Genomic DNA, 72089 nt, shown 5'->3' on the forward strand with positions numbered 1-72089 from the left:
CTATATGGATACATGTAGTTGGAACTCTAAATCAAACACGGTTTGTGCTAGCTCTTTGAAACTTGACACAATAAAGTAGTTCCAAGTTCTATCTCTATGGTTTGTTTCCTATTGATGTAGCCCAAACAGAGACTGGCACAAATCACTTCCATGGAAAGGGGTTGCCAAGCTTCCAGAAAACTACGAGTTTCCTGAAATCTCAGCACACATTTTTTCACCGAATCTTGATGACACTTTCTGGTAATAATCAGTACCCCAATCACACTTGGCTCACCAAATTTCGTTCTTCTAGTTTAAACCGTTCGTTGGCAGTAACAGTTTTAATTTTTAGTTTTCACTCTGTTTTCTCCTATATGGATACATGTATTTGGAACTCTAAATCTAACACGGTTTGTGCTAGCTCTTTGAAACTTGACAAAATAATGTAGTTCCAAGTTCTATCTCTATGGTTTGTTTCCTATTGATGTAGCCCTAAGCAGAGACTGTCGCAAATCACTTTCATGGAAAGTGGTTGCCAAGATTCCAAAAAACTACGAGTTTCCTGAAATCTCAGCACACATTTTTTCACCCAAGCTTGATGACACTTTCAGGTAATGATCAGTACCCCAATCCCACTTGACTCACCAAATTGCGTTCTTCTAGGTTAAACCGTTCGTTGGCAGTAACAGTTTTAATTTTTAGGTTTCACTCTGTTTTCTCCTATATGGATACATGTAGGTGGAACTATACATTCAACACGGTTTGTGCTAGCTCTTTGAAAGTTGACACAATAGAGTAGTCCAAGTTCTATCTCTATGGTTTTCTTGCTATTGATGGAGCCCTAAGCAGAGACTGGTGCAAATCACTTATATGGATACGGGTTGCCAAGCTTCCAAAAAACTACGAGTTTCCTGAAATCTCAGCACACATTTTTTCACCCAATCTTGATGACACTTTCAGGTAATGATCAGTACCCCAATCCCACTTGGCTCACCAAACTTCGTTCTTCTAGGTTAAACCATTCGTTGGCAGTAAGAGTTTTAATTTTTAGGTTTCACTCTGTTTTCTCCTATATGGATACATGTAGTTGGAATTCTAAATCAAAGACGGTTTGTGCTAGCTCTTTGAATCTTGACAAAATAAAGTAGTTCCAAGTTCTATCTCTATGGTTTGTTTCCTATTGATGTAGCCCTAAGCAGAGACTGGCGCAAATCACTTTCATGGAAAGGGGTTGCCAACATTCCAAAAAACTACGAGTTTCCTGAAATCTCAGCACACATTTTTTCACCCAATCTTGATGACACTTTCAGGTAATGATCAGTACCCCAATCCCACTTGGCTCACCAAATTTCGTTCTTCTAGGTTAAACCGTTCCTTGGCAGTAACAGTTTTAATTTTTAGGTTTCACTCTGTTTTCTCCGATATGGATACATGTAGTTGGAACTCTAAATCAAACACGGTTTGTGCTAGCTCTTTGAATCATGACACAATAAAGTAGGTCCAAGTTCTATCTCTATGGTTTGTTTCCTATTGATGTAGCCCTAAGCAGAGATGGCGCAAATCACTTTCATGGAAAGGGGTTGCCAACCTTCCAAAAAACTACGAGTTTCCTGAAATCTCAGCACACATTTTTTCACCCAATCTTGATGACACTTTCAGGTAATGATCAGTACCCCAATCCCACTTGGCTAACCAAATTTCGTTCTTCTAGGTTAAACCGTTCGTTGGCAGTAACAGTTTTAATTTTTAGATTTCACTCTATTTTCTCCGATATGGATACATGTAGTTGGAACTCTAAATCAAAGACGGTTTGTGCTAGCACTTTGAAACTTGACACAATAAAGTAGTTCCAAGTTCTATTTCTATGGTTTTTTTCCTATTGATGTAGCCCTAAGCAGAGACTGGCACAAATCACTTTCATGGAAAGGGGTTGCCAAGTTTCCAAAAAACTACGAATTTCCTGAAATCTCAGCACACATTTTTTCACCCAAACTTGATGACACTTTCAGGAAATGATCAGTACCCCAATCCCACTTGGCTGACCAACTTTCATTCTTCAGGTTAAACCGTTCGTTGGCAGTAACAGTTTTAATTTTTAGGTTTCACTCTGTTTTCTCCTATATGGATACATGTATTTGGAACTCTAAACCAAACACGGTTTGTGCCAGCTCTTTGAAACTTGACACTATAAAGTAGTTCCAAGTTCTATCTCTATGGTTTTTTTCCTATTGATGTAGCCCTAAGCAGAGACTGGCGCAAATCACTTTCATGTAAATTGGTTGCCAAGCTTCCAAAAAACTATGAGTTTCCAGAAATCTCAGCACACATTTTTTCACCCAAACTTGATGACACTTTCAAGTAATGATCTGTACCCCAATCCCACTTGGCTCACCAAATTTCGTTCTTCTAGGTTAAACCGTTCGTTGGCAGTAACAGTTTTAATTTTTAGGTTTCACTCTGTTTTCAACTATATGGGTACATGCAGGTGGAACTCTAAATCAAAGACAGTTTGTGCTAGAACTTTGAAACTTGACACAATAAAGTAGTTCCATGTTCTGTCTCTATGGTTTGTTTCCTATTGATGTAGCCCTAAGCAGAGACTGGCGCATATCACTTTCATGGAAAGGGATTGCCAAGCTTCCAAAAAACTACGAGTTTCCTGAAATCTCAGCACACATTTTTTCACCCAATATTGATGACACTTTCAGTTAATGATCAGTAACTCAATCCCACTTGGCTCACCAAATTTCGTTCTTCTAGGTTAAACCGTTCGTTTGCAGTAACTGTTTTAATTTTCAGGTTTCACTCTGTTTCCTCCTATATGGATACATGTAGTTGGAACTCTAAATCAAAGACGGTTTGTGCTAGCTCTTTGAAACTTGACACAATAAAGTAGTTCCACGTTCTATTTCTATGGTTTGTTTCCTATTGATGTAGCCCTAAGCAGAGACTGGCACAAATCACTTTCATTGAAGGGGATTGCCAAGCTTCTAAAAAACTACGAGTTTCCTGTAATATCAGAACACATTTTTTCACCCAATCTTAATGACACTTTCAGTTAATGATCGGTACCCCAATCCCACTTGGCTCACCAAATTTCGTTCTTCTAGATTAAATCGTTCGTTGGCAGTAACAGTTTTAATTTTTAGGTTTCACTCTGTTTTCTCCTATAGGGATACATGTAGTTGGAACTCTAAATTAAACACGGTTTGTGCTAGCTCTTTGAAAGTTGACACAATAGAGTAGTTCCAAGTTCTATCTCTATGGTTTGTTTCCTATTGATGTAGCCCTAAACAGAGACTGGCGCAAATCACTTACATGGAAAGGGGTTGCCAAGCTTCCAAAAAACTACGAGTTTTCTGAAATCTCAGCACATATTTTTTCACCCAATATTGATGACACTTTCAGGTAATGATCAGTACCCCAATCCGACTTGGCATTCCAAATTTCGTTCTTCTAGGTTAAACCGTTCGTTGGCAGTAACAGTTTTAATTTTTAGGTTTCACTCTGTTTTCTCCTATATGGATATATGTAGTTGGAACTCTAAATCAAACACGGTTTGTGCTAGCTCTTTGAAACTTGACACAATAAAGAAGTTCCAAGTTTTATCTCTATGGTTTCTTTCCTATTGATGTAGCCCTAAGCAGAGACTGTCGCAAAACACTTTCATGGAAAATGGTTGCCAAGCTTCCAAAACACTACGAGTTTCCTGAAATCTCAGCACACATTTTTTCAACCAAGCTTGATGACACTTTCAGGTAATGATCAGTACCCCATTCCTCCTTGGCTCACCAAATTTCGTTCTTCTAGGTTAAACCGTTCGTTGGCAGTAACAGTTTTAATTTTTAGGTTTCACTCTGTTTTCTCCTATATGGATACATGTATTTGGAACTCTAAATCAAACACGGTTTGTGCTAGCTCTTTGAAACTTGACACAATAAAGTAGTTCCAAGTTCTATCTCTATGGTTTGTTTCGTATTGATGTAGCCCAAACAGAGACTGGCACAAATCACTTCCATGGAAAGGGGTTGCCAAGCTTCCAGAAAACTACGAGTTTCCTGAAATCTCAGCACACATTTTTTCACCGAATCTTGATGACACTTTCTGGTAATAATCAGTACCCCAATCACACTTGGCTCACCAAATTTCGTTCTTCTAGTTTAAACCGTTCGTTGGCAGTAACAGTTTTAATTTTTAGTTTTCACTCTGTTTTCTCCTATATGGATACATGTATTTGGAACTCTAAATCTAACACGGTTTGTGCTAGCTCTTTGAAACTTGACAAAATAATGTAGTTCCAAGTTCTATCTGTATGGTTTGTTTCCTATTGATGTAGCCCTAAGCAGAGACTGTCGCAAATCACTTTCATGGAAAGTGGTTGCCAAGATTCCAAAAAACTACGAGTTTCCTGAAATCTCAGCACACATTTTTTCACCCAAGCTTGATGACACTTTCAGGTAATGATCAGTACCCCAATCCCACTTGACTCACCAAATTGCGTTCTTCTAGGTTAAACCGTTCGTTGGCAGTAACAGTTTTAATTTTTAGGTTTCACTCTGTTTTCTCCTATATGGATACATGTAGGTGGAACTATACATTCAACACGGTTTGTGCTAGCTCTTTGAAAGTTGACACAATAGAGTAGTCCAAGTTCTATCTCTATGGTTTTCTTGCTATTGATGGAGCCCTAAGCAGAGACTGGTGCAAATCACTTTCATGGAAAGGGGTTGCCAAGCTTCCAAAAAACTACGAGTTTCCTGAAATCTCAGCACACATTTTTTCACCCAATCTTGATGACACTTTCAGGTAATGATCAGTACCCCAATCCCACTTGGCTAACCAAATTTCGTTCTTCTAGGTTAAACCGTTCGTTGGCAGTAACAGTTTTAATTTTTAGATTTCACTCTATTTTCTCCGATATGGATACATGTAGTTGGAACTCTAAATCAAACATGGTTTGTGCTAGCTCTTTGAATCTTGACACAATAAAGTAGGTCCAAGTTCTATCTCTATGGTTTGTTTCCTATTGATGTAGCCCTAAGCAGAGATGGCGCAAATCACTTTCATAGAAAGGGGTTGCCAACATTCCAAAAAACTACGAGTTTCCTGAAATCTCGGCACACATTTTTTCACCCTATCTGGATGACACTTTCAGGTAATGATCAGTATCCCAATCCCACTTGGCTCACCAAATTTCGTTCTTCTAGGTTAAACCGTTCATTGGCAGTAACAGTTTAAAATTTTAAGTTTCACTCTGTTTTTTCCTATATGGATTCATGTAGTTTGAACTCTAAATCAAACACGGTTTGTGCTGGCTCTTTGAAACTTGACACAATAAATAGTTCCAAATTCTATCTCTATGGTTTGTTTCCTATTGATGTAGCCCTAAGCAGAGACTGGCGCAAATCACTTACATGGAAAGGGGTTGCCAAGCTTCCAAAAAACTACGAGTTTCCTGAAATCTCAGCACACATTTTTTCACCCAATCTTGTTGACACTTTCAGTTAATGATCAGTACCCCAATCCCACTTGGCTCACCAAATTTCGTTCTTCTAGGTTAATCCGTTCGTTGGCAGTAACAGTTTTAATTTTCAGGTTTCACTCTGTTTTCTCCTATATGGATACATGTAGTTGGAACTCTAAATCAAACACGGTTTGTCCTAGCTCTTTGAAACTTGACACAATAAAGTAGTTCCAAGTTCTATCTCTATGGTTTGTTTCCTATTGATGTAGCCCTAAGCAAAGACGGGCGCAAATCACTTTCATGGAAAGGGGTTGCCAAGCTTCCAAAAAACTACGAGTTTCCTGAAATCTCAGCACACATTTTTTCACCCAATCTTGATGACACTTTCAGGTAATGATCACTACCCCAATCCCACTTGGCTAACCAAATTTCGTTCTTCTAGGTTAAACCGTTCGTTGGCAGTAACAGTTTTAATTTTTAGATTTCACTCTATTTTCTCCTATATGGATACATGTAGTTGGAACTCTAAATCAAACACGGTTTGTGCTAGCTCTTTGAAACTTGACACAATAAAGTAGTTCCAAGTTCTATCTCTATGGTCTGTTTCCTATTGATGTAGCCCTAAGCAGAGATGGCGCAAATCACTTTCATGGAAAGGGGTTGCCAACCTTCCAAAAAACTACGAGTTTCCTGAAATCTCAGCACACATTTTTTCACCCAATCTTGATGACACTTTCAGGTAATGATCACTACCCCAATCCCACTTGGCTCACCAAATTTTGTTCTTCTAGGTTAAACCGTTCGTTGGCAGTAACAGTTTTAATTTTCAGGTTTCACTCTGTTTTCTCCTATATGGATACATGTAGTTGGAACTCTAAATCAAAGACGGTTTGTCCTAGCTCTTTGAAACTTGACACAATAAAGTAGTTCCAAGTTCTATCTCTATGGTTTGTTTCCTATTGATGTAGCCCTAAACAGAGGCGGGCGCAAATCACTTTCATGGAAAGGGGTTGCCAAGCTTCCAAAAAACTACGAGTTTCCTGAAATCTCAGCACACATTTTTTTCACCCAATCTTGATGACACTTTCAGGTAATGATCAGTACCCCATCCCACATGTCTCACCAAATTTCGTTCTTCTAGGTTAAACCGTTCATTGGCTGTAACAGTTTTAATTTTTACGTTTCACTCTGTTTTCTCCTACATGGATACTTGTAGTTGGAACTCTAAATCAAACACGGTTTGTGCTAGCTCTTTAAAACGTGACTCAATAAAGTAGTTCCAAGTTCTATTTCTATGGTTTGTTTCCTATTGATGTAGCCCTAAGCAGAGACTGGCGCAAATCACTTTCATGGAAAGGGGTTGCCAAGCTTCCAAAAAACTACAAGTTTCGTGAAATCTCAGCACACCCTTTGCACCCAATCTTGATGACACATTCAGGTAATGATCAGTACCCCAATCCCGCTTGGCTCACCAAATTTCGTTCTTCTAGGTTAAACCTTTCGTTGGCAGTAACAGTTTTAATTTCTAGGTTTCACTCTGTTTTCTCCTATATTGATACATGTAGTTGGAACGCTAAATCAAACACGGTTTGTGCTAGCTCTTTGAAACTTGACACAATAAAGTAGGTCCAAGTACTATCTCTATGTTTTTTTTTTCCTGTTGATGTAGCCCTAATCAGAGACCAGCGCAAATCTCTTTCATGTTACGGGGATGCCAAGCTTCCAAATAACTACGAATTTCCTGAAATCTCAGCAAACATTTTTTCACCCAATATTGATGACACTTTCACGTAATGATCAGTACCCCAATCCCACTTGGCTCACCAAATTTCGTTCTTCTAGGTTAAACCGTTCCTTGGCAGTAACAGTTTTAATTTTTAGGTTTCACTCTGTTTTCTCCTATATGGATGCATGTAGTTGGAACTGTAAATCAAAGACGGTTTCTGCTAGCTCTTTGAAACTTGACACAATACTGTAGTTCCAAGGTCTATCACTGTGGTTTGTTTCCTATTGATGTAGCCCTAAGCAGAGAACGGCGCATGTCACTTTCATGGAAAGTGGTTGCCAAGCTTCCAAAAATCTACGAGTTTCCTGAAATCTCAGCACACATTTTTTCACCCAATCTTGATGACACTTTCAGGTAATGATCAGTACCCCAATGACACTTGGCTCACCAAATTTACTTCTTCTAGGTTAAACCGTGCATTGGCTGTAACAGTTTTATTTTTAGGTTTCACTCTGTTTTCTCCTATTTGGATACATGTAGTTGGAACTCTAAATCAAACACGGTTTGTGCTAGCTCTTTGAAACTTGACACAATAAAGTAGTTCCAAGTTCTATCTCTATGGTTTGTTTCCTATTGATGTAGCCCTAAGCAGAGACCAGCGCAAATCACTTTCATGTCACGGGGATGCCAAGCTTCCAAAAAACTACAAGTTTCCTGAAATCTCAGCACACATTTTTTCACCCAATCTTGATGACACCTTCAGGTAATGATCAGTACCCCAATCCCAATTGGCTCACCAAATTTCCTTCTTCTAGGTTAAACGGTTCGTTGGCAGTAACAGTTTAATTTTTAGGTTTCACTCTGTTTTCTCGTATATGGATACATGTAGTTGGCACTCTAAATCAAACACGGTTTGTGCTAGCTCTTTGAAACTTGACACAATAAAATAGTTCCAAGTTCTATCTCTATGGATTGTTTCCTATTGATGTACCCCTAAGCAGAGACCAGCGCAAATCACTTTCATTGAAAGAAGTTGCCAAGGTCCAAAAAACTACGAGTTTCCTGAAATCTCAGCACAAGTTTTTTCACCCAATCTTGATGACACTTTCAGGTAATGATCAGTACCCCAATCCTCCTTGGCTCACCAAATTTCATTCTTCTAGGTTAAACCATTCGTTGGCACTAACAGTTTTAATATTTAGGTTTTAATCTGTTTTCTCCTATATGGATACAGGTAGTTGGAACTGTAAATCAAACACGGTTTGTGCTAGTTCTTTGAAACTTGACACAATAAAGTAGTTCCAAGTTCTATCTCTATGATTTGTTTCCTAATGATGTAGCCCTAAGCAGAGACTGGCGCAAATCACTTTCATGGAAAGGGGTTCCCAAGCTTCCAAAAAACTACGAGTTTCCTGAAATCTCAGCACACATTTTTTCACGCAATCTTGATGACACTTTCAGGTAATGATCAGTACCCCAATACCACTTGGCTCACCAAATTTCGTTCTTCTAGGTTAAACGGTTCGTTGGCAGTAACAGTTTTAATTTTTAGGTTTCACTCTGTTTTCTCCTATATGGGTACATGTAGGTGGAACTATAAATCAAAGACGGTTTGTGCTAGCACGTTGAAACTTGACACAATAAAGTAGTTCCATGTTCTATCTCTATGGATTGTTTCCTATTGATGTAGCACTAAGCAGAGAATGGCACAATCACTTATATGGAAAGGGGTTGCCAAGCTTCCAAAAAACTACGAGTTTCCTGAAATCTCAGCACACATTTTTTCGCCCAATATTGATGACACTTTCATTTAATGATCAGTACACCAATCCCTCTTGGCTCACCAAATTTCGTTCTTCTATGTTAAACTGTTCATTGGCAGTAACTGTTTTAATTTTCAGGTTTCACTCTGTTTTCTCCTATATGGATACATGTAGTTGGAACTCTAAATAAAAGACGGTTTGTGCTAGTTCTTTGAAACTTGACACAATAAAGTAGTTCCACGTTCTATCTCTATGGTTTGTTTCCTATTGATTGAGCCCAAAGCAGAGACTGGCGCAAATCAGTTTCATCGAAAGGGGTTTCCAAGCTTCCAAAAAACTACGAGTTTCCTGAAATCTCAGCACACATTTTTTCACCCAATCTTGATGACACTTTCAGTTAATGATCAGTACTCCAATCCAACTTGGCTCACCAAATTTCATTCTTGTTGATTAAACCGTCCGTTTGCAGTAACAGTTTTAATTTTTAGGTTTCACTCTGTTTCTCCTATATGGATACAAGTAGTTGGAACTCTAAATCAAACAAGTTTGTGCCACCTCTTTGAAACTTGACACAATAAAGTAGTTCCAAGTACTATCTCTATGGTTTTTTACCTATTGATGTAGCCCTAAGCAGAGACTGGTGCAAATCACTTTCATGGAAAGGGGTTGCCAAGCTTCCAAAAAACAACGAATTTCCTGAAATCTCAGCACACATTTTTTCACCCAATCTTGATGACACTTTCAGGTAATGATCAGTACCCCAATCCCACCTGGCTCACCAAATTTCGTTCTTCTAGGTTAAACCGTTCGTTGGCAGTAACACTTTTAATTTTTAGGTTTCACTCTATTTTCTCCTATATGGATACATGTAGTTGGAACTCTAAATCAAAGACGGTTTGTGCTAGCTCTTTTAATCTTGACACAATAAAGTAGGTCCAAGTTCTATCTCTATGGTTTGTTTCCTATTGACCTATCCCTAAGCAGAGACTGGCTCATATCACTTTCATGGAAAGGGGTTGCCCAGCTTCCAAAAAACTACGAGTTTCCTGAAATCTCAGCACACATTTTTTCACCCAATCTTGATGACACTTTCAGGAAATGATCAGTACCCCAATCCCACTTGGCTCACCAAATTTCGTTCTTCTAGGTTAAACGGTTCGTTGGCAGTAACAGTTTTAATTTTTAGGTTTCACTCTGTTTTCTCCTATATGGGTACATGTAGGTGGAACTATAAATGAAAGACGGTTTGTGCTAGCACGTTGAAACTTGACACAATAAAGTAGTTCCATGTTCTATCTCTATGGATTGTTTCCTATTGATGTAGCCCTAAGCAGAGACTGGCGCAATCACTTATATGGAAAGGGGTTGCCAAGCTTCCAAAAAACTACGAGTTTCCTGAAATCTCAGCACACATTTTTTCCCCCAATATTGATGACACTTTCATTTAATGATCAGTACACCAATCCTACTTGGCTCACCAAATTTCGTTCTTCTAGGTTAAACCGTTCGTTGGCAGTAACTGTTTTAATTTTCAGGTTTCACTCTGTTTTCTCCTATATGGATACATGTAGTTGGAACTCTAAATCAAAGACGGTTTGTGCTAGTTCTTTGAAACTTGACACATTAAAGTAGTTCCACGTTCTATCTCTATGGTTTGTTTCCTATTGATGGAGCCCAAAGCAGAGACTGGCGCAAATCAGTTTCATCGAAAGAAGTTTCCAAGCTTCCAAAAACTACGAGTTTCCTGAAATCTCAGCACACATTTGTTCACCCAATCTTGATGACACTTTCAGGTAATGATCAGTACCCCAATCCCACTTGGCTCACCAAATTTCATTCTTGTAGATTAAACCGTCCGTTTGCAGTAACAGTTTTAATTTTTAGGTTTCACTCTGTTTTCTCCTATATGGATACATGTAGTTGGAACTCTAAATCAAAGACGGTTTGTGCTAGCTCTTTGAATCTTGACACAATAAAGTAGTTCCAAGTTCTTTCTCTATGGTTTGTTTCCTATTGACCTAGCCCTAAGCAGAGACTGGCTCATATCACTTTCATGGAAAGGGGTTGCCAAGCTTCCAAAAAACTACGAGTTTCCTGAAATCTCAGCACACATTTTTTCACCCAATCTTGATGACACTTTCAGGTAATGATCAGTACCCCAATCCCACTTTTCTCACCAAATTTCGTTCTTCTAGGTTAAATGGTTCTTTGGCAGTAACAGTTTAAATATTTAGGTTTCACTCTGTTTCTCCTATATGGATAATGTAGTTGGAACTCTAAATCAAACATGGTTTGTGCTAGCTCTTTGAAACTTGACACAATAAAGTAGTTCCAAGTTCTATCTCTATGGTTTGTTTCCTATTGATGTAGCCCAAACAGAGACTGGCGCAAATCACTTCCATGGAAAGGGGTTGCCAATCTTCCAGAAAACTACGAGTTTCCTGAAATCTCAGCACACATATTTTCACCGAATCTTGATGACACTTTCTGGTAATGATCAGTACCCCAATCCCACTTGGCTCACCAAAATTCGTTCTTATAGTTTAAACCGTTCGTTGGCAGTAACAGTTTTAATTTTTAGTTTTCACTCTGTTTTCTCCTATATGGATACATGTAGTTGGAACTCTAAATCTAACACGGTTTGTGCTACCTCGTTGAAATTTGACAAAATAATGTAGTTCCAAGTTCTATCTCTATGGTTTGTTTCCTATTGATGTAGACCTAAGCAGAGACTGTCGCAAATAACTTTCATGGAAAGTGGTTGCCAAGCTTCCAAAAAACTACGAGTTTCCTGAAATCTCAGCACACATTTTTTCACCCAAGCTTGATGACACTTTCAGGTAATGATCAGTACCCCAATCCTCCTTGGCTCACCAAATTTCGTTCTTCTAGGTTAAACCGTTCGTTGGCAGTAACAGTTTTAATATTTAGGTTTTACAGTGTTTTCTCCTATATGGATACATGTAGTTGGAACTCTAAATCAAAGACGGTTTGTGCTAGCTCTTTGAATCTTGACGCAATAAAGTAGTTCCAAGTTCTTTGTCTATGGCTTGTTTCCTATTGACCTAGCCCTAAGCAGAGACTGGCTCATATCACGTTCATGGAAAGGGGTTGCCAAGCTTCCAAAAAACTACGAGTTTCCTGAAATCTCAGCACACATTTTTTCACCCAATCTTGATGACACTTTCAGGTAATGATCAGTACCCCAATCCAACTTGGCTCACCACATTTCTTTCTTCTAGGTTAAATGGTTCGTTGGCAGTAACAGTTTTAAATTTTTTGTTTCACTCTGTTTTCTCCTATATGGGTACATGTAGGTGGAACTATAAATCAAAGACGGTTTGTGCTAGCACTTTGAAACTTGACACAATAAAGTAGTTCCAAGTTCTATCTCTATGGTTTGTTTCCTATTGATGTAGCCCTAAGCAGAGACCAGCGCAAATCACTTTCATGGAAAGGGGTTGCCAAGCTTCCAAAGAACTACGAGTTTCCTGAAATGTCAGCACACACTTTTTCACCCAATCTTGATGACACTTTCAGGTAATGATCAGTACCCCAATCCCACTTGGCTCACCAAATTTCGTTCTTCTAGGTTAAACCATTCGTTGCCAGTAACAGTTTTAATTTTTAGGTTTCAAGATGTTTTCTCCCTTATGGATACATGTAGTTGGAACTCTAAATTAAACATGGTTTGTGCTAGCTCTTTGAAAGTTGACACAATAAAGTAGTTCCATGTTCTATCTCTATGGTTTGTTTTCTATTGATGTAGTCCTAAGCAGAGACAGGCGCAAATCACTTTCATGGAAAGGGGTTGCCAAGCAACCAAAAAACTACGAGTTTCCTGAAATCTCAGCACACATTTTTTCACCCAATCTTGATGACACTTTCAGGTAATGATCAGTACCCGAATCCCACTTGGCTCACCAAATTTTGTTCTTCTAGGTTAAACCGTTCGTTGGCAGTAACAGTTTTAATTTTTAGGTCCCTCTGTTTTCTCCTATATGGGTACATGTAGGTGGAACTCTAAATCAAAGACGGTTTTTGCTAGCACTTTGAAACTTGACACAATAAAGCAGTTCCATGTTCTATCTCTATGGTTTGTTTCCTATTGATGTAGCCCTAAGCAGAGACCGGCGCAAATCACTTTCATGGAAAGGGGTTGCCAAGCTTCCAAAGAACTACGAGTTTCCTGAAATCTCAGCACACATTTTTTCACCCAAACTTGATGACACTTTTAGGTAATGATCAGTACCCCAATCCTCCTTGGCTCACCAGATTTCGTCCTTCTAGGTTAAACCGTTCGTTGGCAGTAACTGTTTTAATTTTCAGGTTTCACTCTGTTTTCTCCTATATGGATACATGTAGTTGGAACTCTAAATCAAAGACGGTTTGTGCTAGCTCTTTGAAACTTGACACAATAAAGTAGTTCCACGTTCTATCTCTATGGTTTGTTTCCTATTGTTGTAGCCCTAAGCAGAGACTGGCGCAAATCACTTTCATTGAAAGGGATTGCCAAGCTTCAAAAAAACTACGAGTTTCCTGTAATCTCAACACATGTTTTTTCACCCAATCTTAATGACACTTTCAGTTAATGATCAGTACCCCAATCCCACTTGGCTCACCAAATTTCGTTCTTCTAGATTAAACTGTTCGTTGGAAGTAACAGTTTTAATTTTTAGGTTTCACTCTGTTTTCTCCTATATGGATACATGTAGTTGGAACTCTAAACCAAACACGGTTTGTGCCAGCTTTTTGAAAGTTGACACAATGAAGTAGTTCCAAGTTCTATCTCTATGGTTTTTTTCCTATTGATGTAGCCCTAAGCAGAGACTGGCGCAAATCACTTATATGGAAAGGGGTTGCCAAGCTTCCAAAAAACTATGAGTTTCCTGAAATCTCAGCACACATTTTTTCACCCAAGTTTGATGACACTTTCAGGTAATGGTCAGTACCCCAATCCGACTTGGCATTCCAAATTTCGTTCTTATAGGTTAAACCGTTCGTTGGCAGAAACAGTTTTAATTTTTAGGTTTCACTCTGTTTTCTCCTATATGGATACATGTAGCTGGAACTCTAAATCAAACACGGTTTGTGCTAGCTCTTTGAAACTTGACACAATAAAGTAGTTCCAAGGTCTATCTCTATGGTTTGTTTGCTATTGATGTAGCCCTAAGCAGAGACTGGCACAAATCACTTTCATCGAAAGGGGTTGCCAAGCTTCCAAACAACTACGAGTTTCCAGAAATCTAAGCACACATTTTTTCACCTAATCTTGATGACACTTTCAGGTAATGATCAGTACCCAATTTCACTTGGCTCACCAAATTTCGTTCTTCTAGGTTAAACCGTTCGTTGGCAGTAACAGTTTTAATTTTTTGGTTTCACTCTGTTTTCTCCTATATGGATACATGTAGTTGGAACTCTAAATCTAACACGGTTTGTGCTAGCTCTTTGAAACTTGACAAAATAAAGTAGTTCCAAGTTCTATCTCTATGGTTTGTTTGCTATTGATGTAGCCCTAAGCAGAGACTGGCGCAAATCACTTTCATGGAAAGGGGTTGCCAAGTTTCCAAAAAACTACGAATTTCCTGAAATCTCAGCACACATTTTTTCACCCAAACTCGAGGACACTTTCAGGTAATGATCAGTACCCCAATCCCACTTGGCTCACCAAATTTCGTTCTTCTTAGTTAAACGGTTCGTTGGCAGTAACAGTTTTAATTTTTAGGTTTCACTCTGTTTTCTCCTATATGGATACATGTAGTTGGAACTCTAAATCAAAGATGGTTTGTGCTAGCTCTTTGAAACTTGACACAATACAGTAGTTCCAAGTTCTATCTCTATGGTTTGTTTCCTATTGATGTAGCCCTAAGCAGAGACTGGCGCAAATCACTTTCCTGGAAAGGGGTTCCCAAGCTTCCAAAAAACTACGAGTTTCCTGAAATCTCAGCACACATTTTTTCACTCAATCTTGATGACAATATCAGGTAATGATCCGTACCCCAATCCCACTTGACTCAACAAATTTCGTTCTTCTAGGTTAAACCGTTCGTTGGCAGTAACAGTTTTAATTTTTACGTTTCACTCTGTTTTCTCCCTTATGGATACATGTAGTTGGAACTCTAAATCAAACACGGTTTGTGCTAGCTCTTTGAATCTTGACACAATAAAATAGTTCCAATTTCTATCTCTATGGTTTGTTTCCTATTGATGTAGCCCAAAGCAGAGACTGGCGCAAATCACTTTCATCGAAAGGGGTTGCCAAGCTTCCAAAAAACTATGAGTTTCCTGAAATCTCAGCACACATTTTTTCACCCAATCTTGATGACACTTTCAGGTAATGATCAGTACCCCAATCCCACTTGGCTCACCAAATTTCGTTCTTCTAGGTTAAACCGTTCGTTGGCAGTAACACTTTTAATTTTTAGGTTTCACTCTGTTTTCTCCTATATGGATACATGTAGTTGGAACTCTAAATCAAAGATGGTTTGTGCTAGCACTTTGAATCTTGACACAATAAAGTAGTTCCAAGTTCTTTTTCTATGGTTTGTTTCCTATTGACCTAGCCCTAAGCAGAGACTGGCTCATATCACTTTCATGGAAAGGGGTTGCCAAGCATCCAAAAAACTACGAGTTTCCTGAAATCTCAGCACACATTTTTTCACCCAATCTTGATGACACTTTCAGGTAATGATCAGTACCCCAATCCCACTTGGCTCACCAAATTTTGTTCTTCTAGGTTAAATGGTTTGTTGGCAGTAACAGTTTTAATTTTAGGTTTCACTCTGTTTTCTCCTATATGGGTATATGTAGGTGGAAATATAAATGAAAGACGGTTTGTGATAGCACTTTGAAACTTGACAGAATAAAGTAGTTCCATGTTCTATTTCTATGGTTTTTTTCCTATTGATGTAGCCCTAAGCAGAGACTGGCGCAAATCACTTTCATGGAAAGGGGTTGCCAAGTTTCCAAAAAACTACGAATTTCCTGACATCTCAGCACACATTTTTTCACGCAAACTAGATGACACTTTCAGGTAATGATCAGGAGCCTAATCCCACTTGGCTCACCAAATTTCGTTCTTCTAGGTTAAACCGTTCGTTGGCAGTAACAGTTTTAATTTTTAGGTTTCACTCTGTTTTCTCTTATATGAGTACATGTAGTTGGAACTCTAAATCAAACACGGTTTGTGCTAGCTTTTTGAAACTTGACAAAATAAAGTAGTTTCAAGTTCTATCTGTATGGTTTGTTTCCTATTGATGTAGCCCTAAGCGGAGACCGGCGCAAATCCCTTTCATGGAAAGGGGTTGTCAAGCTTCCAAAGAACTACTAGATTCCTGAAATCTCAGCACACATTTTTTCACCCAATCTTGATGACCTTTTCAGGTAATGATCAGTACCCCAATCCCACTTGGCTCACCAAGTTTCGTTTTTCTAGGTTAAACCGTTCTTTGGCAGTAACAGTTTTAATTTTTAGGTTTCACTCTGCTTCTCCTATACGGATACATGTTGTTGGAACTCTAAACCAAACAAGGTTTGTGCCAGCTCTTTGAAACTTGACACAATAAAGTAGTTCCATGTTCTATCTCTATGGTTTGTTTCCTATTGATGTAGCCCTAAGCGGAGACCGCCGCAAATCAATTTCATGGAAAGAGGTTGCCAAGCTTCCAATGAACCATGAGTTTCCTGAAATCTCAGCACACATCTTTTCACCCAAACTTGATGACACTTTCAGGTAATGATCAGTACCCCAATCCCACTTGGCTCAACAAATTTCGTTCTTCTAGGTTAAACTGTTCGTTGGCAGTAACAGTTTTAATTTTTAGGTTTCACTCTGTTTTCTCCTATATGGATACATGTAGTTGGAACTCTAAATTAAACACGGTTTGTGCTACCTCTTTGAAAGTTGACACAATAGAGTAGTTCGAAGTTCTATATCTATGGTTTGCTTCCTATTGATGTAGCCCTAAGCAGAGACTGGCGCAAATCACTTATATGGAAAGGGGTTGCCAAGCTTCCAAAAAACTACGAGTTTCCTGAAATCTCAGCACACATTTTTTCACGCAAAATTGATGACACTTTCAGTTAAGATCAGAACCCCAATCCCACTTGGCTCACCAAATATCGTTCTTCTAGGTTAATCCGTTCGTTGGCAGTAACTGTTTTAATTTTCAGGTTTCACTCTGTTTTCTCCTATATGGATACATGTAGTTGGAACTCTAAATCAAACACGGTTTGTGCCAGCTCTTTGAAACTTCACACAATAAAGTAATTCCAAGTTCTATCTCTATGGTTTGTTTCCTATTGATGTAGCCCTAAGCAGAGACCTGCGCAAATCACTTTCATGGAAAGGGGTTGCCAAGGTTCCAAACTACTACGAGTTTCCTGAAATCTCAGCACACATTTTTTCAAACAATCTTGATGACACATTCATTTGATGATCAGTACCCAATCCCACTTGGCTCACCAAATTTCGGTCTTCTAAGTTAAACCGTTCGTTGGCAGTAACAGTCTTAATTTTTTGGTTTCACTCTGTTTTCTCCTATATGGATACATGTAGTTGGAACTCTAAATCAAACACTGTTTGTGCTAGCTCTTTGAAACGTGACACAATAAAGTATTCCAAGTTCTATCTCTATGGTTTGTTTTCTATTGATGTAGCCCTAAGCAGAGACTGGCGCAATTCACTTTCATGAAAAGGGGTTGCCAAGCTTCCAAAAAACTACGAGTTTCCTGAAATCTCAGCACAAATTTTTTCACCCAATCTTGATAACACTTGCAGGTAATGATCAGTACCCCAATCCCGCTTTTCTCACCAAATTTCGTTCTTCTATGTTAAACCGTTCGTTTGCAGTAACAGTTTTAATTTTTAGGTTTCACTCTGCTTTATCCTATATGGGTACATGTAGTTGTAACTCTAAATCAAATGGAGTTTATGCTAGCTTTTTGAAACCTGACACAAGAAAGTAGTTCCAAGTTCTATCTTAATGGATTGTTTTCTATTGATGTAGCCATAAGCAGGTACTGGCACAAATCACTTTCATGGAAAGGGGTTGCCAAGCTTCCAAAAATCTATGAGTTTTCTGAAATTTCAGCACACATTTTTTCACCCAATCTTGATGACACTTTCAGGTCAGGATCAGTAACCCATTCCACTTGGCTCAACAAATTTTGTTCTTCTAGGTTAAACCGTTCGTTGGCATTAACAGTTTTAATTTTTAGGTTTCACTCTGTTTTCTCCTATATGGATACATGTAGTTGGAACTCTAAATCAAACACGGTTTGTGCTAGCTCTTTGAAACTTGACACAATAATGTAGTTCCAAGTTCTATCTCTATGGTTTGTTTCCTATTGATGTAGCCCTAAGCAGGGACTGGCGCAAATCACTTTCATGGAAAGGGGTTGCCAAGCTTCCAAAAAACTACGAGTTTCCTGAAATCTCAGCACACATTTTTTCACCCAAGCTTGATGACACTTTCAGGTGATGATCAGTACCCAATCCCACTTGGCTCACCAAATTTCGGTCTTCTAGGTTAAATCTTTCGTTGGCATTAACAGTTTTAATTTTTAGGTTTCACTCTGTTTTCTCCTATATGGATACATGTAGTTGGAACTCTAAATCAAACACGGTTTGTGCTAGCTATTTGAAACGTGACACAATAAAGTACTTCCATGTTCTATCCCTATGCATTGTTTCCTATTGATATAGCCCAAAGCAGAGACTGGCACAAGTCACTTTCAAGGAAAGGGGTTGCCAAGCTTCCAAAAAACTACGAGTTTCCTGAAATCTCAGCACACATTTTTTCACCCAAGCTTGATGACACTTTCAGGTCAGGATCAGTACCCCAATCCCACTTGGCTGACCAACTTTCATTCTTCTAGATTAAACCGTTCAATGGCAGTAACAGTTTTAATTTTTAGGTTTCACTCTGTTTTCTCCTATATGGATACATGTAGTTGGAACGCTAAATCAAACACGGTTTGTGCTAGGTTTTTGAAACTTGGCACAATAAAGTAGTTCCAAGTTCTATCTCTATGGTTTGTTTTCTATTGATGTAGCCCTAAGCAGAGACTGGCGCAAATCACTTTCATGGAAAGGGGTTGCCAAGCTTCCAAAAAACTACGAGTTTCCTGAAATCTCAGCACACATTTTTTCACCCAATCTTGATGACACTTTCAGGTAATGATCAGTACCCCAATCCCGCTTGGCTCACCAAATTTCATTCTAAGTTAAGCCGTTCAGTGGCATTAACAGTTTGAATTTTTAGGTTTCACACTGTTTTCTCCTATATGGATACATTTCGTTGGAACTCTAAATCAAACTCGGTTTGTGCTAGATCTTTGAAACTTGACAAAATAAATGAGTTCCAAGATCTATCTCTATGGATTGTTTCCTATTGATGTAGCCCTAAGCAGACACTCGCGCAAATCACTTTCATGGAAAGGGGTTGCCAAGTTTCCAAAAAACTACGAATTTCCTGAAATCTCAGCACACATTTTTTCACCCAAACTTGATGACACTTTCAGGTAATGATCAGTACGCCAATCCCACTTGGCTCACCAAATTTTGTTCTTCTAGGTTAAACGGTTCGTTGGCAATAACAGTTTTAATTTTTAGGTTTCACTATGTTTTCTCCCTTATGGATACATGTAGTTGGAACTCTAAATCAAACACGGTTTGTGCTAGCTCTTTGAAACTTGACACAATAAAATAGTTCCAAGTTCTATCTCTATGGATTGTTTCCTATTGATGTAGCCCTAAGCAGAGACCGGCGCAAATCACTTTCATGGAAAGGGGTTGCCAAGGTCCAAAAAACTACGAGTTTCCTGAAATCTCAGCACACATTTTTTCACCCAATCTTGATGACACTTTCAGGTCATGATCAGTACCCCAATCCCACTTGGCTCACCAAATTTCGTTCTTCTAGGTTAAACCGTTCGTTGGCAGTAACAGTTTTAATTTTTAGGATTCACTCTTTTTTCTCCTATATGGATACATGTAGTTGGAACTGTAAATCAAAGACGGTTTGTGGTAGCTCTTTGAAACTTGACAAAATAAAGTAGTTCCATGTTCTATCTCTATGGTTTGTTTCCTATTAATGCAGCCCTAAGCAGAGATGGTGCAAATCACTTTCATGGAAAGGGGTTGCCAAGCTTCCAAAAAACTACAAGTTTCCTGAAATCTCAGCACAAATTTTTTCACCCAATCTTGGTGACACGTTCAGGTAATGATCAGTACCCCAATCCCACTTGGCTGACCAAATTTCGTTCTTCTAGGTTAAACCGTTCGTTGGCAGTAAGAGTTTTAATTTTTAGGTTTCAATCTGTTTTCTCCTATATGGATACATGTAGCTGGAACTCTAAATCAAACACGGTTTGTGCTAGCTCTTTGAAACTTGACACAATAAAGTAGTTCCAAGTTCTAACTCTATGGTTTGTTTCCTATTGATGTAGCCCTAAGCAGAGAACGGCACAAATCACTTTCATCGAAAGGGGTTGCCAAGCTTCGAAAAAACTACGAGTTTCCTGAAATCTCAGCACACATTTTTTCACCCAATATTGATGACACTTTCAGGTAATGATCAGTACCCCAATCCCACTTGGCTCACCAAATTTTGTTCTTCTAGGTTACACAGTTCGTTGGCAGTAACAGTTTAAATTTTTAGGTTTCACGGTGTTTTCTCCTATATGGATACATATAGTTGGAACTCTAAATCAAACACGGTTTGTGCTAGCACTTTGAAACTTGACACAATAAAGAAGTTCCAAGTTCTGTTTAAATGGTTTGTTTCCTATTAATGTAGCCCTAAGCAGAGACTGGCGCAAATCACTTTCATGGAAAGGGGTTGCCAAGCTTTCAAAAAACTACGAGTTTCCTCAAATCTCAGCACACATTTTTTCACCCAATCTTGATGACACTTTCATGTAATGATCAGTACCCCAATCCCACTTGGCTCACCACATCTCGTTCTTCTAGTTTAAACAGTTTGTTGGCAGTAACAGTTTTACTTTTTAGGTTTCACTCTGTTTTCTCCTATATGGATACATGTAGTTGGAACTCTAAATCAAAGACGGATTGTGCTAGCACTTTGAATCTTCACGCAATAAAGTAATTCCAAGTTCTATTTCTATGTTTTCTTTCCTATTGACGTAGCCCTAAGCAGAGACTGGCGGAAATCACTTTCATGGAAAGGATTTGCCAAGCTTCCAAAAAACTACGAGATTCCTGAAATCTCAGCACACATTTTTTCACACAATCTTGATGACACTTTCAGGTCATGATCAGTACCACAATCCCAATTGGCTCACCAAATTTCGTTTTTTGGTTAAACCGTTCATTGGCAGTAACAGTTTTAATTTTTAGGTTTCACTCTGTTTTCTTCTATATGGATACATGTATTTGGAACTCTAAATCAAACATGGTTTGTGCTAGCTCTTTGAAACTTGACACACGAAAGTATTTCCAAGTTCTATCTCTATGGTTTGTTTCCTATTGATGTAGCCCTAAGCAGAGACTGGCGCAAATCTGGTTCATGGAAAGGGGTTGTCAAGCTTCCAAAACCTACGAGTTTCCTGAAATCACAGCACATATTTTTTCACCCAATCTTGATGACACTTTCAGGTTATGATCAGTACCCCAATCCCACTTGGTCACCAAATTTCGTTCTTCTAGGTTAAACCGTTCGTTGGCATTAACAGTTTTATATTTAAGTTTCACTCTGTTTTCCCCTATATGGATACATGTAGTTGGAACTCTAAATATAACACGGTTTGTGCTAGCTCTTTGAAATTTGACACAATAAATTAGTTCCAAGTTCTATCCCTATGCATTGTTTCCTATTGATGTAGCCCTAAGCAGAGACTGGCGCAAATCACTTTCATGGAAAGAAGTTGCCAAGCTTCCAAAAACTACGAGTTTCCTGAAATCTCAGCACACATTTTTTCACCCAAGCTTGATGACACTTTCAGGTCAGGATCAGTACCCCAATCCCACTTGGCTCAACAAATTTCGTTCTTCTAGGTTAAACCGTTCGTTGACAGTAACAGTTTTAATTTTTATGTTTCACTCTGTTTTCTCCTATATGGATACATGTAGTTGGAAATCTAAATCAAACACGGATTGTGCTAGCTCTTTGAAACTTGACAGAATAAAGTAGTTCCAAGTTCTATCTCTATGGTTGTTTCCTATTGATGTAGCCCTAAGCAGAGAAGGCGTAAATCACTTTCATGTAAAGGGGTTGTCAAGCTTCCAAAAAACTACGAGTTTCCTGAAAACTCAGCACACATTTTTTCACCCAATCTTGATGACACTTTCTGGTAATGATCAGTTCCCCAATCCCACTTGGCTCACCAAATTTGTTTCTTCTAGGTTAAACGGTTCGTTGGCAGTAAGAGTTTTAATTATAGGTTTCACTCTGTTTTCTCCTATATGGATAGATGTAGTTGAAACTGTAAATCAAACCCGGTTTGTGCTAGCTCTTTGAAACTAGACACAATAAAATAGTTCCAAGTTTTATCTCTATGGATTGCTTCCGATTGATGTAGCCCCAAGCAGAGACTGGCGCAAATCACTTTCATGGAAAGGGGTTGCCAAGCTTCCAAAAAACTATGAGTTTCCTGCAATCTCAGCACACAGTTTTTCACCCAATCTTGATGACACTTTCAGGTAATGATCAGTACCCCAATCCGAATTGGCATTCCAAATTTTGTTCTTCTAGGTTAAACCGTTCGTTGGCAGTAACAGTTTTAATTTTTAGGTTTCACTCTGTTTTCTCCTATATGGATACATGTAGTTGGAACTCTAAATCAAACACGGTTTGTGCCAGCTCTTTGAAACTTGACACAATAAAGTAGTTCCAAGTTCTATCTCTATGGTTTGTTTCCTATTGATGTAGCCCTAAGCAGAGACTGGCAAAAATCACTTTTATGGAAAGTGGTTGCCAAGCTTCCAAAAAACTACGAGTTTCCTGACATCTCAGCACACATTTTTTCACCCAAGCTTGATGACACTTTCAGGTAATGATCAGTACCCCAATCCTCCTTGGCTCACCAAATTTCGTTCTTCTAGGTTAAACCATTCGTTGGCACTAACAGTTTTAATATTTAGGTTTCACTCTGTTTTCTCCTATATGGATACATGTAGTTGGAACTCTAAATCAAACACGGTTTGTGCTAGCTCTTTGAAACTTGACACAATAAAGTAGTTCCAAGTTCTATCTCTATGGTTTGTTTCCTATTAATGTAGCCCTAAGCAGAGACTGTCGCAAATCACTTTCATGGAAAGGGGTTGCCAAGCTTCCAAAAAACTACGAGTTTCCTGAAATCTCAGCACACATTTTTTCACCCAAGCTTGATGACACTTTCAGGTAATGATCAGTACCCCAATCCGACTTGGCATTCCAAATTTCGTTCTTCTAGGTTAAACCGTTCGTTGGCAGTAACAGTTTTAATTTTTAGGTTTCACTCTGTTTTCTCCTATATGGATACATGTAGTTGGAACTCTAAATCAAACACGGTTTGTGCTAGCTCTTTGAAACTTGACACAATAAAGTAGTTCCAAGTTCGATCTCTATGGTTTGTTTCCTATTGATGTAGCCCTAAGCAGAGACTGGCAAAAATCACTTTCATGGAAAGGGGTTGCCAAGCTTCCAAAAAACTACGAGTTTCCTGAAATCTCAGCACACATTTTTTCACCCAAGCTTGATGACACTTTCAGGTAATGATCAGTACCCCAATCCGACTTGGCATTCCAAATTTCGTTCTTCTAGGTTAAACCATTCGTTGGCTGTAACAGTTTTAATTTTTAGGTTTCACTCTGTTTTCTCCTATATGGATACATGTAGTTGGAACTCTAAATCAAACACGGTTTGTGCTAGCTCTTTGAAACTTGACCCGATAAAGTAGTTCCCAGTTCTATCTCTATGGTTTGTTTCCTATTGATGTAGCCCTAAGCAGAGACTGGCAAAAATCACTTTTATGGAAAGTGGTTGCCAAGCTTCCAAAAAACTACGAGTTTCCTGACATCTCAGCACATATTTATTCTCCCAAGCTTGATGACACTTTCAGGTAATGATCAGTACCCCAATCCTCCTTGGCTCAACAAATTTCGTTCTTCTAGGTTAAACCATTCGTTGGCACTAACAGTTTTAATATTTAGGTTTCACTCTGTTTTCTCCTATATGGATACATGTAGTTGGAACTCTACATCATACACGGTTTGTGCTAGCTCTTTGAAACTTGACACAATAAAGTAGTTCCAAGTTCTATCTCTATGGTTTGTTTCCTATTGATGTAGCCCTAAGCAGAGACTGTCGCAAATCACTTTCATGGAAAGGGGTTGCCAAGCTTCCAAAAAACTACAAGTTTCCTGAAATCTCAGCACACATTTTTTCACCCAAGCTTGATGACACTTTCATGTAATGATCAGTAGCCCAATCCGACTTGGCATTCCAAATTTCGTTCTTGTAGGTTAAACCGTTCGTTGGCAGTAACAGTTTTAATTTTTAGGTTTCACTCTGTTTTCTCCTATATGGATACATGTAGTTGGAACTCTAAATCAAACACGGTTTGTGCTAGCTCTTTGAAACTTGACAAAATAAAGTAGTTCCAAGTTCTATCTCTATGGTTTGTTTCCTATTGATGTAGCCCTAAGCAGAGACTGTCGCAAATCACTTTCATGGAAAGGGGATGCCAAGCTTCCAAAAAACTACGAGTTTCCTGAAATCTCAGCACACATTTTTTCACCCAAGCTTGATGACACTTTCAGGTCATGATCAGTACCCCAATCCTCCTTGGCTCACCAAATTTCGTTCTTCTAGGTTAAACCGTTCGTTGGCAGTAACAGTTTTAATTTTTAGGTTTCACTCTGTTTTCTCCTATATGGATACATGTAGTTGGAACTCTAAATCAAACACGGTTTGCGCTAGCTCTTTGAAACTTGACCCGATAAAGTAGTTCCAAGTTCTATCTCTATGGTTTGTTTCCTATTCATGTAGCCCTAAGCAGAGACTGGCGCAAATCACTTTCATGGAAAGGGGTTGCCAAGCTTCCAAAACCTACGAGTTTCCTGAAATAACAGCACACATTTTTTCACTCAATCTTGATGACACTTTCAGGTTATGATCAGTACCCCAATCCCACTTGGTCACCAAATTTCGTTCTTCTAGGTTAAACCGTTCGTTGGCATTAACAGTTTTATATTTAAGTTTCACTCTGTTTTCTCCTATATGGATACATGTAGTTGGAACTCTAAATAAAACACGGTTTGTGCTAGCTCTTTGAAATTTGACACAATAAATTAGTTCCAAGTTCTATCCCTATGCATTGTTTCCTATTGATGTAGCCCTAAGCAGAGACTGGCGCAAATCACTTTCATGGAAAGGAGTTGCCAAGCTTCCAAAAACTACGAGTTTCCTGAAATCTCAGCACACATTTTTTCACCCAAGCTTGATGACACTTTCAGGTCAGGATCAGTACCCCAATCCCACTTGGCTCAACAAATTTCGTTCATCTAGGTTAAACCGTTCATTGAGAGTAACAGTTTAAATTTTTATGTTTCACTCTGTTTTCTCCTATATGGATACATGTAGTTGGAAATCTAAATCAAACACGGATTGTGCTAGCTCTTTGAAACTTGACAGAACAAAGTAGTTCCAAGTTCTATCTCTATGGTGTGTTTCCTATTGATGTAGCCCTAAGCAGAGACTGGAGCGAATCACTTTCATGGAAAGGGGTTGCCAAGCTTCCAAAAAACTACGAGTTTCCTGAAATCTCAGCACAGATTTTTTCAAACAATCTTGATGACACTTTCAGGTGATGATCATTACCCCAACCCCACTTTTCTCTCCATATTTCGTTCTTCTAGGTTAAACCGTTCGTTGGCAGTAACAGTTTTAATATTTATGTTTCACTCTGTTTTCTCCTATATGGATACATGTAGTTGGAACTCTAAATCAAACACGGTTTGTGCTAGCTCTTTGAAACTTGACACAATAAAGTAGTTCCAAGTTCTATCTCTATGGTTTGTTTCCTATTGATATAGCCCTAAGCAGAGACTGTCACAAATCACTTTCATGGAAAGGGGTTGCCAAGCTTCCAAAAAACTACGAGTTTCCTGAAATCTCAGCACACATTTTTTCACCCAAGCTTGATGACACTTTCAGGTAATGATCAGTACCCCAATCCGACTTGGCATTCCAAATTCGTTCTTCTAGGTTAAACCGTTCGTTGGCAGTAACAGTTTTAATTTTTAGGTTTCACTTTGTTTTCTCCTATATGGATACATGTTGTTGGAACTCTAAATCAAACACGGTTTGTGCTAGCTCTTTGAAACTTGACACAATAAAGTAGTTCCAAGTTCTATCTCTATGGTTTGTTTCCTATTGATGTAACCCTAAGCAGAGACTGGCAAAAATCACTTTCATGGAAAGGGGTTGCCAAGCTTCCAAAAAACTACGAGTTTCCTGAAAGCACACATTTTTTCACCCAAGCTTGATGACACTTTCAGGTAATGATCAGTACCCCAATCCCACTTGGCTCAACAAATTTTGTTCTTCTAGGTTAAACCATTCGTTGGCAGTAACAGTTTTAATTTTTACGTTTCACTCTGTTTTCTCCCTTATGGATACATGTAGTTGGAACTCTAAATCAAACACGGTTTGTGCTAGCTCTTTGAATCTTGACACAATAAAATAGTTCCAATTTCGATCTCTATGAATTTTTTCCTATTGATGTAGCCCTAAGCAGAGACTGGCACAAATCACTTTCATTGAAAAGGATTTCCAAGCTTCCAAAAAACTACGAGTTTCCTGTAATCTCAGCACACATTTTTTCACCCAATCTTAATGACACTTTCAGTTAATGATCAGTACCCAAATCCCACTTGGCTCACCAAATTTCGTTCTTCTAGATTAAACCGTTCGTTGGCAGTAACAGTTTTAATTTTTAGGTTTCACTCTGTTTTCTCCTATATGGATACATGTAGTTGGAACTCTACACCAAACACGGTTTGTGCCAGCTCTTTGAAACTTGACACAATGAAGTAGTTCCAAGTTCTATCTCTATGGTTTTTTTCCTATTGATGTATCCCTAAGCAGAGACTGGCGAAAATCACTTTCATGGAAAGGGGTTGCCAAGCTTCCAAAAAACTATGAGTTTCCTGAAATCTCAGCACACATTTCTTCACCAAATCTTGATGACACTTTCAGGTAATGATAAGTACCCCAATCCGACTTGGCATTCCAAATTTCATTCTTCTAGGTTAAACCGTTCGTTGGCAGTAACAGTTTTAATTTTTAGGTTTCACTCTGTTTCCTCCTATATGGATACATGTAGTTGGAACTCTAAATCAAACACGGTTTGTGCTAGCTCTTTGAAACTTGTCACAATAAAGTAGTTCCAAGTTCAATCTCTATGGTTTGTTTCCTATTGATGTAGCCCTAAGCAGAGACTGTCGCAAATCACTTTCATGGAAAGGGGTTGCCAAGCTTCCAAAAAACTACAAGTTTCCTGAAATCTCAGCACACATTTTTTCACCCAAGCTTGATGACACTTTCATGTAATGATCAGTAGCCCAATCCGACTTGGCATTCCAAATTTCGTTCTTGTAGGTTAAACCGTTCGTTGGCAGTAACAGTTTTAATTTTTAGGTTTCACTCTGTTTTCTCCTATATGGATACATGTAGTTGGAACTCTAAATCAAACACGGTTTGTGCTAGCTCTTTGAAACTTGACACAATAAAGTAGTTCCAAGTTCTATCTCTATGGTTTGTTTCCTATTGATGTAGCCCTAAGCAGAGACTGTCGCAAATCACTTTCATGGAAAGGGGATGCCAAGCTTCCAAAAAACTACGAGTTTCCTGAAATCTCAGCACACATTTTTTCACCCAAGCTTGATGACACTTTCAGGTCATGATCAGTACCCCAATCCTCCTTGGCTCACCAAATTTCGTTCTTCTAGGTTAAACCGTTCGTTGGCAGTAACAGTTTTAATTTTTAGGTTTCACTCTGTTTTCTCCTATATGGATACATGTAGTTGGAACTCTAAATCAAACACGGTTTGCGCTAGCTCTTTGAAACTTGACCCGATAAAGTAGTTCCAAGTTCTATCTCTATGGTTTGTTTCCTATTCATGTAGCCCTAAGCAGAGACTGGCGCAAATCACTTTCATGGAAAGGGGTTGCCAAGCTTCCAAAACCTACGAGTTTCCTGAAATAACAGCACACATTTTTTCACTCAATCTTGATGACACTTTCAGGTTATGATCAGTACCCCAATCCCACTTGGTCACCAAATTTCGTTCTTCTAGGTTAAACCGTTCGTTGGCATTAACAGTTTTATATTTAAGTTTCACTCTGTTTTCTCCTATATGGATACATGTAGTTGGAACTCTAAATAAAACACGGTTTGTGCTAGCTCTTTGAAATTTGACACAATAAATTAGTTCCAAGTTCTATCCCTATGCATTGTTTCCTATTGATGTAGCCCTAAGCAGAGACTGGCGCAAATCACTTTCATGGAAAGGAGTTGCCAAGCTTCCAAAAACTACGAGTTTCCTGAAATCTCAGCACACATTTTTTCACCCAAGCTTGATGACACTTTCAGGTCAGGATCAGTACCCCAATCCCACTTGGCTCAACAAATTTCGTTCGTCTAGGTTAAACCGTTCATTGAGAGTAACAGTTTAAATTTTTATGTTTCACTCTGTTTTCTCCTATATGGATACATGTAGTTGGAAATCTAAATCAAACACGGATTGTGCTAGCTCTTTGAAACTTGACAGAACAAAGTAGTTCCAAGTTCTATCTCTATGGTGTGTTTCCTATTGATGTAGCCCTAAGGAGAGACTGGAGCGAATCACTTTCATGGAAAGGGGTTGCCAAGCTTCCAAAAAACTACGAGTTTCCTGAAATCTCAGCACAGATTTTTTCAAACAATCTTGATGACACTTTCAGGTGATGATCATTACCCCAACCCCACTTTTCTCTCCATATTTCGTTCTTCTAGGTTAAACCGTTCGTTGGCAGTAACAGTTTTAATATTTATGTTTCACTCTGTTTTCTCCTATATGGATACATGTAGTTGGAACTCTAAATCAAACACGGTTTGTGCTAGCTCTTTGAAACTTGACACAATAAAGTAGTTCCAAGTTCTATCTCTATGGTTTGTTTCCTATTGATATAGCCCTAAGCAGAGACTGTCACAAATCACTTTCATGGAAAGGGGTTGCCAAGCTTCCAAAAAACTACGAGTTTCCTGAAATCTCAGCACACATTTTTTCACCCAAGCTTGATGACACTTTCAGGTAATGATCAGTACCCCAATCCGACTTGGCATTCCAAATTCGTTCTTCTAGGTTAAACCGTTCGTTGGCAGTAACAGTTTTAATTTTTAGGTTTCACTTTGTTTTCTCCTATATGGATACATGTTGTTGGAACTCTAAATCAAACACGGTTTGTGCTAGCTCTTTGAAACTTGACACAATAAAGTAGTTCCAAGTTCTATCACTATGGTTTGTTTCCTATTGATGTAACCCTAAGCAGAGACTGGCAAAAATCACTTTCATGGAAAGGGGTTGCCAAGCTTCCAAAAAACTACGAGTTTCCTGAAAGCACACATTTTTTCACCCAAGCTTGATGACACTTTCAGGTAATGATCAGTACCCCAATCCCACTTGGCTCAACAAATTTTGTTCTTCTAGGTTAAACCATTCGTTGGCAGTAACAGTTTTAATTTTTACGTTTCACTCTGTTTTCTCCCTTATGGATACATGTAGTTGGAACTCTAAATCAAACACGGTTTGTGCTAGCTCTTTGAATCTTGACACAATAAAATAGTTCCAATTTCGATCTCTATGAATTTTTTTCCTATTGATGTAGCCCTAAGCAGAGACTGGCGCAAATCACTTTCATTGAAAAGGATTTCCAAGCTTCCAAAAAACTACGAGTTTCCTGTAATCTCAGCACACATTTTTTCACCCAATCTTAATGACACTTTCAGTTAATGATCAGTACCCAAATCCCACTTGGCTCACCAAATTTCGTTCTTCTAGATTAAACCGTTCGTTGGCAGTAACAGTTTTAATTTTTAGGTTTCACTCTGTTTTCTCCTATATGGATACATGTAGTTGGAACTCTACACCAAACACGGTTTGTGCCAGCTCTTTGAAACTTGACACAATGAAGTAGTTCCAAGTTCTATCTCTATGGTTTTTTTCCTATTGATGTATCCCTAAGCAGAGACTGGCGAAAATCACTTTCATGGAAAGGGGTTGCCAAGCTTCCAAAAAACTATGAGTTTCCTGAAATCTCAGCACACATTTTTTCACCAAATCTTGATGACACTTTCAGGTAATGATAAGTACCCCAATCCGACTTGGCATTCCAAATTTCATTCTTCTAGGTTAAACCGTTCGTTGGCAGTAACAGTTTTAATTTTTAGGTTTCACTCTGTTTTCTCCTATATGGATACATGTAGTTGGAACTCTAAATCAAACACGGTTTGTGCTAGCTCTTTGAAACTTGTCACAATAAAGTAGTTCCAAGTTCAATCTCTATGGTTTGTTTCCTATTGATGTAGCCCTAAGCAGAGACTGTCGCAAATCACTTTCATGGAAAGGGGTTGCCAAGCTTCCATAAAACTACGAGTTTACTGAAATCTCTGCACACATTTTTTCACCCAATCTTGATGACACTTTCAGGTAATGATCACTACCCCAATCCTCCTTGGCTCACCAAATTTCGTTCTTCTAGGATAAACCATTCGTTGGCAGTAACAGTTTTAATATTTAGGTTTTACTCTGTTTTCTCCTATATGGATACATGTAGTTGGAACTCTAAATTAAACACGGTTTGTGCCAGCTCTTTGAAACTTGACACAATAAAGTAGTTCCAAGTTCTATCTCTATGGTTTTTTTCCTATTGATGTAGCCCTAAGCAGAGACTGTCGCAAATCACTTTCATGGAAAGGGGTTGCCAAGCTTCCAAAAAACTACGAGTTTCCTCAAATCTCAGCACACATTTTTTCACCCAAGCTTGATGACACTTTCAGGTAATGATCAGTACCCCAATCCTCCTTGGCTCACCAAATTTCGTTCTTCTAGGTTAAACCGTTCGTTGGCAGTAACAGTTTTAATTTTTAGGTTTCACTCTGTTTTCTCCTGTATGGATACATGTAGTTGGAACTCTAATTCAAACACGGTTTGTGCTAGCTCTTTGAAACTTGACACAATAAAGTAGTTCCAAGTTCTGTCTCTATGGTTTGTTTCCTATTGATGTAGCCCTAAGCAGAGACTGTCGCAAATCACTTTCATGGAAAGGGGTTGCCAAGCTTCCAAAAAACTACGAGTTTCCTGAAATCTCAGCACACATTTTTTCACCCAAGCTTGATGACACTTTCAGTTAATGATCAGTACCCCAATCCGACTTGGCATTCCAAATTTCGTTCTTCTAGGTTAAACCGTTCGTTGGCAGTAACAGTTTTAATTTTTAGGTTTCACTCTGTTTTCTCCTATATGGATACATGTAGTTGGAACTCTAAATCAAACACGGTTTGTGCTCGCTCTTTGAAACTTGACACAATAAAGTAGTTCCAAGTTCTATCTCTATGGTTTGTTTCCTATTGATGTAGCCCTAAGCAGAGACTGTCGCAAATCACTTTCATGGAAAGGGGTTGCCAAGCTTCCAAAAAACTACGAGTTTCCTGAAATCTCAGCACACATTTTTTCACCCAAGCTTGATGACACTTTCAGGTAATGATCAGTACCCCAATCTGACTTGGCATTCCAAATTTCGTTCTTCTAGGTTAAACCGTTCGTTGGCAGTAACAGTTTTAATTTTTAGGTTTCACTCTGTTTTCTCCTATATGGATACATGTAGTTGGAACTCTAAATCAAACATGGTTTGTGCTAGCTCTTTGAAACTTGACACAATAAAGTAGTTCCAAGTTATATCTCTATGGTTTGTTTCCTATTGATGTAGCCCTAAGCAGAGACTGTCGCAAATCACTTTCATGGAAAGTGGTTGCCAAGCTTCCAAAAAACTACGAGTTTCCTCAAATCTCAGCACACATTTTTTCACCCAAGCTTGATGACACTTTCAGGTAATGATCAGTACCCCAATCCTCCTTGGCTAACCAAATTTCATTCTTCTAGGTTAAACCGTTCGTTGGCAGTAACAGTTTTAATATTTAGGTTTTACTCTGTTTTCTCCTATATGGATACATGTAGTTGGAACTCTAAATCCAACACGGTTTGTGCCAGCTCTTTGAAACTTGACACAATAAAGTAGTTCCAAGTTCTATCTCTATGGTTTTTTTCCTATTGATGTAGCCCAAAGCAGAGACTGGCACAAATCACTTTCATGGAAAGGGGTTGCCAAGCTTCCAAAAATATATGAGTTTCCTGAAATCTCAGCACACATTTTTTCACCCAATCTTGATGACACTTTCAGGTAATGATCAGTACCCCAATCCCACTTGGCTCATCAAATTTCGTTCTTCTAGGTTAAACCGTTCGTTGGCAGTATCAGTTTTAATATTTAGGTTTTACTCTATTTTCTCCTATATGGATACATGTAGTTGGAACTCTAAATCAAACACGGTTTGTTCCAGCTCTTTGAAACTTGACACAATAAAGTAGTTCCAAGTTCTATCTCTATGGTTTGTTTCCTATTGATGTAGCCCTAAGCAGAGACTGTCGCAAATCACTTTCATGGAAAGGGGTTGCCAAGCTTCCAAAAAACTACGAGTTTCCTGAAATCTCAGCACACATTTTTTCACCCAAGCTTGATGACACTTTCAGGTAATGATCAGTACCCCAATCCGACTTGGCATTCCAAATTTCGTTCTTCTAGGTTAAACCGTTCGTTGGCAGTAACAGTTTTAATTTTTAGGTTTCACTCTGTTTTCCCCTATATGGATACATGTAGTTGGAACTCTAAATCAAAAACGGTTTGTGGTAGCTCTTTGAAACTTGACACAATAAAGTAGTTCCAAGTTCTATCTCTATGGTTTGTTTCCTATTGATGTAGCCTTAAGCAGAGACTGTCGCAAATCACTTTCTTGGAAAGGGGTTGCCAAGCTTCCAAAAAACTACGAGTTTCCTGAAATCTCAGCACATATTTTTTCACCCAAGCTTCATGACACTTTCAGGTAATGATCAGTACCCCAATCCTCCTTGGCTCACCAAATTTCATTCTTCTAGGTTAAACCGTTCGTTGGCAGTAACAGTTTTAATTTTTAGGTTTCACTCTGTTTTCTCCTATATGGATACATGTAGTTGGAACTCTAAATCAAACACGGTTTGTGCTCGCTCTTTGAAACTTGACACAATAAAGTAGTTCCAAGTTCTGTCTCTATGGTTTGTTTCCTATTGATGTAGCCCTAAGCAGAGACTGTCGCAAATCACTTTCATGGAAAGGGGTTGCCAAGCTTCCAAAAAACTACGAGTTTCCTGAAATCTCAGCACACATTTTTTCACCCAAGCTTGATGACACTTTCAGTTAATGATCAGTACCCCAATCCGACTTGGCATTCCAAATTTCGTTCTTCTAGGTTAAACCGTTCGTTGGCAGTAACAGTTTTAATTTTTAGGTTTCACTCTGTTTTCTCCTATATGGATACATGTAGTTGGAACTCTAAATCAAACACGGTTTGTGCTCGCTCTTTGAAACTTGACACAATAAAGTAGTTCCAAGTTCTATCTCTATGGTTTGTTTCCTATTGATGTAGCCCTAAGCAGAGACTGTCGCAAATCACTTTCATGGAAAGGGGTTGCCAAGCTTCCAAAAAACTACGAGTTTCCTGAAATCTCAGCACACATTTTTTCACCCAAGCTTGATGACACTTTCAGGTAATGATCAGTACCCCAATCCCACTGGGCATTCCAAATTTCGTTCTTCTAGGTTAAACCGTTCCTTGGCAGTAACAGTTTTAATTTTTAGGTTTCACTCTGTTTTCTCCTATATGGATACATGTAGTTGGAACTCTAAATCAAACACGGTTTGTGCTAGCTCTTTGAAACTTGACACAATAAAGTAGTTCCAAGTTATATCTCTATGGTTTGTTTCCTATTGATGTAGCCCTAAGCAGAGACTGTCGCAAATCACTTTCATGGAAAGTGGTTGCCAAGCTTCCAAAAAACTACGAGTTTCCTCAAATCTCAGCACACATTTTTTCACCCAAGCTTGATGACACTTTCAGGTAATGATCAGTACCCCAATCCTCCTTGGCTAACCAAATTTCATTCTTCTAGGTTAAACCGTTCGTTGGCAGTAACAGTTTTAATATTTAGGTTTTACTCTGTTTTCTCCTATATGGATACATGTAGTTGGAACTCTAAATCCAACACGGTTTTTGCCAGCTCTTTGAAACTTGACACAATAAAGTAGTTCTAAGTTCTATCTCTATGGTTTTTTTCCTATTGATGTAGCCCAAAGCAGAGACTGGCGCAAATCACTTTCATGGAAAGGGGTTGCCAAGCTTCCAAAAATATATGAGTTTCCTGAAATCTCAGCACACATTTTTTCACCCAAACTTGATGACACTTTCAGGTAATGATCAGTACCCCAATCCCACTTGGCTCATCAAATTTCGTTCTTCTAGGTTAAACCGTTCGTTGGCAGTATCAGTTTTAATATTTAGGTTTTACTCTATTTTCTCCTATATGGATACATGTAGTTGGAACTCTAAATCAAACACGGTTTGTTCCAGCTCTTTGAAACTTGACACAATAAAGTAGTTCCAAGTTCTATCTCTATGGTTTGTTTCCTATTGATGTAGCCCTAAGCAGAGACTGTCGCAAATCACTTTCATGGAAAGGGGTTGCCAAGCTTCCAAAAAACTACGAGTTTCCTGAAATCTCAGCACACATTTTTTCACCCAAGCTTGATGACACTTTCAGGTAATGATCAGTACCCCAATCCGACTTGGCATTCCAAATTTCGTTCTTCTAGTTTAAACCGTTCGTTGGCAGTAACAGTTTTAATTTTTAGGTTTCACTCTGTTTTCCCCTATATGGATACATGTAGTTGGAACTCTAAATCAAACACGGTTTGTGGTAGCTCTTTGAAACTTGACACAATAAAGTAGTTCCAAGTTCTATCTCTATGGTTTGTTTCCTATTGATGTAGACCTAAGCAGAGACTGTCGCAAATCACTTTCATGGAAAGGGGTTGCCAAGCTTCCAAAAAACTACGAGTTTCCTGAAATCTCAGCACATATTTTTTCACCCAAGCTTGATGACACTTTCAGGTAATGATCAGTACCCCAATCCTCCTTGGCTCACCAAATTTCATTCTTCTAGGTTAAACCGTTCGTTGGCAGTAACAGTTTTAATATTTAGGTTTTACTCTGTTTTCTCCTATATGGATACATGTAGTTGGAACTCTAAATCAAACACGGTTTGTGCTAGCTCTTTGAAACTTGACACAATAAAGTAGTTCCAAGTTCTATCTCTATGATTTGTTATCTATTGAAGTAGCCCTAAGCAGAGACTGGCGCAAATCACTTTCATGGAAAGGAGTTGGCACCTTCCAAAAAACTACGAGTTTCCTGAAATCGCAGCACACATTTTTTCATCCAATCTTGATGACACTTTCAGTTAATGATCAGTACCCCAATCCTCCTTGGCTCACCAAATTTCGTTCTTCTAGGTTAAACCGTTCGTTGGCAGTAACAGTTTTAATTTTTAGGTTTCACTCTGTTTTCTCCTGTATGGATACATGTAGTTGGAAATCTAAATCATACACGGTTTGTGCTAGCTCTTTGAAACTTGACACAATAAAGTAGTTCCAAGTTCTGTCTCTATGGTTTGTTTCCTATTGATGTAGCCCTAAGCAGAGACTGTCGCAAATCACTTTCATGGAAAGGGGTTGCCAAGCTTCCAAAAAACTACGAGTTTCCTGGAATCTCAGCACACATTTTTTCACCCAAGCTTGATGACACTTTCAGGTAATGATCAGTACCCCAATCCGACTTGGCATTCCAAATTTCGTTCTTCTAGGTTAAACCGTTCGTTGGCAGTAACAGTTTTAATTTTTAGGTTTCACTCTGTTTTCTCCTATATGGATACATGTAGTTGGAACTCTAAATCAAACACGGTTTGTGCTAGCTCTTTGAAACTTGACACAATAAAGTAGTTCCAAGTTCTATCTCTATGGTTTGTTTACTATTGATGTAGCCCTAAGCAGAGACTCTCGCAAATCACTTTCATGGAAAGTGGTTGCCAAGCTTCCAAAAAACTACGAGTTTCCTGAAATCTCAGCACACATTTTTTCACCCAAGCTTGATGACACTTTCAGGTAATGATCAGTACCCAAATCCTCCTTGGCATTCCAAATTTCGTTCTTCTAGGTTAAACCGTTCGTTGGCAGTAACAGTTTTAATTTTTAGGTTTCACTCTGTTTTCTCCTATATGGATACATGTAGTTGGAACTCTAAATCAAACACGGTTTGTGCTAGCTCTTTGAAACTTGACACAATAAAGTAGTTCCAAGTTCTATCTCTATGGTTTGTTTCCTATTGATGTAGCCCTAAGCAGAGACTGTCGCAAATCACTTTCATGGAAAGTGGTTGCCAAGCTTCCAAAAAACTACGAGTTTCCTGAAATCTCAGCACACATTTTTTCACCCAAGCTTGATGACACTTTCAGGTAATGATCAGTACCCCAATCCGACTTGGCATTCCAAATTTCGTTCTTCTAGGTTAAACCGTTCGTTGGCAGTAACAGTTTTAATTTTTAGGTTTCACTCTGTTTTCTCCTATATGGATACATGTAGTTGGAACTCTAAATCAAACACGGTTTGTGCTAGCTCTTTGAAACTTGACACAATAAAGTAGTTCCAAGTTCTATCTCTATGGTTTGTTTCCTATTGATGTAGCCCTAAGCAGAGACTGTCGCAAATCACTTTCATGGAAAGGGGTTGCCAAGCTTCCAAAAAACTATGAGTTTCCTGAAATCTCAGCACACATTTTTTCACCCAAGCTTGATGACACTTTCAGGTAATGATCAGTACCCCAATCCGACTTGGCATTCCAAATTTCGTTCTTCTAGGTTAAACCGTTCGTTGGCAGTAACAGTTTAATTTTTAGGTTTCACTCTGTTTTCTCCTATATGGATACATGTAGTTGGAACTCTAAATCAAACACGGTTTGTGCTAGCTCTTTGAAACTTGACACAATAAAGTAGTTCCAAGTTCTATCTCTAGGGTTTGTTTCCTATTGATGTAGCCCTAAGCAGAGACTGTCGCAAATCACTTTCATGGAAAGTGGTTGCCAAGCTTCCAAAAAACTACGAGTTTCCTGAAATCTCAGCACACATTTTGTCACCCAAGCTTGATGACACTTTAAGGTAATGATCAGTACCCCAATCCGACTTGGCATTCCAAATTTCGTTCTTCTAGGTTAAACTGTTCGTTGGCAGTAACAGTTTTAATATTTAGGTTTTACTCTGTTTTCTCCTATATGGATACATGTAGTTGGAACTCTAAATCAAAGACGGTTTGTGCTAGCTCTTTGAAACTTGAAACAAAAAAGTAGTTCCAAGTTATATCTCTATGGTTTGTTTCCTATTGATGTAGCCCTAAGCAGAGACTGGCCCTAATCACTTTCATGGAAAGTGTTTGCCAATCTTCCAAAAAACTGTTAGTTTCCTGAAATCTCAGCACACATTTTTTCACCCAATCATGATGACACTTTCAGGTAATGATCAGTACCCCAATCCCCTTGGCTCACCAAATTTCATTCTTCTAGGTTAAACCATTCGTTGGTACTAACACTTTTAATATTTAGGTTTTAATCTGTTTTCTCCTATATGGATACATGTAGTTGGAACTCTAAATCAAACACGGTTTGTGCTAGCTCTTTGAAACTTGACACAATAAAGTAGTTCCAAGTTCTATCTCTATGGTTTGTTTCCTATTGATGTAGCCCTAAGCAGAGACTGGCGCAAATCACTTTCATGGAAAGGGTTTCCCAAGCTTCCAAAAAACTACGAGTTTCCTGAAATCTCAGCACACATTTTTTCACGCAATTTGATGACACTTTCAGGTAATGATCAGTACCCCAATCCCACTTGGCTCAACAAATTTTGTTCTTCTAGGTTAAACCATTCGTTGGCAGTAACAGTTTTAATTTTTACGTTTCACTCTGTTTTCTCCCTTATGGATACATGTAGTTGGAACTCTAAATCAAACACGGTTTGTGCTAGCTCTTTGAATCTTGACACAATAAAATAGTTCCAATTTCGATCTCTATGAATTTTTTTCCTATTGATGTAGCCCTAAGGAGAGACTGGCGCAAATCACTTTCATTGAAAAGGATTTCCAAGCTTCCAAAAAACTACGAGTTTCCTGTAATCTCAGCACACATTTTTTCACCCAATCTTAATGACACTTTCAGTTAATGATCAGTACCCAAATCCCACATGGCTCACCAAATTTCGTTCTTCTAGATTAAACCATTCGTTGGCAGTAACAGTTTTAATTTTTAGGTTTCACTCTGTTTTCTCCTATATGGATACATGTAGTTGGAACTCTACACCAAACACGGTTTGTGCCAGCTCTTTGAAACTTGACACAATGAAGTAGTTCCAAGTTCTATCTCTATGGTTTTTTTCCTATTGATGTATCCCTAAGCAGAGACTGGCGAAAATCACTTTCATGGAAAGGGGTTGCCAAGCTTCCAAAAAACTATGAGTTTCCTGAAATCTCAGCACACATTTTTTCACCAAATCTTGATGACACTTTCAGGTAATGATCAGTACCCCAATCCGACTTGGCATTCCAAATTTCATTCTTCTAGGTTAAACCGTTCGTTGGCAGTAACAGTTTTAATTTTTAGGTTTCACTCTGTTTTCTCCTATATGGATACATGTAGTTTGAACTCTAAATCAAACACGGTTTGTGCTAGCTCTTTGAAACTTGACACAATAAAGTAGTTCCAAGTTCAATCTCTATGGTTTGTTTCCTATTGATGTAGCCCTAAGCAGAGACTGTCGCAAATCACTTTCATGGAAAGGGGTTGCCAAGCTTCCATAAAACTACGAGTTTACTGAAATCTCTGCACACATTTTTTCACCCAATCTTGATGACACTTTCAGGTAATGATCACTACCCCAATCCTCCTTGGCTCACCAAATTTCGTTCTTCTAGGTTAAACCGTTCGTTGGCAGTAACAGTTTTAATTTTTAGGTTTCACTCTGTTTTCTCCTGTATGGATACATGTAGTTGGAACTCTAAATCAAACACGGTTTGTGCCAGCTCTTTGAAACTTGACACAATAAAGTAGTTCCAAGTTCTGTCTCTATGGTTTGTTTCCTATTTATGTAGCCCTAAGCAGAGACTGTCGCAAATCACTTTCATGGAAAGGGGTTGCCAAGCTTCCAAAAAACTACGAGTTTCCTGAAATCTCAGCACACATTTTTTCACCCAAGCTTGATGACACTTTCAGGTAATGATCAGTACCCCAATCCCACTTGGCATTCCAAATTTCGTTCTTCTAGGTTAAACCGTTCGTTGGCAGTAACAGTTTTAATTTTTAGGTTTCACTCTGTTTTCTCCTATATGGATACATGTAGTTGGAACTCTAAATCAAACACGGTTTGTGCTAGCTCTTTGAAACTTGACACAATAAAGTAGTTCCAAGTTCTATCTCTATGGTTTGTTTCCTATTGATGTAGCCCTAAGCAGAGACTGTCGCAAATCACTTTCATGGAAAGGGGTTGGCAAGCTTCCAAAAAACTATGAGTTTCCTGAAATCTCAGCACACACTTTGCACCCAATCTTGATGAAACATTCAGGTAATAATCAGTACCCCAATCCCGCTTGGCTCACCAAATTTCGTTCTTCTAGGTTAAACGGTTCGTTGGCAGTAACAGTTTTAATTTTAGGTTTCACTTTGTTTTCTCTTATATGGATACATGTAGTTGTAACTCTAAATCAAAGAGGGTTTGTGCTAGCCCTTTGAAACTTGACACAATACAGTAGTTCCAAGTTCTATCTCTATGGATTGTTTCCTATTGATGTAGGCCTAAGCAGAGACTGCGGAAATCACTTTCATGGAAAGGTTATGCTAGGTTTCCAAACAACTACGAGTTTCCTGAAATCTCAGCACACATTTTTTCACCCAATCTTGATGACAGTTTCAGGTAATGATCAGTACCCCAATCCCGCTTGGCTCACCAAATTTCATTCTTCTAAGTTAAACCGTTCGGTGGCATTAACATTTTTAATTTTTAGGTTTCACTCTGTTTTCTCCTATATGGATACATTTCGTTGGAACTCTAATTCACACACGGTTTTTGCTAGATCTTTGAAACTAGACACAATAAAAGAGTTCCAAGATCTATCTCTATGGATTGTTTCCTATTGATGTAGCCCTAAGCAGACACTGGCATAAATCACTTTCATGGAAAGGGGTTGGCAAGCTTCGAAAAAACTACGAGTTTCCTGAAATTTCAGCACACATTTTTTCTACCAATCTTGAGGACACTTTCAGGTAATGATCAGTACCCCAATCCAACTTGGCTCACCAAATTTCGTTCTTCTAGGTTAAACGGTTCGTTGGCAGTAACAGTTTTAATTTTTAGGTTTCACTCTGTTTTCTCCTATATGGATACATGTATTTGGAACTCTAAATCAAAGACTGTTTGTGCTAGCTCTTTGAAACTTGACACAATAAAGAAGTTCCAAGTTCTATCACTATGGTTTGTTTCCTATTGATGTAGCCCTAAGCAGAGTCTGGCGCAAATCACTTACATGGAAAGGGGTTGCCAAGCTTCCAAAAAACTACAATTTTCCTTAAATCTCACCACACAATTTGCACCCAATCTTGATGACACATTCAGGTAATGATCAGTACCCCAATCCCGCTTGGCTCACCAAATTTCGTTCTTATATGTTAAACCGTTCTTTGGCAGTAACAGTTTGAATTTTCAGGTTGCACTCTATTTTCTCCTATATTGATACATGTAGTTGGAACTCTAAATCAAAGACGATTTGTGCTAGCTCTTTGAAACTTGACACAATAAAGTAGTTCCAAGTTCTATCTCTATGGTTTTTTCCTATTGAAGTAGCCCTAAGGAGACACTGTCGCAAATCACTTTCATGCAAAGGGGTTGGCAAGCTTCGAAAAAACTCCGAGGTTCCTGAAATCTCAGCACACATTTTTTCACCCAATCTTGATGACACTTTCAGGTAATGATCAGTACCCCAATCCCACATGGCACACCAAATTTCGTTCTTCTAGGTTAAACGGTTCGTTGGCAGTAACAGTTTTAATTTTTAGGTTTCACTCTGTTTTCTCCTATATGGATACATGTAGTTGGAACTCTAAATCAAACACGGTTTGTGCTAGCTCTTTGAAACTTGACACAATAAAATAGTTCAAAGTTTTATCTCTATGGATTGTTCCTATTTATGTAGCCCTAAGCAGAGACTGGCGCAAATCACTTTCATGGAAAGGGGTAGCCAAGCTTCCAAAAAACTACTAGTTTCCTGAAATCTCAGCACACATTTTTTCACCCAATCTTGATGACACTTTCAGGTAAAGATCAGTACCCCAATCCCACCTGGCTCACCAAATTTCGTTCTTCTATGTTAAATGGTTCGTTGGCAGTAACAGTTTTAATTTTAGGTTTCACTCTGTTTTCTCCTATATGGATACATGTAGTTGGAACTCTAAATCAAACACGGTTTGTCCTAGCTCTTTTAAACTTGACCCATTTAAATAGTTCCGAGTTCTATCTCTATTGTTTGTTTCCTATTGATGTAGCCCTAAGCAGAGACCGGCGCATATCACTTTCATGGAAAGGGGTTGCCAACCTTCCAAAAAACTACGAGTTTCCTGAAATCTCAGCACACATTTTTTCAACCAATCTTGATGACACTTTCAGGCAATCATCAGTACCCCAATCCCACTTGGCTCACCAAATTTCCTTCTTCTAGGTTAAACCGTTCGTTGGCAGTAACAGTTTTAATTTTTAGGTTTCACTCTGTTTTCTCCTATATGGATACATGTAGTTGGAACTCTAAATCAAACACGGTTTGTGCTAGCTCTTTGAAACTTGACACAATTAAGTAGTTCCAAGTTCTATCTCTAGGGTTTGTTTCCTATTGATGTAGCCCTAAGAAGAGACTGGCGCAAATCACTTATATGGAAAGGGGTTGCCAAGCTTCCAAAAAACTACATGATTCCTGAAATATCAGCACAGACTTTGCACCCAATCTTGATGACACATTCAGGTAATAATCAGTACCCCAAACCCACTTGGCTCACCAAATTTCGTTCTTCTATGTTAATCCGTTCGTTGGCAGTAAGAGTTTAATTTTCAGGTTTCACTCTGTTTTCTCCTATATGGATACATGTATTTGGAACTCTAAATCAAACACGGTTTGTGCCAGCTCTTTGAAACTTGACACAATAAAGTAGTTCCAAGTTCTATCTCTATGGTTTGTTTCCTGTTGATGTAGCCCTAAGCAGAGACTGTCGCAAATCACTTTCATGGAAAGGGGTTGCCAAGCTTCCATAAAACTACGAGTTTACTGAAATCTCTGCACACATTTTTTCACCCAATATTGATGACACTTTCAGGTAATGATCACTACCCCAATCCTCCTTGGCTCACCAAATTTCGTTCTTCTAGGTTAAACCGTTCGTTGGCAGTAACAGTTTTAATATTTAGGTTTTACTCTGTTTTCTCCTATATGGATACATGTAGTTGGAACTCTAAATTAAACACGGTTTGTGCCAGCTCTTTGAAACTTGACACAATAAAGTAGTTCCAAGTTCTATCTCTATGGTTTTTTTCCTATTGATGTAGCCCTAAGCAGAGACTGGCGCAAATCACTTTCATGGAAAGGGGTTGCCAAGCTCCCAAAAAAATATGAGTTTCCTGAAATCTCAGCACACATTTTTTCACCCAAGCTTGATGACACTTTCAGGTAATGATCACTACCCCAATCCCACTTGGCTCACCAAATTTCGTTCTTCTAGGTTAAACCGTTCGTTGGCAGTAACAGTTTTAATTTTTAGGTTTCACTCTGTTTTCTCCTGTATGGATACATGTAGTTGGAACTCTAAATCAAACACGGTTTGTGCTAGCTCTTTGAAACTTGACACAATAAAGTAGTTCCAAGTTCTGTCTCTATGGTTTGTTTCCTATTTATGTAGCCCTAAGCAGAGACTGTCGCAAATCACTTTCATGGAAAGGGGTTGCCAAGCTTCCAAAAAACTACGAGTTTCCTGAAATCTCAGCACACATTTTTTCACCCAAGCTTGATGACACTTTCAGGTAATGATCAGTACCCCAATCCCACTTGGCTCACCAAATTTCGTTCTTCTAGGTTAAACCGTTCGTTGGCAGTAACAGTTTTAATTTTTAGGTTTCACTCTGTTTTCTCCTGTATGGATACATGTAGTTGGAACTCTAAATCAAACACGGTTTGTGCTAGCTCTTTGAAACTTGACACAATAAAGTAGTTCCAAGTTCTGTCTCTATGGTTTGTTTCCTATTTATGTAGCCCTAAGCAGAGACTGTCGCAAATCACTTTCATGGAAAGGGGTTGCCAAGCTTCCAAAAAACTACGAGTTTCCTGAAATCTCAGCACACATTTTTTCACCCAAGCTTGATGACACTTTCAGGTAATGATCAGTACCCCAATCCCACTTGGCATTCCAAATTTCGTTCTTCTAGGTTACACCGTTCGTTGGCAGTAACAGTTTTAATTTTTAGGTTTCACTCTGTTTTCTCCAATATGGATACATGTAGTTGGAACTCTAAATCAAACACGGTTTGTGCTAGCTCTTTGAAACTTGACACAATAAAGTACTTCCAAGTTCTATCTCTATGGTTTGTTTCCTATTGATGTAGCCCTAAGCAGAGACTGTCGCAAATCACTTTCATGGAAAGGGGTTGGCAAGCTTCCAAAAAACTATGAGTTTCCTGAAATCTCAGCACACACTTTGCACCCAATCTTGATGAAACATTCAGGTAATAATCAGTACCCCAATCCCGCTTGGCTCACCAAATTTCGTTCTTCTAGGTTAAACGGTTCGTTGGCAGTAACAGTTTTAATTTTAGGTTTCACTCTGTTTTCTCTTATATGGATACATGTAGTTGTAACTCTAAATCAAAGAGGGTTTGTGCTAGCCCTTTGAAACTTGACACAATACAGTAGTTCCGAGTTCTATCTCTATGGATTGTTTCCTATTGATGTAGGCCTAAGCAGAGACTGCGGAAATCACTTTCATGGAAAGGTTATGCTAGGTTTCCAAACAACTACGAGTTTCCTGAAATCTCTGCACACATTTTTTCACCCAATATTGATGACACTTTCAGGTAATGATCACTACCCCAATCCTCCTTGGCTCACCAAATTTCGTTCTTCTAGGTTAAACCGTTCGTTGGCAGTAACAGTTTTAATATTTAGGTTTTACTCTGTTTTCTCCTATATGGATACATGTAGTTGGAACTCTAAATTAAACACGGTTTGTGCCAGCTCTTTGAAACTTGACACAATAAAGTAGTTCCAAGTTCTATCTCTATGGTTTTTTTCCTATTGATGTAGCCCTAAGCAGAGACTGGCGCAAATCACTTATATGGAAAGGGGTTGCCAAGCTCCCAAAAAAATATGAGTTTCCTGAAATCTCAGCACACATTTTTTCACCCAAGCTTGATGACACTTTCAGGTAATGATCAGTACCCCAATCCCACTTGGCTCACCAAATTTCGTTCTTCTAGGTTAAACCGTTCGTTGGCAGTAACAGTTTTAATTTTTAGGTTTCACTCTGTTTTCTCCTGTATGGATACATGTAGTTGGAACTCTAAATCAAACACGGTTTGTGCTAGCTCTCTGAAACTTGACACAATAAAGTAGTTCCAAGTTCTGTCTCTATGGTTTGTTTCCTATTTATGTAGCCCTAAGCAGAGACTGTCGCAAATCACTTTCATGGAAAGGGGTTGCCAAGCTTCCAAAAAACTACGAGTTTCCTGAAATCTCAGCACACATTTTTTCACCCAAGCTTGATGACACTTTCAGGTAATGATCAGTACCCCAATCCCACTTGGCATTCCAAATTTCGTTCTTCTAGGTTAAACCGTTCGTTGGCAGTAACAGTTTTAATTTTTAGGTTTCACTCTGTTTTCTCCAATATGGATACATGTAGTTGGAACTCTAAATCAAACACGGTTTGTGCTAGCTCTTTGAAACTTGACACAATAAAGTAGTTCCAAGTTCTATCTCTATGGTTTGTTTCCTATTGATGTAGCCCTAAGCAGAGACTGTCGCAAATCACTTTCATGGAAAGGGGTTGGCAAGCTTCCAAAAAACTATGAGTTTCCTGAAATCTCAGCACACACTTTGCACCCAATCTTGATGAAACATTCAGGTAATAATCAGTACCCCAATCCCGCTTGGCTCACCAAATTTCGTTCTTCTAGGTTAAACGGTTCGTTGGCAGTAACAGTTTTAATTTTAGGTTTCACTCTGTTTTCTCTTATATGGATACATGTAGTTGTAACTCTAAATCAAAGAGGGTTTGTGCTAGCCCTTTGAAACTTGACACAATACAGTAGTTCCGAGTTCTATCTCTATGGATTGTTTCCTATTGATGTAGGCCTAAGCAGAGACTGCGGAAATCACTTTCATGGAAAGGTTATGCTAGGTTTCCAAACAACTACGAGTTTCCTGAAATCTCAGCACACATTTTTTCACCCAATCTTGATGACAGTTTCAGGTAATGATCAGTACCCCAATCCCGCTTGGCTCACCAAATTTCATTCTTCTAAGTTAAACCGTTCGGTGGCATTAACATTTTTAATTTTTAGGTTTCACTCTGTTTTCTCCTATATGGATACATTTCGTTGGAACTCTAATTCACACACGGTTTTTGCTAGATCTTTGAAACTAGACACAATAAAAGAGTTCCAAGATCTATCTCTATGGATTGTTTCCTATTGATGTAGCCCTAAGCAGACACTGGCATAAATCACTTTCATGGAAAGGGGTTGGCAAGCTTCGAAAAAACTACGAGTTTCCTGAAATTTCAGCACACATTTTTTCTCCCAATCTTGAGGACACTTTCAGGTAATGATCAGTACCCCAATCCAACTTGGCTCACCAAATTTCGTTCTTCTAGATTAAACGGTTCGTTGGCAGTAACAGTTTTAATTTTTAGGTTTCACTCTGTTTTCTCCTATATGGATACATGTATTTGGAACTCTAAATCAAAGACTGTTTGTGCTAGCTCTTTGAAACTTGACACAATAAAGAAGTTCCAAGTTCTATCACTATGGTTTGTTTCCTATTGATGTAGCCCTAAGCAGAGTCTTGCGCAAATCACTTACATGGAAAGGGGTTGCCAAGCTTCCAAAAAACTACAATTTTCCTTAAATCTCACCACACAATTTGCACCCAATCTTGATGACACATTCAGGTAATGATCAGTACCCCAATCCGGCTTGGCTCACCAAATTTCGTTCTTATATGTTAAACCGTTCTTTGGCAGTAACAGTTTGAATTTTCAGGTTGCACTCTATTTTCTCCTATATGGATACATGTAGTTGGTACTCTAAATCAAACACGGTTTGTCCTAGCTCTTTTAAACTTGACCCATTTAAATAGTTCCGAGTTCTATCTCTATTGATTGTTTCCTATTGATGTAGCCCTAAGCAGAGACCGGCGCATATCACTTTCATGGAAAGGGGTTGCCAACCTTCCAAAAAACTACGAGTTTCCTGAAATCTCAGCACACATTTTTTCAACCAATCTTGATGACACTTTCAGGCAATCATCAGTACCCCAATCCCACTTGGCTCACCAAATTTCCTTCTTCTAGGTTAAACCGTTCGTTGGCAGTAACAGTTTTAATTTTTAGGTTTCACTCTGTTTTCTCCTATATGGATACATGTAGTTGGAACTCTAAATCAAACACGGTTTGTGCTAGCTCTTTGAAACTTGACACAATTAAGTAGTTCCAAGTTCTATCTCTAGGGTTTGTTTCCTATTGATGTAGCCTTAAGCAGAGACTGGCGCAAATCACTTATATGGAAAGGGGTTGCCAAGCTTCCAAAAAACTACATGATTCCTGAAATATCAGCACAGACTTTGCACCCAATCTTGATGACACATTCAGGTAATGATCAGTACCCCAATCCCGCTTGGCTCACCAAAATTCGTTCTTTTAAGTTAAACCGTTCGTTGGCAGTAACAGTTTTAATTTTCAGGTTTCACTCTGTTTTCTCCTATATAGATACATGTAGTTGGAACTCTAAATCAAACACGGTTTGTGCCAGCTCTTTGAAACTTGACACAATAAAGTAGTTCCAAGTTGTATCTCTATGGTTTGTTTCCTATTGATGTAGCCCTAAGAAGAGACTGGCGCAAATCACTTACATGGAAAGGGGTTGCCAAGCTTCCAAAAAACTACGAGTTTCCTGAAATCTCAACACACATTTTTTCACCAAATCTTGATGACACTTTCAGTTAATGATCAGTACCCCAAACCCACTTGGCTCACCAAATTTCGTTCTTCTATGTTAATTTGTTCGTTGGCAGCAAGAGTTTAATTTTCAGGTTTCACTCTGTTTTCTCGTATATGGATACATGTAGTTGGAACTCTAAACCAAACACGGTTTGTGCTAGCTCTTTGAAACTTGACACAATAAATTAGTTCCAAATTCTATCTCTATGGTTTGTTTCCTATTGATGTAGCCCTAAGCAGAGACTGGCGCAAATCACTTTAATTGAAAGGGGTTGCCAAGCTTCCAAACAACTACGAGTGTCCTGAAATCTCAGCACACATTTTTTCACCCAATCTTGATGACACTTTCAGGTAATGATCAGTACCCCAATCCCACTTCGCTAAACAAATTTCGTTCTTCTAGTTTAAACCGTTCGTTGGCAGTACCAGTTTTAATTTTTAGGTTTCACTCTGTTTTCTCCTATATGGATATATGTAGTTGGAACTCTAAACCAAACACGGTTTCTGCTAGCTCTTTGAAACTTGATACAATAAAGTAGTTCCAAGTTCTATTTCTATGGTTTGTTTCCTATGGATGTAGCCCTAAGCAGAGACTGGCGCAAATCACTTTCATGGAAAGGGTTGCCAAGCTTCCAAAAACTACGAGTTTCCTGAAATCTCAGCACACATTTTTTCACCCAAACTTGATGACACTTTCAGGTAATGATCAGTACCCCAATCCTCCTAGGCTCACCAAATTTCATTCTTCTAGGTTAAACCATTCGTTGGCAGTAACAGTTTTATATTTAGGTTTTACTCTGTTTTCTCCAATATGGATACATGTATTTGGAACTCTAAATCAAACACGGTTTGTGCTAGCTCTTTGAATCTTGACACAATAAAGTAGTTCCAAGTTCTATCTCTATGGGTTGTTTCCTATTGATGTAGCCCTCAGCAGAGATGGCGCAAATCACTTTCATGGAGAGGGGTTGCCAAGCTTCCAAAAAACTACGAGTTTCCTGAAATCTCAGCACACATTTTTTCACCCAATCTTGATGACACTTTCAGGTAATGATCACTGCCCCAATCCCACTTGGCTAACCAAATTTCGTTCTTCTAGGTTAAACAGTTCGTTGGCAGTAACAGTTTAAATTTTTAGGTTTCACTCTGTTTTCTCCTATATGGATTCATGTAGTTTGAACTCTAAATCAAACACGGTGTGTGCTGGCTCTTTGAAACTTGACACAATAGAGTAGTTCCAAATTCTATCTCCATGGTTTGTTTCCTATTGATGTAGCCCTAAGAAGAGGCTGGCGCAAATCACTTTCATGGAAAGGGGTTGCCAAGCTTCCAAAAAACTACGAGTTTCCTGAAATCTCAACACACATTTTTTCACCCAAACTTGATGACACTTTCAGTTAATGATCAGTACCCCAATCCCACTTGGCTCACCAAATTTCGTTCTTCTAGGTTAAACCGTTCGTTGGCAGTAACAGTTTAAATTTTTAGGTTTCACTCTGTTTTCTCCTATATGGATACATGTATTTGGAACTCTAAATCAAAGACTGTTTGTGATAGCTCTTTGAAACTTGACACAATAAAGTAGTTCCAAGTTCTATATCTATGGTTTGTTTCCTATTGATGTAGCCCTAAGCAGAGACCAGCGCAAATCACTTTCATGGTAAGCGGTTGCCAAGCTTCCAAAAAACTACGAGTTTCCTGAAATCACAGCACACATTTTTTCACCCAATCTTGATGACACTTTCAGGAAATGATCAGTACCCCAATCCCACTTGGCTCACCAAATTTTGTTTTTCTAGGTTAAACCGTTCGTTGGCAGTAACAGTTTTAATTTTTAGGGTTCACTCTGTTTTCTCCTATATGGATATATGTATTAGGAACTCTAAATCAAATACGGTTTGTCCTAGCTCTTTGAAACTTGACACAGTAAAATAGTTACAAGTTCTATCCCTATGGTTTGATTCCTATTGATGTAGCCCTAACCAGAGACTGGCGCAAATCACTATCATGGAAAGGGGTTGCCAAGCTTCCAAAAAACGACGAGTTTCCTGAAATCTCAGCACACATTTTTTCACCCAATCTTGATGACACTTTCAGGTAATGATCAGTACCCCAATTCCACTTGGCTTACCAAATTTCATTCTTCTAGGTTAAACAGTTCGTTGGCAGTAACAGTTTTAATTTTCAGGTTTCACTCTGTTTTCTCCTGTATGGATACATGTAGTTGGAAATCTAAATCAAAGACGGTTTGTGCTAGCTCTTTGAAACTTGACACAATAAAGTAGTTCCAAGTTCTATCTATATGGTTTGTTTCCTAATGATGTAGCCCTAAGCAGAGACCGGAAAATCACTTTCATGGAAAGGGGTTGCCAAGCTACAAAAAACTACGAGTTTCCTGAAAACTCAGCACATATTTTTTCACCCAATCTTTATGACACATTCAGGTAATGATCAGTACCGCAATCCCACTTGGCTCACCAAATTTTTTCTTTTAGATTAAACCGTTCGTTGGCAGTAACAGATTTAATTTTTAGGTTTCACTCTGTTTTCTCCTATATGGATACATGTATTTGGAACTCTAAATCAAACACGCTTTGTGATAGCTCTTTGAAACTTGACACAATAACGTGGTTTCAAGTTCTATCCCTATGGTTTGTTTCCTATTGATGTAGCCCTAGGCAGAGACTGGCGCCAATCACTTTCAGGGAAAGGGGTTGCCAAGCTTCCAAAATACGAAGAGTTTCCTGAAATCTCAGTAGACATTTTTTCTTCAAAACTTGATGACACTTTCAGGTAATGATCAGTTACCCAATCCCACTTGGCTCACCAAATTTCGTTCTTCTAGGTTAAACCGTTCGTTGGCAGTAACAGTTTTAATTTTTAAGTTTCACTCTGTTTTCTCCTATAGGGATACATGTAGTTGGAACACTAAATCAAACACGGTTTGTGCTAGCTCTTTGAAACTTGACCCAATAAAGTAGTTCCAAGTTCTATCTCTATGATTTGTTTCCTATTGATGTAGCCCTAAGCAGATACTGGCGCAAATCACTTTCATGGAAAGGGGTGGCCAAGCTTCCAAAAAACGACGAGTTTCCTGAAATCTCAGCACACATTTTTTCACCCAATCTTTATGACACTTTCAGGTATTGATCAGTACCCCAGTCCCACTTGGTTCACCAAATTTTGTTCTTCTAGGTTAAACCGTTCGTTGGCAGTAACAGTTTTAATTTTTAGGTTTCACTCTGTTTTCTCCTATATGGATACATGTAGTTGGAACTCTAAATCAAACACAGTTTGTGCTAGCTCTTTGAATCTTGACACAATAATGTAGTTCCAAGTTCTATCTCTATGGTTTGTTTCCTATTGATGTAGCCCTAAGCAGAGACCGGCGCAAATCACTTTCATGGAAAAAGATTGGCAAGCTTCCAAAAAGCTATGAGTTTCCTGAAATCTCACCACACATTTTTTCACCCAATCTTGATGACACTTTCTGGTGATGATCAGTACCCCAATCCCTCTTGGCTAACCAAATTTCATTCTTCTAGGATAAACCGTTCGTTGGTAGTAACAGTTTTAATTTTTAGGTTTCACTCTGTTTTCTCCTATATGGATACATGTAGATGGAACTCTAAATCAAACACGGTTTGTGCTAGCTCTTTGAAACTTGACACAAGAAAGTAGTTCCAAGTTCTATCTCTATGGTTTGTTTCCTATTGATGTAGCCCTAAGAAGAGACTGGCGCAAATCCCGTTCATGGAAAGGGGTTGCCAAGATTCCAAAATCTACGAGTTTCCTGAAATCTCAGCACACATTTTTTCACCCAATCTTGAGGACACTTTCAGGTAATGATCAGTATCCCAATCCCACTTGGCTAACCAAATTTCATTCTTCTAGGATAAACCGTTCGTTGGCAGTAACAGTTTTAATTTTTAGGTTTCACTCCGTTTTCTCCTATATGGATACATGTATTTGGAACTCTAAATCAAACATGGTTTGTGCTAGCTCTTTGAAACTTGACACACGAAAATAGTTCCAAGTTCTATCTCTATGGTGTGTTTCCTATTGATATAGCCCTAAGCAGAGACTGGCGTGAATCACTTTCATGGAAAGGGGTTGCCAAGCTTCCAAAAAACTACAAGTTTCCTGAAATCTCAGCACACATTTTTTCAAACAATCTTGATGACACTTTCAGGTGATGATCATGACCCCAACCCAACTTGGCTCACCAAATTTCGTTCTTCTAGGTTAACTCGTTCGTTGGCATTAACAGTTTAAATTTTTAGGTTTCAATCTGTTTTCTCCTATATGGATACATGTTGTTGGAACTCTAAATCAAATACGGTTTGTGCTAGCTCTTTGAAATTTGACACAATAAAGTAGTTCCAAGTTCTATACCTATGCATTGTTTCCTATTGATGTAGCCCTAAGCAGAGACTGGCGCAAATCACTTTGATGGAAAGGGGTTGCCAAGCTTCCAAAAACTATGAGTTTCCTGAAATCTCAGCACACATTTATTCACCCAAGCTTGATGACACTTTCAGGTCAGGATCAGTACCCCATTCCCACTTGGCTCAACAAATTTCGTTCTTCTATGTTAAACCGTTCGTTGGCAGTAACAGTTTTAATTTTTAGGTTTCACTCTGTTTTTTCCTATATGGATACATGTATTTGGAACTCTAATTCAAACACGGTTGGTGCTAGCTCATTGAAACTTGACCCAATAAAGTAGTTCCAAGTTCTATCTTTATGGTTTGTTTCCTATTGATGTACCCTAAGCAGAGACCGGCGCAAATCACTTTCATGGAAAGGGGTTGCCAAGTTTCAAAAAAACTACGAGTTTCCTGAAATCTCAGCACACATTTTTTCACCCAATCTTGATGACACTTTCAGGTAATGATCAGTACCCCAATCCCACTTGGCTCACCAAATTTCGTTCTTCTAGGTTAAACCGTTCGTTGGCAGTAACAGTTTTAAATTTTAGGTTTCACTCTGTTTTCTCCTAAATGGATACATGTAGTTGGAACTCTAAATCAATGACGGTTTGTGCTAGCTCTTTGAAACTTGACACAATAAAGTAGTTCCAAGTTCTATCTCTATGGTTTGTTTCCTATTGATGTAGCCCTAAGCAGAGACTGGCACAAATCACTTTCATGGAAATGGGTTGCCAAGCTTAAAAAAAAAAAAAAAATACGAGTCTCCTGATATATCAGCACACATTTTTTTCACCCAATCTTGATGACACTTTCATGTAATCATCAGTACCCAAATCCCACTTGGCTCACCAAATTTCGTACTTCTAGGTTAAACCGTTCGTAGGCAGTAACAGTTTTAATTGTTAGGTTTCACTCTGTTTTCTCCTATATGGATACATGTAGTTGGAACTCTAAATAAAACAAGGTTTGTGCTAGCTTTTTGAAACTTGACACCATAAAGTAGTTCCAAGTTCTATCTCTATGGTTTGTTTCCTATTTATGTAGCCCTAAGCACAGACTGGCGCAAACCACTGTCATCGAAAGGGGTTGCCACGCTTCTAAAAAACTACGAGTTTCCTGAAATCTCAGCCCACATGATTTCACCCAATCTTGATGACACTTTCATGTAATGATCAGTAACCCAATCTCACTTGGCTCACCAAATTTTGTTCTTCTTGGTTAAACCGTTCGTTGGCAGTAACAGTATTAATTATTAGGTTACACTCTGTTTTCTCCTATATGGATACATATAGTTGGAACTCTAAATAAAACACGGTTTGTGCTACCTCTTTGAAACTTGACACAATAAAGTAGTTCCAAGTTCTATCTCTATGGTTTTTTTCCTATTGATGTAGCCCTAAGCAGAGACCGGCGCAAATCACTTACATGGAAAAATGTTGGCAAGCTTCCAAAAAACTATGAGTTTCCTGAAATCTCAGCACACATTTTTTCACCCAAGCTTGATGACACTTTCAGGCCACGATCAGTACCCCATCCCACTTGGCTCACAAAATTTCGTTCTTCTAGGTTAAACCGTTAATTGGCAGTAACAGTTTTAATTTTTAGGTTTCACTCTGTTTTCTCCTACATGGATACATGTACTTGGAACTCTAAATCAAACATGGTTTGTGCTTGCTCTTTGAAACTTGACACAAGAAGGTAGTTCCAAGTTCTATCTCTATGGTGTTTTTCCTATTGATGTACCCCTAAGCAGAGACTGGCGCAAATCACTTTCATGAAAAGTGGTTGCCAAGCTTCCAAAAAACTACGAGTTTCCTGAAATCTCAGCACACATTTTTTCAAACAATCTTGATGACACTTTCAGGTCATGATCATTACCCCAACCCCACTTGGCTCACCAAATTTCGTTCTTCTAGGTTAACTCGTTCGTTGGCATTAACAGTTTAAATTTTTAGGTTTCAATCTCTTTTCTCCTATATGGATACATGTAGTTAGAACTCTAAATCTAACACGGTTTGTGGTAGCTCTTTGAAACTTGACAAAATAAAGTAGTTCCAAGTTCTATCTCTATGGTTTGTTTCCTATTGATGTAGCCCTAAGCAGAGACCGGCGCAAATCACTTTCATGTAAAGGGGTTGCCAAGCTTCCAAAAAACTACGAGTTTCCTGAATTCTCAGCACACATTTTTTTCACCCAATCTTGATGACACTTTCTGGTGATGATAAGTACCCCAATACCTCTTGGATCACCAAATTTCATTCTTCTAGGTTAAACCGTTCGTTGGCAGTAACAGTTTAAATTTTTAGGTTTCACTCTGTTTTCTCCTATATGGATACATGTAGTTAGAACTCTAAATCTAACACGGTTTGTGGTAGCTCTTTGAAACTTGACAAAATAAAGTAGTTCCAAGTTCTATCTCTATGGTTTGTTTCCTATTGATGTAGCCCTAAGCAGAGACCGGCGCAAATCACTTTCATGGAAAGGGGTTGCCAAGTTTCCAAAAAACTACGAGTTTCCTGAAATCTCAGCACACATTTTTTCACCCAATCTTGATGACACGTTCAGGTAATGATCAGTACCCCAATCCCAATTAGCTCACCAAATTTCGTACTTCTAGGTTAAACAGTTCGTTGGCAGTAACAGTTTTAATTATTATGTTTCACTCTGTTTTCTCTTATATGGATATATGTAGTTGGAACTCTAAATCAAACAAGGTTTGTGCTAGCTCTTTGAAACTTGACACAATAAAGTAGTTCCAAGTTCTATCTCTATGGTTTGATTCCTATTGATGTAGCCCTAAGCAGAGACTGGCACAAATCACTTTCATCGAAAAAAGTTGCCAAGCTTCCAAAAACACTACAATTTATCTGAAATCTCAGCACACATTTTTTCACCCAATCTTGATGACACTTTCAGGTAATGATCAGTACCCAATCACACTTGGCTCACCAAATTTCCTTCTTCTAGATTAAACCGTTCAGTGGCAGTAACAGTTTTAATTTTTAAGTTTCACTCTGTTTTCTCCTATATAAATATATGTATTTGGAACTCTAAATCAAACACGGTTTGTGCTAGCTCTTTGAAACTTGACACTACAAAGTATTTCCTAGTTCTATCTCTATAGTTTGTTTCCTATTGATGTAGCCCTAAACAGAGACTGGCGCAAATCACTTTCATGGAAAGGGGTTGCCAAGCTTCCAAAACCCTTCGAGTTTCCTGAAATCTCAGCACATATTTTTTCACCCAATCTTGATGACACTTTCAGGAAATGATCAGTACCCCAATCCCATTTGGCTCACAAAATTTCGTTCTTCTAGTTTAAGCATTTCGTTGGCAGTAACAGTTTAAATTTTTAGGTTTCACTCTGTTTTCTCCTATATGGATACATGTAGTTGGAACTCTAAATCAAAGACGGTTTGTCCTAGCTCTTTGAAACTTGACACAATAAAGTAGTTCCAAGTTCTATCTCTATGGATTGTTTCCTATTGATGTAGCCCTAAGCAGAGACTGGCGCAAATCACTTTCATGTAAAGGGGTTGTCAAGCTTCCAAAAAACTACGAGTTTCCTGAAATCTCAGCACACATTTTTTCACCCAAACTTGATGACACTTTCTGGTAATGATCAGTCCCCCAAACCCACTTGGCTCACCAAATTTTGTTCTTCTAGGTTAAACGGTTCGTTGGCAGTGACACTTTTCATTTTAGGTTTCACTCCGTTTTCTCCTATATGGATACAAGTAGTTGGAATTCTAAATCAAACACGGTTTGTGCTTGCTCTTTGAAACTTGACACAATAAAATAGTTCCAAGTTCTATCTCTATGGATTGTTTCCTATTGATGTAGCCCCAAGCAGAGACTGGCGCAAAACACTTTCATGGAAAGGGGTTGCCAAGCTTCCAAAAAACTACGAGTTTCCTGAAATCTCAGCACACATTTTTTCACCCAATCTTGATGACACTTTCAGGTCACGATCAGTACCCCAATCCCACTTGGCTCACCAAAATTCGTTCTTCTAGGTTAAACCGTTCATTGGCAGTAACAGTTTTAATTTTTAGGTTTCACTCTGTTTTCTCCTATATGGATACATGTATTTGGAACTCTAAATCAAACATGGTTTGTGTTAGCTCTTTGAAACTTGACACACGAAAATAGTTCCAAGTTCTATCTCTATGGTGTGTTTCCTATTGATGTAGCCCTAAGCAGAGACTGGCGCGAATCACTTTCATGGAAAGGGGTTGCCAAGCTTCCAAAAAACTACAAGTTTCCTGAAATCTCAGCACACATTTTTTCAAACAATCTTGATGACACTTTCAGGTGATGATCATGACCCCAACCCAACTTGGCTCACCAAATTTCGTTCTTCTAGGTTAACTCGTTCGTTGGCAGTAACAGTTTAAATTTTAGGTTTCACTCTGTTTTCTCCTATATGGATACATGTAGTTGGAACTCTAAATTAAACACGGTTTGTGCTAGCTCAATGAAAGTTTACAAAATAGAGTAGTTCCAAGTTCTATCTCTATGGTTTTTTTCCTATTGATGTAGCCCTAAGCAGAGACTGGCGCAATCACTTATATGCAAAGGGTTGCCAAGCTTCCAAAAAACTACGAGTTTCCTGAAATCTCAGCACACATTTTTTCACCCATGCTTGATGACACATTCAGGTAATGATCAGTACCCCAATCCCACTTGGCTCACCAAATTTCGTTCTTCTAGTTTAAACCTTTCGTTGGCAGTAACAGTTTTAATTATTAGTTTTCACTCTGTTTTCTCCTATATGGATACATGTAGTTGGAACTCTAAATCTAACACGGTTTGTGCTAGCTCTTTGAAACTTGACACAATAAAGTAGTTCCAAGTTCTATTTCTATGTTTTTTTTTTCCTATTGATGTAGCCTTAAGCAGAGACTGGTGCAAATCACTTTCATGGAAAGGGGTTGCCAAGCTTCCAAAAAACTACGAGTTTCCTGAAATCTCAGCACACATTTTTTCACCCAAACTTGATGACACTTTCAGGTAATGATCATTACCCCAATCCTCCTTGGCTCACCAAATTTCATTCTTCTAGTTTAAACCGTTCGTTGGCAGTAACTGTTTCAATATTTAGGTTATAATCTGTTTTCTCCTATATGGATACATGTAGTTGGAACTCTAAATCAAACACGGTTTGTGCTAGCTCTTTGAAACTTGACACAATAAAGTAGTTCCAAGTTCTATCTCTATGGTTTGTTTCCTATTGATGTAGCCCTAAGCAGAGTCCGGTGCAAATCACTTTCATGGAAAGGGGTTGCCAAGCTTCCAAAGAACTACGAGTTTCCTGAAATCTTAGCACACACTTTTTCACCCTATTTGATGACACTTTCAGTTAATGATCAGTACCCCAATCCCACTTGGCTCACCAAATTTCGTTCTTCTAGATTAAACCGTTCGTTGGCAGTAACAGTTTTAATTTTTAGGTTTCACTCTGTTTTCTCCTATATGGATACATGTAGATGGAACTCTAAATCAAACACGGTTTGTGCTAGCTCTTTGAAACTTGACACAAGAAAGTAGTTCCAAGTTCTATCTCTATGGTTTGTTTCCTATTGATGTAGCCCTAAGAAGAGACTGGCGCAAATCCCGTTCATGGAAAGGGGTTGCCAAGATTCCAAAATCTACGAGTTTCCTGAAATCTCAGCACACATTTTTTCACCCAATCTTGATGACACTTTCAGGTAATGATCAGTATCCCAATCCCACTTGGCTCAACAAATTTCGTTCTTCTAGGTTCAACCGTTCGTTGGCAGTAACAGTTTTAATTTTTAGGATTCACTGTTTTCTTTTATATGGATACATGTATTTGGAACTCTAAATGAAACATGGTTTGTGCTAGCTCATTGAAACTTGACCCAATAAAGTAGTTCCAAGTTATATCTCTATGGTTTTTTTCCTATTGATGTAGCCCTAAGCAGAGACCGGCGCAAATCACTTTCATGTAAAGGGGTTGCCAAGTTTCCAAAAAACTACGAGTTTCCTGAAATCTCAGCACACATATTTTCACACAATCTTGATGACACTTTCAGGTAATGATCAGTACCCCAATCCCACTTGGCTCACCAAATTTCGTTCTTCTAGGTTAAACCGTTCGTTGGCAGTAACAGTTTTAATTTTTATGTTTCACTCTGTTTTCTCCTATATGGATACATGTAGTTGGAAATCTAAATCAAACACGGATTGTGCTAGCTCTTTGAAACTTGACAGAATAAAGTAGTTCCAAGTTCTATCTTTATGGTTTGTTTCCTATTGATGTAGCCCTAAGCAGAGACTGGCACAAATCACTTTCATGGAAATGGGTTGCCAAGCTTAAAAAAAAAATACGAGTCTCCTGATATATCAGCACACATTTTTTCACCCAATCTTGATGACACTTTCATGTAATCATCAGTACCCAAATCCCACTTGGCTCACCAAATTTCGTACTTCTAGGTTAAACCGTTCGTAGGCAGTAACAGTTTTAATTGTTAGGTTTCACTCTGTTTTCTCCTATATGGATACATGTAGTTGGAACTCTAAATAAAACAAGGTTTGTGCTAGCTCTTTGAAACTTGACACCATAAAGTAGTTCCAAGTTCTATCTCTATGGTTTGTTTCCTATTTATGTAGCCCTAAGCACAGACTGGCGCAAACCACTGTCATCGAAAGGGGTTGCCACGCTTCTAAAAAACTACGAGTTTCCTGAAATCTCAGCCCACATGTTTTCACCCAATCTTGATGACACTTTCATGTAATGATCAGTAACCCAATCTCACTTGGCTCACCAAATTTTGTTCTTCTATGTTAAACCGTTCGTTGGCAGTAACAGTATTAATTATTAGGTTACACTCTGTTTTCTCCTATATGGATACATATAGTTGGAACTCTAAATAAAACACGGTTTGTGCTACCTTTTTGAAACTTCACACAATAAAGTAGTTCCAAGTTCTATCTCTATGGTTTTTTTCCTATTGATGTAGCCCTAAGTAGAGACCGGCGCAAATCACTTTCATGGAAAAAGGTTGGCAAGCTTCCAAAAAACTATGAGTTTCCTGAAATCTCACCACACATTTTTTCACCCAATCTTGATGACACTTTCTGGTGATGATCAGTACCCCAATCCCTCTTGGCTCACCAAATTTCATTCTTCTAGGATAAACCGTTCGTTGGCAGTAACAGTTTTAATTTTTAGGTTTCACTCTGTTTTCTCCTATATGGATACATGTAGATGGAACTCTAAATCAAACATGGTTTGTGCTAGCTCTTTGAAACTTGACACAATAAAGTAGTTCCAAGTTCTATCTCTATGGATTGTTTCCTATTGATGTACCCCTAAGCAGAGACTGGCGAAAATCACTTTCATGTAAAGCGGTTGTCAAGCTTCCAAAAAACTACGAGTTTCCTGAAATCTCAGCACACATTTTTTCACACAATCTTGATGACACTTTCAGGCCACGATCAGTACCCCATCCCACTTGGCTCACCAAATTTCGTTCTTCTAGGTTAAACCGTTCATTGGCAGTAACAGTTTTAATTTTTAGGTTTCACTCTGTTTTCTCCTATATGGATACATGTAGATGGAACTCTAAATCAAACACGGTTTGTGCTAGCTCTTTGAAACTTGACACAAGAAAGTAGTTCCAAGTTCTATCTCTATGGTTTGTTTCCTATTGATGTAGCCCTAAGAAGAGACTGGCGCAAATCCCGTTCATGGAAAGGGGTTGCCAAGATTCCAAAATCTACGAGTTTCCTGAAATCTCAGCACACATTTTTTCACCCAATCTTGATGACACTTTCAGGTAATGATCAGTATCCCAATCCCACTTGGCTCAACAAATTTCGTTCTTCTAGGTTCAACCGTTCCTTGGCAGTAACAGTTTTAATTTTTAGGATTCACTGTTTTCTCCTATATGGATACATGTATTTGGAACTCTAAATGAAACACGGTTTGTGCTAGCTCATTGAAACTTGACCCAATAAAGTAGTTCCAAGTTATATCTCTATGGTTTTTTTCCTATTGATGTAGCCCTAAGCAGAGACCGGCGCAAATCACTTTCATGGAAAGGGGTTGCCAAGTTTCCAAAAAACTATGAGTTTCCTGAAATCTCAGCACACATATTTTCACCCAATCTTGATGACACTTTCAGGTAATGATCAGTACCCCAATCCCACTTGGCTCACCAAATTTCGTTCTTCTAGGTTAAACCGTTCGTTGGCAGTAACAGTTTTAATTTTTATGTTTCACTCTGTTTTCTCCTATATGGATACATGTAGTTGGAAATCTAAATCAAACACGGATTGTGCTAGCTCTTTGAAACTTGACAGAATAAAGTAGTTCCAAGTTCTATCTTTATGGTTTGTTTCCTATTGATATAGCCCTAAGCAGAGACTGGCACAAATCACTTTCATGGAAATGGGTTGCCAAGCTTAAAAAAAAAATACGAGTCTCCTGATATATCAGCACACATTTTTTCACCCAATCTTGATGACACTTTCATGTAATCATCAGTACCCAAATCCCACTTGGCTCACCAAATTTCGTACTTCTAGGTTAAACCGTTCGTAGGCAGTAACAGTTTTAATTGTTAGGTTTCACTCTGTTTTCTCCTATATGGATACATGTAGTTGGAACTCTAAATAAAACAAGGTTTGTGCTAGCTCTTTGAAACTTGACACCATAAAGTAGTTCCAAGTTCTATCTCTATGGTTTGTTTCCTATTTATGTAGCCCTAAGCACAGACTGGCGCAAACCACTGTCATCGAAAGGGGTTGCCACGCTTCTAAAAAACTACGAGTTTCCTGAAATCTCAGCCCACATGTTTTCACCCAATCTTGATGACACTTTCATGTAATGATCAGTAACCCAATCTCACTTGGCTCACCAAATTTTGTTCTTCTAGGTTAAACCGTTCGTTGGCAGTAACAGTATTAATTATTAGGTTACACTCTGTTTTCTCCTATATGGATACATATAGTTGGAACTCTAAATAAAACACGGTTTGTGCTACCTCTTTGAAACTTGACACAATAAAGTAGTTCCAAGTTCTATCTCTATGGTTTTTTTCCTATTGATGTAGCCCTAAGCAGAGACCGGCGCAAATCACTTTCATGGAAAAAGGTTGGCAAGCTTCCAAAAAACTATGAGTTTCCTGAAATCTCACCACACATTTTTTCAACCAATCATGATGACACTTTCAGGTAATGATCAGTACCCCAATCCCACTTGGCTCACCAAATTTCGTTCTTCTTAGTTAAACCGTTATTTGGCAGTAACAGTTTTAATTTTTAGGTTTCACTCTGTTTTTTCCTATATGGATACATGTAGTTTGAACTCTAAATCAAACACGGTTTGTGCTAGCACTTTGAAACTTGACACAATAAAGTAGTTCCAAGTTCTATTTCAATGGTTTGTTTCCTATTGATGTAGACCTAAGCAGAGGCTGGCGCAAATCACTTTCATGGAAAGGGGTTGCCAAGCTTCCAAAAAACTGTGTTTCCTGAAATCTCAGCACATATTTTTTCACCCAAACTTGATGACAATTTCTGGTAATGATCAGTAGCCCAATCCTCCTTTGCTCACCAAATTTCAATCTTCTAGGTTAAACCATTCGTTGGCAGTAACAGTTTTAATATTTCGGTTTTACTCTGTTTTCTCCTATATGGATACATGTAGTTGGAATTCTAAATCAAAGACGGTTTGTACTAGCTCTTTGAAACTTGACACAATAAATAAGTTCCAAGTTCTGTTTCAATGATTTGTTTCCTATTGATGTAGCCCTAAGCAGAGACTGGCGCAAATCACTTTCAATGAAAGGGGTTGCCAAGCTTCCAAAAAACTATGAGTTTCCTGAAATCTCAGCACACCTTTTTTCACCCAATCTTGATGACACTTTCAGGTAATGATCAGTATCCCAATCCCACTTGGCTCACCAAATTTTGTTCTTCTAGGTTAAACCGTTCGTTGGCAGTAACACTTTTAATTTTTAGGTTTCACTCTGTTTTATCCTATATGGATACATATATTTGGAACTCTAAATCAAAGATGGTTTGTGCTAGCTCTTTGAAACGTGACACAATAAAGTAGTTCCAAGTTCTATCTCTATGGATTGTTTCCTATTGATGTAGCCCTAAGCAGAGACTGGCGCAAATCACTTTCATGGAAAGGGGTTGCCAAGCTTCCAAAAAACTGTGAGTTTCCTGAAATCTCAGCACACATTTTTTCACCCAATCTTGATGACACTTTCAGGTAATGATCAGTACCCCAATCCCACTTGGCTCACCAAATTTTGTTCTTCTAGGTTAAACCGTTCGTTGGCAGTAACAGTTTTAATTATTAGGTTTCACTCTGTTTTCTCCTATATGGATACATGTATTTGGAACTCTAAATCAAACACGGTTTGTGCTAGCACTTTGAAACTTGACACAATAAAGTAGTTCCAAGTTCTGTTTCAATGGTTTGTTACCTATTGATGTAGCACTAAGCAGATACTGGCGCAAATCACTTTCATGGAAAGGGGTTGCCAAGCTTCCAAAAAACAACGAGTTTCCTGAAATCTCAGCACACATTTTTTCACCCAATCATGATGACACTTTCAGGTAATGATCAGTACCCCAATCCCACTTGGCTCACCAAATTTCGTTCTTCTAAGTTAAACCGTTATTTGGCAGTAACAGTTTTAATTTTTAAGTTTCACTCTGTTTTTTCCTATATGGATACATGTAGTTTGAACTCTAAATCAAACACGGTTTGTGCTAGCACTTTGAAACTTGACACAATAAAGTAGTCCCAAGTTCTATTTCAATGGTTTGTTTCCTATTGATGTAGACCTAAGCAGAGGCTGGCGCAAATCACTTTCATGGAAAGGGGTTGCCAAGCTTCCAAAAAACTGTGAGTTTCCTGAAATCTCAGCACATATTTTTTCACCCAAACTTGATGACAATTTCTGGTAATGATCAGTACCCCAATCCTCCTTTGCTCACCAAATTTCAATCTTCTAGGTTAAACCATTCGTTGGCAGTAACAGTTTTAATATTTCGGTTTTACTCTGTTTTCTCCTATATGGATACATGTAGTTGGAATTCTAAGTCAAAGACGGTTTGTACTAGCTCTTTGAAACTTGACACAATAAATTAGTTCCAAGTTCTGTTTCAATGATTTGTTTCCTATTGATGTAGCCCTAAGCAGAGACTGGCGCAAATCACTTTCAATGAAAGGGGTTGCCAAGCTTCCAAAAAACTATGAGTTTCCTGAAATCTCAGCACACCTTTTTTCACCCAATCTTGATGACACTTTCAGGTAATGATCAGTATCCCAATCCCACTTGGCTCACCAAATTTTGTTCTTCTAGGTTAAACCGTTCGTTGGCAGTAACACTTTTAATTTTTAGGTTTCACTCTGTTTTATCCTATATGGATACATGTAGATGGAACTCTAAATCAAACACGGTTTGTGCTAGCTCTTTGAAACTTGACACAAGAAAGTAGTTCCAAGTTCTATCTCTATGGTTTGTTTCCTATTGATGTAGCCCTAAGCAGAGACTGGCGCAAATCACTTTCATGGAAAGGGGTTGCCAAGCTTCCAAAAAACTGTGTTTCCTGAAATCTCAGCACATATTTTTTCACCCAAACTTGATGACAATTTCTGGTAATGATCAGTAGCCCAATCCTCCTTTGCTCACCAAATTTCAATCTTCTAGGTTAAACCGTTCGTTGGCAGTAACAGTTTTAATATTTCGGTTTTACTCTGTTTTCTCCTATATGGATACATGTAGTTGGAATTCTAAATCAAAGACGGTTTGTACTAGCTCTTTGAAACTTGACACAATAAATAAGTTCCAAGTTCTGTTTCAATGATTTGTTTCCTATTGATGTAGCCCTAAGCAGAGACTGGCGCAAATCACTTTCAATGAAAGGGGTTGCCAAGCTTCCAAAAAACTATGAGTTTCCTGAAATCTCAGCACACCTTTTTTCACCCAATCTTGATGACACTTTCAGGTAATGATCAGTATCCCAATCCCACTTGGCTCACCAAATTTTGTTCTTCTAGGTTAAACCGTTCGTTGGCAGTAACACTTTTAATTTTTAGGTTTCACTCTGTTTTATCCTATATGGATACATATATTTGGAACTCTAAATCAAAGATGGTTTGTGCTAGCTCTTTGAAACGTGACACAATAAAGTAGTTCCAAGTTCTATCTCTATGGATTGTTTCCTATTGATGTAGCCCTAAGCAGAGACTGGCGCAAATCACTTTCATGGAAAGGGGTTGCCAAGCTTCCAAAAAACTGTGAGTTTCCTGAAATCTCAGCACACATTTTTTCACCCAATCTTGATGACACTTTCAGGTAATGATCAGTACCCCAATCCCACTTGGCTCACCAAATTTTGTTCTTCTATGTTAAACCGTTCGTTGGCAGTAACAGTTTTAATTTTTAGGTTTCACTCTGTTTTCTCCTATATGGATACATGTAGTTGGAACTCTAAATCAAACACGGTTTGTGCTAGCACTTTGAAACTTGACACAATAAAGTAGTTCCAAGTTCTGTTTCAATGGTTTGTTACCTATTGATGTAGCACTAAGCAGATACTGGCGCAAATCACTTTCATGGAAAGGGGTTGCCAAGCTTCCAAAAAACAACGAGTTTCCTGAAATCTCAGCACACATTTTTTCACCCAATCATGATGACACTTTCAGGTAATGATCAGTACCTCAATCCCACTTGGCTCACCAAATTTCGTTCTTCTAAGTTAAACCGTTCGTTGGCAGTAACAGTTTTAATTTTCAGGTTTCACTCTGTTTTCTCCTATATGGATACATGTAGTTGGAACTTTAAATCAAAGACGGTTTGTCCTAGCTCTTTGAAACTTGACACAATAAAGTAGTTCCAAGTTCTATCTCTATGGTTTGTTTCCTATTGATGTAGCCCTAAGCAGAGACGGGCGCAAATCACTTTCATGGAAAGGGGTTGCCAAGCTTGAAAAAACTACGAGTTTCCTGAAATCTCAGCACACATTTTTTCACCCAATCTTGATGACACTTTCAGGTAATGATCAGTACCCCAATCCCACTTGGCTCACCAAATTTCGTTCTGCTAGGTTAAACCGTTCGTTGGCAGTAACAGTTTTAATTTTTAGGTTTCACTCTGTTTTCTCCGATATGGATACATGTAGTTGGAACTCTAAATCAAACACGGTTTGTGCTAGCTCTTTGAAACTTGACACAATAAAGTAGGTCCAAGTTCTATCTCTATGGTTTGTTTCCTATTGATGTAGCCCTAAGCAGAGATGGCGCAAATCACTTTCATGGAAAGGGGTTGCCAACTTTCCAAAAAACTACGAATTTTTGAAATCTCAGCACACATTTTTTCACCCAATCTTTATGACACTTTCAGGTAATGATCAGTACCCCAATCCCACTTGGCTCACCAAATTTCGTTCTTCTAGGTTAAACCGTTCGTTGGCAGTAAGAGTTTTAATTTTTAGGTTTCACTCTGTTTTCTCCTGTATGGATACATGTAGTTGGAACTCTAAATCAAAGACGGTTTGTGCTAGCTCTTTGAATCTTGACACAATAAAGTAGTTCCAAGTTCTATCTCTATGGTTTGTTTCCTATTGATGTAGCCCTAAGCAGAGACTGGCGCAAATCACTTTCATGGAAAGGGGTTGCCAAGCTTCCAAAAAACCACGAGTTTCCTGAAATCTCAGCACACATTTTTTCACCCAAACTTGATGACATTTTCAGGTAATGATCACTACCCCAATCCCACTTGGCTCACCAAATTTCGTTCTTCTAGGTTAAACCGTTCGTTGGCAGTAACAGTTTTAATTTTCAGGTTTCACTCTGTTTTCTCCTATATGGATACATGTAGTTGGAACTCTAAATCAAAGACGGTTTGTCCTAGCTCTTTGAAACTTGACACAATAAAGTAGTTCCAAGTTCTATCTCTATGGTTTGTTTCCTATTGATGTAGCCCTAAGCAGAGACGGGCGCAAATCACTTTCATGGAAAGGGGTTGCCAAGCTTCCAAAAAACTACGAGTTTCCTGAAATCTCAGCACACATTTTTTCACCCAATCTTGATGACACTTTCAGGTAATGATCAGTACCCCAATCCCACTTGGCTCACCAAATTTCGTTCTGCTAGGTTAAACCGTTCGTTGGCAGTAACAGTTTTAATTTTTAGGTTTCACTCTGTTTTCTCCGATATGGATACATGTAGTTGGAACTCTAAATCAAACACGGTTTGTGCTAGCTCTTTGAATCTTGACACAATAAAGTAGGTCCAAGTTCTATCTCTATGGTTTGTTTCCTATTGATGTAGCCCTAAGCAGAGATGGCGCAAATCACTTTCATGGAAAGGGGTTGCCAACTTTCCAAAAAACTACGAATTTTTTGGAATCTCAGCACACATTTTTTCACCCAATCTTTATGACACTTTCAGGTAATGATCAGTATCCCAATCCCACTTGGCTCACCAAATTTCGTTCTTCTAGGTTAAAACGTACATTGGCAGTAACAGTTTTAAATTTTAGGTTTCACTCTGTTTTCTCCTATATGGATTCATGTAGTTTGAACTCTAAATCAAACACGGTTTGTGCTGGCTCTTTGAAATTTGACACAATAGAGTAGTTCCAAATTCTATCTCAATGGTTTGTTTCCTATTGATGTAGCCCTAAGCAGAGACTGGCGCAAATCACTTACATGGAAAGGGGTTGCCAAGCTTCCAAAAAACTGTGAGTTTCCTGAAATCTCAGCACACATTTTTTCACCCAATCTTGATGACACTTTCAGGTAATGATCAGTACCCCAATCCCACTTGGCTCACCAAATTTTGTTCTTCTAGGTTAAACCGTTCGTTGGCAGTAACAGTTTTAATTTTTAGGTTTCACTCTGTTTTCTCCTATATGGATACATGTAGTTGGAACTCTAAATCAAACACGGTTTGTGCTAGCACTTTGAAACTTGACACAATAAAGTAGTTCCAAGTTCTGTTTCAATGGTTTGTTACCTATTGATGTAGCACTAAGCAGATACTGGCGCAAATCACTTTCATGGAAAGGGGTTGCCAAGCTTCCAAAAAACAACGAGTTTCCTGAAATCTCAGCACACATTTTTTCACCCAATCATGATGACACTTTCAGGTAATGATCAGTACCCCAATCCCACTTGGCTCACCAAATTTCGTTCTTCTAAGTTAAACCGTTCGTTGGCAGTAACAGTTTTAATTTTTAGGTTTCACTCTGTTTTCTCCTATATGGATACATGTAGTTGGAACTCTAAATCAAAGACGGTTTGTCCTAGCTCTTTGAAACTTGACACAATAAAGTAGTTCCAAGTTCTATCTCTATGATTTGTTTCCTATTGATGTAGCCCTAAGCAGAGACGGGCGCAAATCACTTTCATGGAAAGGGGTTGCCAAGCTTCCAAAAAACTACGAGTTTCCTGAAATCTCAGCACACATTTTTTCACCCAATCTTGATGACACTTTCAGGTAATGATCAGTACCCCAATCCCACTTGGCTCACCAAATTTCCTTCTTCTAGGTTAAACCGTTCGTTGGCAGTAACAGTTTTAATTTTCAGGTTTCACTCTGTTTTCTCCGATATGGATACATGTAGTTGGAACTCTAAATCAAACACGGTTTGTGCTAGCTCTGTGAATCTTGACACAATAAAGTAGGTCCAAGTTCTATCTCTATGGTTTGTTTCCTATTGATGTAACCCTAAGCAGAGATGGCGCAAACCACTTTCATGGAAAGGGGTTGCCAAGCTTCCAAAAAACTACGAGTTTCCTGAAATCTCAGCACACATTTTTTCACCCAATCTTGATGACACTTTCAGGTAATGATCAGTACCCCAATCCCACTTGGCTCACCAAATTTCGTTCTTCTAGGTTAAACCGTTCGTTGGCAGTAAGAGTTTTAATTTTTAGGTTTCACTCTGTTTTCTCCTGTATGGATACATGTAGTTGGAACTCTAAATCAAAGACGGTTTGTGCTAGCTCTTTGAATCTTGACACAATAAAGTAGTTCCAAGTTCTATCTCTATGGTTTGTTTCCTATTGATGTAGCCCTAAGCAGAGACTGGCGCAAATCACTTTCATGGAAAGGGGTTGCCAAGCTTCCAAAAAACCACGAGTTTCCTGAAATCTCAGCACACATTTTTTCACCCAAACTTGATGACACTTTCAGGTAATGATCACTACCCCAATCCCACTTGGCTCACCAAATTTCGTTCTTCTAGGTTAAACCGTTCGTTGGCAGTAACAGTTTTAATTTTCAGGTTTCACTCTGTTTTCTCCTATATGGATACATGTAGTTGGAACTCTAAATCAAAGACGGTTTGTCCTAGCTCTTTGAAACTTGACACAATAAAGTAGTTCCAAGTTCTATCTCTATGGTTTGTTTCCTATTGATGTAGCCCTAAGCAGAGACGGGCGCAAATCACTTTCATGGAAAGGGGTTGCCAAGCTTCCAAAAAACTACGAGTTTCCTGAAATCTCAGCACACATTTTTTCACCCAATCTTGATGACACTTTCAGGTAATGATCAGTACCCCAATCCCACTTGGCTCACCAAATTTCGTTCTGCTAGGTTAACCGTTCGTTGGCAGTAACAGTTTTAATTTTTAGGTTTCACTCTGTTTTCTCCGATATGGATACATGTAGTTGGAACTCTAAATCAAACACGGTTTGTGCTAGCTCTTTGAATCTTGACACAATAAAGTAGGTCCAAGTTCTATCTCTATGGTTTGTTTCCTATTGATGTAGCCCTAAGCAGAGATGGCGCAAATCACTTTCATGGAAAGGGGTTGCCAACTTTCCAAAAAACTACGAATTTTTTGGAATCTCAGCACACATTTTTTCACCCAATCTTTATGACACTTTCAGGTAATGATCAGTATCCCAATCCCACTTGGCTCACCAAATTTCGTTCTTCTAGGTTAAAACGTACATTGGCAGTAACAGTTTTAAATTTTAGGTTTCACTCTGTTTTCTCCTATATGGATTCATGTTTTGAACTCTAAATCAAACACGGTTTGTGCTGGCTCTTTGAAATTTGACACAATAGAGTAGTTCCAAATTCTATCTCTATGGTTTGTTTCCTATTGATGTAGCCCTAAGCAGAGACTGGCGCAAATCACTTACATGGAAAGGGGTTGCCAAGCTTCCAAAAAACTACGAGTTTCCTGAAATCTCAGCACACATTTTTTCACCCAATCTTGATGACACTTTCAGTTAATGATCAGTACCCCAATCCCACTTGGCTCACCAAATTTCGTTCTTCTAGGTTAAACCGTTCGTTGGCAGTAACAGTTTTAATTTTCAGGTTTCACTCTGTTTTCTCCTATATGGATACATGTAGTTGGAACTCTAAATCAAAGACGGTTTGTGCTAGCACTTTGAAACTTGACACAATAAAGTAGTTCCAAGTTCTATTTCAATGGTTTGTTTCCTATTGATGTAGACCTAAGCAGAGGCTGGCGCAAATCACTTTCATGGAAAGGGGTTGCCAAGCTTCCAAAAAACTGTGAGTTTCCTGAAATCTCAGCACATATTTTTTCACCCAAACTTGATGACAATTTCTGGTAATGATCAGTACCCCAATCCTCCTTTGCTCACCAAATTTCAATCTTCTAGGTTAAACCATTCGTTGGCAGTAACAGTTTTAATAATTCGGTTTTACTCTGTTTTCTCCTATATGGATACATGTAGTTGGAATTCTAAATCAAAGACGGTTTGTACTAGCTCTTTGAAACTTGACACAATAAATTAGTTCCAAGTTCTGTTTCAATGATTTGTTTCCTATTGATGTAGCCCTAAGCAGAGACTGGCGCAAATCACTTTCAATAAAAGGGGTTGCCAAGCTTCCAAAAAACTATGAGTTTCCTGAAATCTCAGCACACCTTTTTTCACCCAATCTTGATGACACTTTCAGGTAATGATCAGTATCCCAATCCCACTTGGCTCACCAAATTTCGTTCTTCTAGGTTAAACCGTTCGTTGGCAGTAAGAGTTTTAATTTTTAGGTTTCACTCTGTTTTCTCCTGTATGGATACATGTAGTTGGAACTCTAAATCAAAGACGGTTTGTGCTAGCTCTTTGAATCTTGACACAATAAAGTAGTTCCAAGTTCTATCTCTATGGTTTGTTTCCTATTGATGTAGCCCAAAGCAGAGACTGGCGCAAATCACTTTCATGGAAAGGGGTTGCCAAGCTTCCAAAAAACTGTGAGTTTCCTGAAATCTCAGCACACATATTTTCACCCAATCTTGATGACACTTTCAGGTAATGATCAGTACCCCAATCCCACTTGGCTCACCAAATTTCGTTCTTCTAGGTTAAACCGTTCGTTGGCAGTAACAGTTTTAATTTTTAGGTTTCACTCTGTTTTTTCCTATATGGATTCATGTAGTTTGAACTCTAAATCAAACACGGTTTGTGCTGGCTCTTTGAAACTTGACACAATAGAGTAGTTCCAAATTCTATCTCTATGGTTTGTTTCCTATTGATGTAGCCCTAAGCAGAGACGGGCGCAAATCACTTTCATGGAAAGGGGTTGCCAAGCTTCCAAAAAACTACGAGTTTCCTGAAATCTCAGCACACATTTTTTCACCCAATCTTGATGACACTTTCAGGTAATGATCAATACCCCAATCCCAGTTGGCTCACCAAATTTCGTTCTTCTAGGTTAAACCGTTCGTTGGCAGTAACAGTTTTAATTTTTAGGTTTCACTCTGTTTTCTCCTATATGGATACATGTAGTTGGAACTCTAAATCAAACACGGTTTGTGCTAGCTCTTTGAATCTTGACACAATAAAGTAGGTCCAAGTTCTATCTCTATGGTTTGTTTCCTATTGATGTAGCCCTAAGCAGAGATGGCGCAAATCACTTTCATGGAAAGGGGTTGCCAAGCTTCCAAAAAACTACGAGTTTCCTGAAATCTCAGCACACATTTTTTCACCCAATCTTGATGACACTTTCAGGTAATGATCAGTACCCCAATCCCACTTGGCTCACCAAATTTCGTTCTTCTAGGTTAAACCGTTCGTTGGCAGTAAGAGTTTTAATTTTTAGGTTTCACTCTGTTTTCTCCTGTATGGATACATGTAGTTGGAACTCTAAATCAAAGACGGTTTGTGCTAGCTCTTTGAATCTTGACACAATAAAGTAGTTCCAAGTTCTATCTCTATGGTTTGTTTCCTATTGATGTAGCCCTAAGCAGAGACTGGCGCAAATCACTTTCATGGAAAGGGGTTGCCAAGCTTCCAAAAAACCACGAGTATCCTGAAATCTCAGCACACATTTTTTCACCCAAACTTGATGACACTTTCAGGTAATGATCACTACCCCAATCCCACTTGGCTCACCAAATTTCGTTCTTCTAGGTTAAACCGTTCGTTGGCAGTAACAGTTTTAATTTTCAGGTTTCACTCTGTTTTCTCCTATATGGATACATGTAGTTGGAACGTTAAATCAAAGACGGTTTGTCCTAGCTCTTTGAAACTTGACACAATAAAGTAGTTCCAAGTTCTATCTCTATGGTTTGTTTCCTATTGATGTAGCCCTAAGCAGAGACGGGCGCAAATCACTTTCATGGAAAGGGGTTGCCAAGCTTCCAAAAAACTACGAGTTTCCTGAAATCTCAGCACACATTTTTTCACCCAATCTTGATGACACTTTCAGGTAATGATCAGTACCCCAATCCCACTTGGCTCACCAAATTTCGTTCTGCTAGGTTAAACCGTTCGTTGGCAGTAACAGTTTTAATTTTTAGGTTTCACTCTGTTTTCTCCGATATGGATACATGTAGTTGGAACTCTAAATCAAACACGGTTTGTGCTAGCTCTTTGAATCTTGACACAATAAAGTAGGTCCAAGTTCTATCTCTATGGTTTGTTTCCTATTGATGTAGCCCTAAGCAGAGATGGCGCAAATCACTTTCATGGAAAGGGGTTGCCAACTTTCCAAAAAACTACGAATTTTTTGGAATCTCAGCACACATTTTTTCACCCAATCTTTATGACACTTTCAGGTAATGATCAGTATCCCAATCCCACTTGGCTCACCAAATTTCGTTCTTCTAGGTTAAAACGTACATTGGCAGTAACAGTTTTAAATTTTAGGTTTCACTCTGTTTTCTCCTATATGGATTCATGTAGTTTGAACTCTAAATCAAACACGGTTTGTGCTGGCTCTTTGAAATTTGACACAATAGAGTAGTTCCAAATTCTATCTCTAT

The sequence above is a fragment of the Spermophilus citellus genome (assembly GCF_964194105.1).
Source record: "Spermophilus citellus genome assembly, chromosome: 6".
Taxonomy (NCBI): Eukaryota; Metazoa; Chordata; class Mammalia; order Rodentia; family Sciuridae; genus Spermophilus; species Spermophilus citellus.